Source organism: Benincasa hispida, chromosome 2 (assembly GCF_027475165.1).
Source record: "Benincasa hispida cultivar pf3 chromosome 2, pf3_genome.v1.1, whole genome shotgun sequence".
In the NCBI taxonomy this organism is placed as follows: Eukaryota; Viridiplantae; Streptophyta; class Magnoliopsida; order Cucurbitales; family Cucurbitaceae; genus Benincasa; species Benincasa hispida.
This window is the reverse complement of record NC_143479.1, coordinates 19,718,810-19,790,898: the sequence shown is the minus strand read 5'-3', so window position 1 is coordinate 19,790,898 and position 72,089 is coordinate 19,718,810. Positions and strand designations below refer to the sequence as shown.

Sequence of the window (72,089 nt, the reverse complement as noted above, 5' to 3'; positions counted from 1 at the left end):
CATAACATCCCCATTTGAGTCACAAAAAATGACGATAGTCCCAACATCACCATTCAAAAAAGCAGCATATGAGTTCAACTTAAATGAGCCTTGAGAAAGGGTCGACCAGTAAGGAACTTCATTAATTATCGGAAGAGGACAAGGCAGTTGAACCGAAGCCTACCCCACAAGACAATCCATAGATTCCACCATGTTTACCGCTTAACAAATGAGATTAAAGTTACATTACAAGAATTTTGGCCTTTAATGTCAGTTGAAAAAAGTGAAATCGGATGTATAATGTCGGTTTTGTTTTTTTTAAAAAAAGTGGATCTTTAATGTTGGTTTTAAACCGACATTGTAGGGGTACCTTTAATGTCAGTTTTAAACCGATATGAAAGACCCACTTAATTTTTCCCTCTTCACTCTCCCCCTATTTTCTATTTTTCCCCCATTTTTTTTTTCATTTTTCCCTCTTCACTCTCCCCCTATTTTCTTTTTCCTCTCATTCTCACACTTCCCTTTTCAGACCCTCTTCTTTCTCACATCTCTTTTTCAAACCCTTGCCAATGGGTAGCGTAACCCGCGTCGCCGTGCAACCCGTTCAGGTTTGTCATGGTGTAGATCTGGCTTCCATGCAGCTTGTTCGTCATGCAACCCATGCCGCCACACCTAATCGCCCGGATCTGAAGTCACCCGAATCCGTGTGCCGTCATTCGTCGTTCAATCTGAAGTCCAAATCTGAAGATATGAAGTTCGTCGTTCGTCATTCGTCCAGATCAGTATGCTCTTCTTTTCTTTCCTCTCTTAAACTTATAGCAATTTTTGTTCTTATGTTACGCCTCTCAACTTTCCTCTCAGCACTAGACGATCGTGTAGATATGCACAGGCGCTGGACGATTGTATAGGCGGGCGTTGGACGATCGTATAGCAGATGTGCGGGCGCTAGACGATCGTATAGCAGATATGCGAGCGCTGGACAATCGTATAATAGATGCGCGGGCGCTAAGTGATAGACTACACGATGGTGCTACGCGATGGGCATGAGCGCTAGACGATAACCGTGATGCACTAGACGATGAGCAGACGCGTTGATCCGTGTGTCGCCGTTTGTTGTTCGATCTGAAGTTCGTCGTTCGTCCAGATCAGTATGCTCTTCTTCTCTTTCCTCTCTTAAACTCACAGCAATTTTCGTTCTTATGTTACGCCTCTCAACTATTTGTGTAAATGTCTCAATGAAAGCCAGTTGCGGTTTCACTTCAATATGTCTCTCTGCTCCTAGATTTGGGCCTACTTTTTATGTGTCTATGGCCTTTGAAATTCGATTCGATTAATGGTTTTATTGTATATGATACATTTGTTGAAGTATTGGCAAGAGGCGTTGCCAAGAGTTGCTCATGCGTTGGGTATGCGTGAGCAAGAGCAGTGAAAGCGAAATGTTGAGCGCAAGGCGTTAGGTAGACGATCGTGTAGCAAATGGGTAGCTCTGCACAATGAGGTAGGCAATCGTGTAGGCTGGCGTTGGACGATTGTGTAGTAATGCAGGAAGCTAAACAATGAGGTAGACGATCGTATAGCAGATGCGCGGAGCTAAGCGATGCGCTAGATGATCGTGTAAATATGCGTGGACGCTGGACGATCATATAGCAGATGCGCGGGTGCTAGACGATCGTGTAGGCGGGCGCTGGATGATCGTATAGCAGATGCACGAGTGCTAAGCGATAGACTACACGATGGCTCTACGCAATGGGCATGAGCGCTAGACGATAGCTGTGTTGCGCTAGACGATGAGCGGACGCGCTACGCAATACGGAATGCTAAGCGATACGCGATGAAGTTAAGCGATAGGCGAATGCGTTAGACGATAAGGCGTCAGTGCTAAACGATAGCCTATGTGCGAGATCGTTTACTAAACGATTGAGCTACACGATGGGCCGCTGGAGCTAAGCGATAGATGCAGGAACTAAATGATTGATTGGCTTGAGAACATGTGCATTATGCTAATTAAATATACTAAAAGAATGTTTGACTCACAGTCTTAATAAGTTTTAGTTAATGGCTCACAGTTTTAAAAAGAAGATACTCTCATTTATTCAACTATTGAGTTTTCTTGTTTTACAGGTGCAACAAAAGAGTAAAGATTTGGTATTGCAACCTCTTTATGCTTTTTCTTGGGAACTCTAGTAAAGAATTTTGCCTTGAATGTATCATTTATACACATTCCCAATAAACACATGAATTCTAATCACATTTTCACTTTCGATCCTTTGTCTTAAACTTTTTTTGTTTGTGATCCTTTGAACAACAGTTGTCAGACAAAGATGCCTATAACCAGACACTACTGAAGCTGGGGGGGTCTGTTCAAGAAGAATTATGAATGGATCCATACTTACCAAGTGGAGAGAGGGACAGTAAACTCATAATGTTTGTATTACTTGTAATTTGTGTTTTCAAAGGCTGGATTATTATATGACCTTTTAAATTATAATTTTATAGCAGAATTTGTGGATTAAATGTAATAGATTTGTAATCCATATATAAATAATATGACATAGCCACAACGTTCGATGATGATGTGTCATGTTATACTTTTTGACCAAAAAAATGGACTCGACAACGGAATTTAGAAAAAACGGACAGATTCAGGCTTCAATGTCGGTTAAGAATTTTTTTTAAAAAAAACGCAGACTTTAATGTTGGTTGGAAATTTCACTGAAGACCTTTAATGTCGGTTGCAACCGACATTGAAGGCTATGTTATTGAAAACTGACATTAAAGGGCTTTAATAACACTATCTTTAAGCCCTTTAATGTCGGTTTAAAATCGACATTAAAGCCCGAATTTCTTCTAGTGTTAGGCGAGATGACTGTCAAAAACTAGAAGATTGTGCTTATGCTAGATAGCTGAAGCAATAAGCATGAAGATTCTGATGTCCAACGAGTTCAAAATTTTGTAAGTCTTGCAAAGAAGAGAAACAATATCAGAGTAGTGCATGTCAATAAAATGAAGGCTAGGGGGCCATAGAGACCATATATGTTTACTTCCCTTGCAATATCACAATGTGTAGATATTGAAGGAACCGTGAGGTCCGTAGCGGAAGCGGGAACAGTCCCAAATTTTATTTTTACTTAAATCAAAATTTACAGTACATAAGTTATGCATCAAAACAAAAATTATAGCATGCATTTAACAGAAGAAATTAGGGAAAAGGAAAATCTTACCCTTGAAGAATCCAAAGCCTTCACGAAATCTCTCCACGTTGATCATAAACAATCACGAACCCTTGAACTAAGAACTAAAGAACAATACACCACCATAAAAGAGACCTCAGTATTCTTTATAGGGAAAGAGAATCCTCAGGAGTTGTGGGTTCTGATTTCTTTTTGGGAGAGAGAGAGAATTTTTTGAGAAAAACCTAGTTCTTAGGAGATTTTTCAGATCAATCAAAATCACAGCATACCTTCAGCCTTTATGAGAAAAAGCCTCTGTGAAGAAATTAATCTCTCGTAAAACTACCTCACTAACCACGTTATTAACTGAGAGAGAATTATATGTTATATCATATATAATACATAATCTATAGTTTTTATATTATATCAAATACAATATAATTTATAGTTATTAATTCTCTTAATAATACATGGTATTTAATATAAATTCAATTTATATTAAATTTAATTATATGAATCTCATCCATATAATTAATATTTGAATCATATTCAAATATTTAATTCCTCTCAAATAATTTTATATTATAATGTATCAAATACATTATATTAATTATATTACATATAAATAATTCTCTCAATTAAATTAAACAATTCAAATTAATTCAAAATTAATTCTCAATAATCCTTGTTGAGCTACAGATGGGACCTTATGGACTTGTAGATTGAAACTCCAATGGTACTTGAATAATTAATTCTTTAATTAAATTATTCACTTTAATTAATTATTCAATATTCATTAACTATCGGTCACTCCACTAAAGACCGACAGCTGCACTTTTCACACTACAGATGTATTTCTGTGTCTATTGGATATAACCAGTCAACAGTTGCGGTGACCCTTCACAAATTGCTCGTAAGTACAGTTGGACCAAGATTATCGTTTTGTCCTTATATTTATATCTAACTCCTTAAGTACCATCGATCCCTCTAATCAATAATAAGTCACAATCCAACTATGACTAAACCCCTCTCAGGCCAAGAGAGGTTGCGAGGCCACATTGTTCATGTCTCAGAATCAACCCTTAAGGGAGCAATTTATCTAAATTCCATCTTATGTAGTTGTGTTTTCAACTCCCCAATCTGACGAATCTCCAAAATGATAGGCTTTTGAATCGATGATCTGGCCACTTTCACTCATACAAATCAAAGAACCGCCTTCATATGCAAGATTCAGGTCATGTCACCTATGGTTATTTTAGTGAAATGTAAGTCTTTATGATTAACGGTGTTATATAATGAGACTAATCATTTCTTGGTCCAGTCTTATACAAACTCCTTTGTATAGAATACCCCTCTCACACGACTCTATATGAATGATCAGGATCATATCATTTGTAGCACTTTACAACAATTGTAACATCTACAGAGCGAGTCGTATTCATAGTGTGACCAAGATAAGGTACCCATCTTTATCCATCTACTATAGACCATTTAGGTTATCACTTAAACATGATCCATCTGTATGTTTGTACATACATGTTTAAGTTACAGAAGATAACCTTGGATGTTAGTTTATTCGTTTGTGGGTTAATGCTACTAAATGTCGAATAAAATATCTTATATTTTATTAAATAAATAAAATTGTTTGTATATTACAATTATAAACTACAAGACCCAAGAGATTTAGGACATCAACACTAACAGATATTAGATTCAGGAGCACGGTGGCATAAAGGACAGTCCCCAGAAGCAATGATAGAACGACTAACCAAAACATAATAGGATGGAAGAGAGTGGAGACAAGCACGCCAAATGAATATTTACACTTCTTTTACACGTAGTAAAGTTTGAGATACTTACCTTTTTAGTTTTTGAGATTTTAGGTATGTACGATATTTAAAATTTTCAAATATACTCTTTCAATAGTCTTCAAATTTTTAAGAACATGTCTAAAATATGTAAGAGTAATTTATTATTATTTTTAATGTTGGCATGACATTTTTAATAATAATTTCAATAAGAAAAATGTAACTATTGGTGAGATAGGTGACTGCTATCATAGATTGAACGCATGACTCCTTAACTTTTGATGTTCTCACTACCACTAGGCAATTTATGAGGGTGTTTTTTTTTTTTTTGTTACATAAACTTAATGGCAAGGAAGGTTAAAAAGATAAATTAGGATAGACTTTTATATAAAATAATAGCTTATTAAAGTATTCATGTAAAAAATAAGAAAATTTAGACAATTATGTAAGGGCTCTATGTGCGGAAAGTTCTTGCAAGAATATGTTTTAAAATTTGAGGAAGTTAATTGGAAAGATGAGGTAATTAAAAAAAAAAAAAGTTAGGGAAAAAACATAGAGAAGTAGGGCTATTTATTGAGAAATTCTTATAAATAGAAGAATTTCAAATATTTACTTTTCATAAAAAAAAAAAAAATAAAAAAATAAAATAAAATAAAAGTAATTGTACATTTTTACTCTGAAGTATAAATATTTTTAAATATTTTTTTATATTTAAAAAGACCTCTTTATTTATTTTGCTCATAAACTTTTGTTACCTTAACCCTTCTTTCTTCTCTTTTCTTTTTTTCTTTTTTAATTTGATTTCATTCCTTTAAAGTTTAAACTAACTATTTTTTTCGTACTTGAAATTGCATAATATTGTTTTTTTAAAAAATATATATTTTTTATCCTTAAATTTTGGGTTTAATTTCTATTTGATCCCTAGATTTTAAGATTTTATATTTTAATCATTTAATTTTGAGGTCTAAATTTTATAGTGTTACAATTTTACCTTTGATATTTGAATTTACTTAAATTTGATCTCTGAGTTTCAAGATTTACATTTATAACCTCTATTTGTTCACTAAATGTGTCTTTGGCATGAGTGTCAATTAACTAATTTAAAATAATTATATATTTAGTGAAAATTTAAAATTAATTATATTTATTTTAAATTATATATTTCATCACCATTGAAATTAAATTCAAAATTTCACCTCATATATAATTATTTTAAATAAATTTATTGATATTTATGTCAAAAAAAATGAAATTGAGCATTTTAGTGGAAAATATCGAAATTAAAAGTGTAAATCTTGAAACTTAGAGACCAAATTGAAACATATTTCAAATTGCAAAGATAAAATTATAATATTATTTAACATAGAGCTCAAAATTGAATGACCAAAAATATAAAATTTTAAAATTTAAGAACCAAATAGAGACTAGGCCACCTATGTATAAAAATGTATTTTAAAAAAAAAATTGCGATTTTAATACTAAAAAAATAGTTAGTTTAAACTTTAAAGGAAATAAATTAAATTTAATTTTTTTAAAAAAGGGTTAAGGTAACAAAAGTTTACCAGCGAAATAAATAAAATGAACAAAAAAAGGTGAGTGCGTCTCTTAAAAGAGAGGAACACCATAAACGACAATAAAATAAAATAATAATAATAATACTAATAAATTAAAAAAAAAAAAAAAAAAAAAAAAAAAAAAACTATCCATTTCTTCTTTTTTTTTTTCTTTCCTTTTTTTTTTTTTTTTTTTTTTTATCTTCCCAATTAACCCGGAGGTAATACATAAAGGCTGAAAATTGAGGGACTAAAAAATAAATTTTCATTTGAAATGAACTCAACTATAAAGTAGATAAGAAAAACCATAATCAAAATCTAAGAGGAAATATCGAAGAAATCCAACTTATTTTTTAAAACCCACTATAAAAAGGTAAAAGGAGAAGGAAAAAAAAAACCCTAAATTGGTTAGGTTTTTATTTGGACCACCAAAGGGAAATTAGCCAAAATAGGTGGGGTGGTGGGAAAAACAATCTAAAATTTCTTGAAAAAAAAAACGAGGTGGTCTTTGAAATTTTGACCTTTTTTTTGGTCAAATTAACGCAACTTCCACTAACCATGTTCATACTTCAGAGATAGTATTGAAATTTCTATTCTCTATTCCTTTTATTAAAAAAAAATAATAAAAAAAAACTTTTAGAATATATACATGTGTGTGTGGACATTTACATAGATGACATCAAAAGGAGAAAAGTGAAAAAAAAAAAAAATTGCATTCACCAACTAAACCATGTCACCAGTTCAACTAATCTAAATTAGATTTAGATTTATTATTGATCAACTCTCTAACAACATTAGACTTTAGTGTGGGAATGTACTATAAAATCAAAGTCACCGACAACAAAACCACAACTATTTGGCTTAAGCTAAATATCTTCTTTTAATCAATCAACCGTTTGTATCAGAAAGTTCCACTAGTTAATACATACGCATTATAATCTTCGTTCAAAAGATAAGTCCAAATGGTGAACTTCTAAAAAATGAATTATTAACTAGTTTTTTTTGTAATTAAAAAAAAACATCACGTACATTAACCTTCTAATGAACTACAAATGTCTAAGTACTAAAAACAAGGCTAATACTTCTTTGACGTGGACATTTGTTTAAAAAGTACTCATATTCTATCACAAATGTAGCAATAACCAGAGACAATTTAGCGATGTTCATTTATCAATTTCTATTTCATTTCATCACTATATTGTTTCAAGTTTTCATTTCCGTCCAAAATTTTGATAGATTTCTAATTCAAAAATAGTTTTGAAACATTTATGAAAGATAAAGAGAAACATTGACAAAGTTAAAAAATAATAATTAAAAAGAAGGCAAAAAATGGGCTCTTTTATTTGAAGATTTTGACTAACTCCTCTCTAGAAGCTGTCTGAGGAATTGAAATATAATTCAGATTATAAGAAATCTAGAGAATGTTGGGATGTGTCAGTAATCAAGCGTAAAATAAAAATGGGATCATGAAGCGTGAAAACAGTGAAAAATAAGGTTAAATTGAAAACTATGTAAACAGAATAAATTAGATATTATAAATCGGATCCAAAATGTTAAATATAAACATGTATTTTGGATTACGTTATATTATAACCCCATCTACTAATATAATGAAAAATGTGATTGGGGAGTTTTTGAATCGTAAAACATATAACCAGGCATTGGAGTTTGGGCATGAACAGTATAAGAATTTAATTCTTTGCATTGCTAAACATGGGAAGAAGGTGATGATTCCTCAGAATACTTGAATGTGAAGTCTGTCCTTCCTTTTCATATGCATGATGAAAAATAAGATAGCTTTAAACACAAACTTCTCCTTCAAAAAGTTAAACCCCTAGCCTTTAAGTGGGAATCCTCTACTTGGATCTTTTCTTCTCACACTCATAAAGTTTTTCTTTTTAAAAGTATATGTTTTCCAATGAGTTGGTGCTAATAAATTATAGTTTATATGACTATGATTTTGAATATTTGATCTGTTTTTTTGGGTGTAGTAGTTGGGTCTTGGAGATGATGACAATGGTAATTTCTTTTCCTCATTCAAAGAGAAGATTTGTATTAAAAAAGAAATGAAAGGGAATCATTGCTATTGCTACACACTATTCTATCAGGATACAAATATCATAGGCTTATGTATTTTATAATATAATTTCAATAATAGAAAAATGAAAGATTTAAAAATAAATTCATGGGAATGTGTATTTTAAATATATGGGGTATGGATAGAAGGAACCAGGCGCAGAAAGTGGAATTAGAATCCCAAAGCAAAGCTAATGTTTCTATAGTTCTATTCTATTTCACCCATTGTCCAAAGCCCAGATTTTTATTTGAAATAGTTAATTCTTTACAAATCACAAATGATGATCAGCACTCATTCAATACTGAAAGAATCATTGAATTCCCACCAACAATTTCTGATAAATTCGGCAACCTAACACTCTTTTTCCATTAAAACTCACCTCCTCATTTATGAATCCCAACCTCTTCTTCTTCAACCTCTATAACTTGGCCTCTTTTATACTTCTTCCTCTTTTACACTACCAGTCTCTTTCTCTCATGGAAGCTCTGCTGAAATAGCAATCAAATTTGCTGAACATAAACTAGAGATAAACTGTTGACAAAATTCATCAGGTAAGCAAGCTCAGAGACTCTGCTGAAATAGCAATCAAATTTGCTGAACATAAACTAGAGATAAACTGTTGACAAAATTCATCAGGTAAGCAAGCTCAGAGACCGTCCTTTGAAACCGATTGACCATAAGTTTTTGTTTATTCAGCTTGTTAGTTACTCTTTTCGCTTTGTTTTCCGGCCATTATAAAGGTTTGGGAATGGAGTATGGCTTTTTAGAGGGGTTTTTTTAGTCTTGGAACTTGATGGAGTTGCAGAATCCAGGAAAGTTGCCCGGAGATGGACCCGGGACCATTTACGAGAGATTCTCAGTGAATTAAGTAATGGTGGTTTGGGAAAGCTAAAAGGGGTGGGATTTGAGATTCTGGGTTGGCTCTGTTTTTCAATATTTCTGGCTTTCAAGAGTTTTCCTGAGATGGGGTTTCGTTTGTTCGGTCCCATCTTAGTTCTTGCGCTGTTCTTCAAACCTTTGGCATGTCAGCAACCTAATACAGATGGGTTCTATATATCTGAGTTTTTGAAGAAGGGGGGCTTGAACTCTTCTCATGGCTACAATTTTTCTGCTCCTGTTTGTTCATGGAAAGGGGTTTTCTGTGACAAAAATGGAAATGTTATCGAGTTTGTGGCTTCTGGTGTAGGCCTCTCCGGCGGTATTCCTGACAACACAGTCGGAAAACTTAGCAAACTTCAGAGTTTGGACCTTAGCAACAACAAAATCACAGGATTTCCTACAGATTTTTGGAGTTTAGGCTTACTCAAGAGGCTTAATCTCTCATCTAACCAGATTTCTGGTCCTCTCGGAGACAGCATTTGCAACTTTGGACAGCTTGAAAGTGTTGACATTTCCATCAACAATTTCTCTGGGAAAATTCCAGAATCTATAAGCTCGTTACTTAGTCTCCGAGTCCTGAAATTAGACCATAACAGGTTTGAAGAAAGCATTCCATCAGGGATCCTTAATTGTCAATCTCTGGTTTTCATGGACGTTTCGTACAATCAGCTAAATGGATCGCTTCCAGGTGGCTTTGGGGCTGCATTTCCCAAGCTTGAAAGCTTGAACCTTGCAGGAAATGGGATTCATGGCCTTGATTCAGATTTTTCTGGGCTTACAGCCTTGGCAGCTCTTAACATATCTGGAAACTTGTTTCAGGGTTCGGTTATGGGCTTGTTCAAAGAGCAGTTAAAGGTGTTGGATGTAAGCAGAAATCAATTTCAGGGTCACATTTCTCAGGTACAGCTCAATTCTAGTTACAATTGGTCTCATTTGTTGTATGTAGACTTATCTGAGAATCAGCTTAGTGGAGAAATTTTCAACATTTTGGAGAAAGCCCAAAATCTCAAGTACCTTAATCTTGCTTACAATAAATTTAGCAGCCTGGAATTTCCACATCTTAAGTTGCTTTCAAGTTTAGAATACCTCAATCTATCCAAATCTGGCCTTATCAATCACATTCCTACTGAAATCTCACAATTGAGTCATCTGAATACTCTTGACATCTCCCGGAATCATCTTACGGGCAGAATTCCGTCTTTGAGCGTCAAAAACCTCCAAATTCTTGATGTTTCACAGAATAATTTGAGTGGAGAAATCCCTTTATCTCTCTTAGAAAAACTGCCATGGATGGAGAGATTCAACTTCTCCTACAATAATTTGACCTTTTGTGATTCCAAGATTTCCTTCAAAACCCTCCAAGCAGCCTTCCTTGGGTCAGCAAACAGTTGCCCCATTGCTGCAAATCCGAGTCTCTTCATTAGAAAACCCAGTAAACACGAGGTCTTGAAGCTGGCTCTGGCTGTTACTTTCTCCATGATCTGCTTACTTCTAGCAGTGATATTTCTAGCATTCGGATGCAGAAGGAAAAACAGGACGTGGGTGGTAAAGCAGGCCTCTTACAAAGAAGAGCAAAATATTTCAGGGCCCTTCTCTTTCCAGACTGATTCAACCACATGGGTGGCTGATGTTAAGCAGGCAACATCTGTCTCGGTAGTAATTTTTCAGAAGCCATTGTTGAATATAACCTTTGCAGACCTATTATCTGCAACTTCAAATTTCGACCGGGGCACCCTATTGGCAGAGGGCAAGTTTGGCCCTGTCTACAGGGGATTTCTACCTGGAGGAATTCATGTGGCTGTGAAAGTTTTAGTCCATGGTTCTACATTGACGGAACGGGAAGCTGCAAGAGAACTTGAGTATCTCGGTCGAATTAAACATCCCAATCTTGTGCCATTAACTGGATATTGCTTGGCTGGGGATCAAAGAATTGCCATCTATGATTATATGGAGAATGGGACCCTGCAGAATTTGCTGCATGACTTGCCACTGGGTGTTCAAACAACGGAAGACTGGAGCACAGATACATGGGAGGAAGTTGACAACAATGGAATAGAAAATGTTGGTTCAGAAGGTATGTTAACGACTTGGAGATTCCGCCACAAAATCGCGCTGGGTACTGCTCGAGCACTTGCATTTCTTCACCATGGGTGCTCACCTCCGATCATTCATAGAGATGTTAAAGCCAGTAGCGTTTACCTGGATTATAACTTGGAGCCTAGATTGTCAGATTTTGGATTGGCAAAGGTTTTCGGCAATGGTCTAAGTGAAGAGATTTCCCGTGGTTCACCTGGTTACACTCCCCCGGAGTTCTTACAGCCCGAGAATGACTGTGTAACGCCCAAAACTGATGTATACTGCTTTGGCGTTGTCCTGTTTGAACTAATTACTGGTAAGAAGCCAATTGGTGATGACTATCCAGAGGGAAAAGAAGCTGACTTGGTGAATTGGGTAAGAGGACTTGTGAGAAAGAATCAAGGATCAAAAGCTATTGATCCGAAAATTCGAGGTACAGGACCAGATGATCAAATGGAGGAGGCCCTTAAGATTGCATATCTATGCACAGCCGACCTTCCATCTAAACGACCAAGCATGCAACAGATAGTTGGACTTCTTAAGGACATCGAACCATCGGCGTAGACAAATTCAATGGATCAAGAAGAAAAGCATTGGGTTTCTGCTTTGGTTCTTTTGAACTCCCTTGATGCTGCTAGGGGAAGTGTACAGAACAGTCATCCTGGAAAGATATGTTTCAAAATGTTCCTGTATTTCTTCTTTCCTTACTCATTGTGCAACATCAGAATTTTATATCAAATGCATGAGTTTGATCCTGGGAACTAAAAAATGGGAATTTCCATCAAAATTTTAGTACAACCAAAGTTCAATTTTTTTAGAGTTCAACCAAGATCATGAACTTTTTCTCTCCTTTCTTCATCCTCGAGATTTTAGGTATCATTAAAAGGGGATGAAGGCATGAGAATCGGCTGATGATATCCAATGTTTTAGTCCTTTTCCATCATTGTTTTCAACTATTATTTCAGCAGGGCAGTTGTGTTGGAGAATATGGTAGTTGAGGAGGGGCCTTTGTGAGAATTTCAACTTGCCCTGAACTTTATGGAAATGAATCCATTCATCACGCTTGGGACCATTGTTGGAGCTCAAATCTATTTTATATGTACTTTTGGCTGTATGTATGAGACATCTTTTTGCATGTGTTCCTCCCTCTACCCGTCATGCCAATTTGGGTAAGTTTTCTCTAAACTTAATTCTATCTTTTAACAGTAAAAATGAATACGATCTCAAAACAATCCTCCTAGGGGGGGGTGGGGGTGGGGGGCGCGGCGGGGGTGGGAAACAAAGGATTACTTAATTAGATCTGGCCACCAATTCTTCTCCAAATTGATGGATAATCGACAGCCACGACCATTATTTCAAAATTTCATGCCTGTTGACCCCACTGGCTCAGCTTGGCATTTTTCCAAACACTTGAAGGGCATTGAGAAAATGTGGATCTCACGCATCACCCCACTACTGATTTGGTGGATTGATTGAGGCGTGTGATACTCGGCAACGTGCCAATGCCCAATCCTACTGAGCCGACAACGTCTACAGCCCAAAAATTGATTTAACTTCAATTGAATTTTGAGTATATGGGTTTTGCAATCCGCTCAAAAGATTAAGTAAAAACCATAAGAAAAACCAAAGAGATTCACGTTTCTGAAGAACCGATGTGACGACTCATAAACTCTTTCCTTTCTTGTATAATTGGGCCTTTTACGATTGGGCTGGGCCCTGTTTTTTTTTTTCTTAGATCAATTACGAGTTCAACTTCGTTAAATAGGTCTCTACAACTTTAAAAAGTTTCTTTTTCTCATATAAACTTTCAATTTGTATCTTATAAATTCTTAAATTTTAAAAAAAAAAATTTAATAGGAGGGGCTACCCAATGTTTATTTGGAACAAAACAATGAGAAATAGGTTCATGAACTAAAATATATCATAGATATTATTCATATAGTGGATCTTAAAAGATCAATGCTATTTAATTAGTCTTTGAACTCTTAATTTTATATTTAATAGGTCATTAATCTATTCAATTTTTTTTTTTAAAAAAATTATGAATCTATTGGAAATTTAATGTCTATTAGACAATATTCGTTTTTTTTAAGAGTACATAATGTCAATTTTATATGTAATAGATCTATTAAACACTAAGTTGAAGGTTTAAAAACCTCTTAAATACTTCTTAAATATTAGATACAAACATAAAAGTCCAAGACGGAACTTGTAATGATTTTTCCTTTTCCTTCTTATTTTACTTGAATGGCTATAAAGGTTAGAAACTATCTATGAATGTTTTACTAGGGACCATTTATAAAGTTTTATCAAATCATAGGGACTAATGGTATGTTTGGAATATATTTTCAATTGTTTTATTTAAAAAATAAGTCATTTTATAAAAAATTGGAGTATTTGACAACCACTCAAAATAGCTTTTGAAGTGTATTTTAAACGGTTTTGATCAAAAGTGCTTAAAACAAAATGAGTTTTTTGATAAACACTTTTTTTCTTAAGTCATCCTTACCTTTAAAATCATGGATACTAAATTATAACTTTCTCCAAACAATAGGGACTAACTTTATAATTTAACCATATTATTATTATTATTTGACAAGTAGTTAACTAGCAATCCATATTGTTATATATATTAAAAAGAAATAAACAAATAAAAGTATAGGAATTGATATGAGAATATGGGTACATAGGTTGGGTTGTGGCGTTTTTTTGGACCAATTTGAAACTTCGAGTTAGTAAAGTTGGCAACCTAAATGACCCAAACATAGTCTCCAACCCAACCCTCGATATTTGAGTTAAGTTGTCGGATTATTATTATTTTCTTTTTAATTTAAAATACTTAAATTTAATTATAACACATATTTAATAGCTAAAATCTTGGAAAACTAAATTCTTACATACCAAATATCTATAATACATATTACAAATTTTTTTTTTTTTTAAAAAAACATAAATAATTCAAAAATTCATCAATTCTAAAAGAAATATATATGTTGATTTTTATTAATATATATCTAATTCGAGTTAGATCGGCTCAGGTCAACCTAATTTTTTTTATTCAATCCTAGATCCAACCCAATGTAAGAAAATAAAAAAATTCAACCTAACCCAATCTAAAAATAAAATAAACTCAATAATCCAAGTTATTTGAATTGTCGATCATTTGAACACCTGGACGTGAGATAACCCTCGAATTTTCATGTACTACCTATTCATAGTTTTCGGTGGGATAAAGAATAAAAATAAAGGGCTTTTTTTTTCTTCTTTTTTTCTTATTTTTTTCCTTTTTTTCTTTTTCCTTTTTTTCTTTTTTTTTTTTTGTGTGAAAAGTCCACTTTAAAATGACTCAAAGTAAAATAGAATCTTCTTTTGCCAAATGCGTGGAATCTTTTATAATAACCTTGGATTATTTTTCGATAAAAATAAAAAAATAGAAAGCTTTTAGTTTTTTTTTTTTCTTTGGAAAAAATGCAAGGATTCGTTTGATATTTTTCTATGCAAGTTTGAAATGGTCAACAAAATTCTTATTCTGTATGCCTGTGCTTTCTACTAAATATCGGTTGCTATGAACCGCTGGATTTTATATTTAATTATTATTATGGATTCATATGTATTTTACTCATTTTATATGTTTTAATTAGTAGATTCTTAGTTTTATTAATCGTCCACTACATATCATTTTTCTTTATTCTTATTCATTATTTTCTTGGATTTATTAAAATAAAAAGAATGTACAGATAAATAAATTAAGCTCTATTTTGTATTATTCAAAACCAAATAGAAATTTGAGCTTCAGTTATAAAAATATTTTTCATTTGAGAAATAATAAATGTTTATCGTGCTTTATGTAAAATTTTAATTTAATTTATTTATTTATATAAAAAATAGCCAATTCTGATAGAAATAGCAGACTAACTAGTATAGTACAAGTCCATGCTACTTCGGCGACACCTTTTCACATTCTCTGCATTTTGGATGGGACTGGGAGGGCTAGTAGCCATGGAAATGAAGCAAATAAAGTGTATGTTTCTTAATGGGAAGAAAGTGACTACTTCTTTCAAATTTCTCTCAACCTTTGAGATGCTGAATACCGACCCAATCTCGATGAAAAAAGAAAAAACGTGTGCAACTACATCAAAAACCTCTATTCCTAAAATAAACTCTAGTTGCTATTCGAAATTGAGAAAACCATCAAAATCTTCAATGATACGAAGTAGTATTTTCATATAGAACAAAGGCATTCTGAGCTGACAACCACAACTACCAGGGACGGATTTCGTAGGAGTCCAAGAGGGCTCGAGTCCCCCCTTCAACTTTATGCTCTTTATATAATATATAAAACTGACATAATATCTAAACCTAAGTTTAAGCCCCATTGTTTACATTTATTTTTACTAAATTATATGAAGTCCTCCGTCAATAAAAGTGGATCTGCCACTGAGGACTACATGCACGAAGAAAAAAAGAATCGACTAATCAAACGATGTAGAGACGGATCAACCATCCTTTGAAGAGAAAAAGAATAAACTGATCTCACGTTATAGGGGCAAACTGCTCTATATTCAGCCACACCATTGTGACCTCTGATCTTAGTGGATAAAATATACAATTTTCTCTAAAAAAATGACACAAAAGATGAGGATCGAAAATGTTTAGTCAACGGGAAGAAAATCATTACTGCTTCTTCTCCATTCTTCGTATAAACAAAGATTCTAACCCATTCAAAATAGATCTGGTAAAGGTACTATCCCACTAATTATTACACACTAAAATTGATGGATTAAAATGTTTCTTCCATCAATGTGTTTATTTGGACAAATTTGTTTGTTTGTTTGTTTTTTTTTTAATTAAAAAAGCTGACAGTTTTTTTTGTTTTTTTTATATGATATATGCTTTTATTCTCTTTAGGGGAAAAACGAATAAAAAAAAAAAAAAAAGGAAAACACGAGGAGTTGAAAAAGCAGTTAGAAAACGGCGATGGGAATGCGGGAGGGACTAATCCAACGGCCAAGATTTCATCTCTCTCAATTCGGAACTTGTGCCACTGAAAAAATCTGGAATAATATTAGAGCCGATTACTTCGTCGTCTAACGTCTTCAGAAAGGGGACATTTGAGAACACAGAGTAAGAGAAAGTGAGAATAAGAGAAGGGAAACGACGGTGCAGCGATGTCAGACGAGGAGCACCACTTCGACTCCAAGGCCGACGCCGGAGCGTCCAAGACTTTCCCTCAACAAGCTGGAACCATTCGCAAAAATGGCTACATCGTAATCAAGAACAGACCCTGCAAGGTATCCTTCTTCTTCTTCTTCTTCTTCCAATTTGCTTCCCATGGAATAAATTTTGGTTTTATTTCTTTATTTTTTTTAATCATGCAAATGGGTTTGTGCTGTTTTTTTTTTTTTTTTTTTTTTTTCCCTTAAGCTTCTCGTCTAGATTCTTTATTTTAATTTTTCCTTGGCTTTTTGGTTGTTCTCTTATTTTGATGGCTCTTTGATGGTTCTCTAATTTCGAATATGGTCCCTAACCTTTAACTCTGTGACTGATGATTATGGTAATTGTTACCGTTATTGATGGTCTCCCTGATTGATTTAGGTTTGCCCTTGTGCTTTTGGCCTCTTTAAAGTAGTCATAGAAGATATTTTACACAACTATGGTGGATGAAACTCCTTTGCTTGAAATAAAAGGATTTTTGGTTATAGGAGGAAGATTTCAAAGCGAGCATAACTCAACTAAGTGTGTAGGTTCGAAACTTCAGATCCCTCCACCCCTTGTTCAGTGGGAATAAACTTTGAAGAGCTTATGCAAGATCTGACTTAATGGGTTTGATGTGTAAGTGCAAGACTATGAATTTCAGGGTTACTTGTTGATTTATCTTTAATGGCATTGGCAAGTAACTATTTCACCCAATTTGAATTCGAAATATGAAATATCTGGCCTTGGTTTGCCATAGCTTGTGCATGCATCGTCTTTAGTAAATTTATTCAGATGGACTTGGCTTATGAGGTAGATGCCAGGCTAAAATGCTAATAGTGGATATATTTCTCATGCTGCATTTGTCTTCTGTGAGAGTATTATCTAGTAGGGATATATATATTGGTAATGGTAATATTAGTGTGGCAGTAGTTGGGACATATGGGTCATTAACTAGTCTGTATTCAATATAAATAAGAGGAGTTGGGCATCTTAGAGGGGGTCGATCATTTTGCTGAGAGTTTCCATTGTGGAACTTTGGGAGAGAGATAACCGCTCGAAAAGCTATTGGTATGTTGTAACTTCTCTTGATATTGCAATATATTACCATCTTTATGTTTCTTTGAATTTTATTGTTAGTTGGAATCCTAACATCTTCTTGGTTAAAGAAACGTCTTTGAAGCATTAGCAAAGCTTTTCTTTTCTAGAAAGAACTCTGCTATGCACATCACCTTCTTTTTTGTGTGATCAAAATCTCAAATGATACGATGTCCATGGTTATAGTTCCATTTGCCATGGGAGACTCTACATTCCTTTTGGAGCCTTCCTTGGTCAATGCTATATGAAAAGTTAAATACCCGAAGAAGATCAAGTTTTCCTTTGGGAAATTTTATACAAAGCTTTCAACTCCAAAGATCTCCTTCAAAGATGCATGCCATTAGTCATTTCACCTGGTTGGTGCACGTTGTGTGAAGTGGATGATGATTCTCGAAACCACATTTTCATTCACTGTTTGTTTGGTTGATATTTCTGGAGCAGAGTGCAGCTTTTGGGTGGTGTCCTGTTCTTCCTACAAGTCCTAGTTTGGGCACCCCTTTTGGAGAGCCAAAGCATTGCTGTGGATGCACTATGTAGGGCTATCTTTTGGGTTCTTTTGAAGGAGAAAAATCAAAGTCTTTTCGGATAAAGAGTACCCGTTTGAAGTGTTGACCTCGTTATTTATTATGCTCATGCTATTTCTTGATGTAAATTGTCTAATCTATTTGCTTTTTATATCTATGCTTCCCTTTTAATCAATTGGGAAATCCTTTTGTTATCCTCAGGGATATCTCATCCTTTTTTGTAAATTTCACAGAAAATTTCATACATCAATGAAATTTTTTCTTACATGAAAAAATTGTTCCATTTTCCTTGACTTGAAGGTTTTCTGAAATGTGCAATATGAATAGTATGATTTCGAGCCAGTTACCAAGCATATTATGCTGCCTTATATTGCCTTTTATTTTCCTAACTCTCTTCATTTCAGGTTGTTGAAGTTTCTACTTCAAAAACTGGAAAGCACGGACATGCAAAGTGCCACTTTGTGGCAATTGACATATTCAATGGGAAGAAACTTGAAGATATTGTTCCTTCTTCTCACAACTGTGATGTGATTTCTTTGTCACTCTCTTCTTATGTTCTGCTTATCTAAATACTGATTTTATTCTTCTAAGAAACTTTGCATGAATTCCTTGTATTACTATGCCTTTGCAGGTTCCCCATGTTAATCGCACTGACTATCAGCTGATTGATATATCTGAGGATGGTTTTGTAAGTTTTAATTATATAGTTACACGATATTGCTTTATATACAAAAATTTAGATCAATTTCTCTGTCTATTGCTTCAATAAAGATTAGAGAACGCTAACGAAAAAAAAAGAAGATAGGAGGGAGCCTTGCAGTCTTGGCCTATTTATTGACTTGATAATTTTGCAGGTAAGTCTCCTTACTGAAAACGGAAACACCAAGGATGACCTGAGGCTTCCCACCGATGATAACCTGCTTACGCAGGTACATTAACAATGATATACTGTAACATTTACAAATCTTCAAGTTATTGCTGTGTTGCTTTCTGCAATGCTGTAAATTGTTTCATTTATTTTTATGTCGATAGCTTAAAGATGGGTTCGCAGAAGGCAAAGATCTTGTACTAACTGTCATGTCTGCAATGGGAGAGGAGCAGATTTGTGCTCTCAAGGACATTGGTCCTAAAAGTTAAACACAAAACAATGGCTACACCCGATGGCTCAGTATCATCAAAAGTCCTATCAAGTATGTTTATATGTAATAAAACCATATTATCAGCGGTGTACTTAAAGGCTTAATCATCCAGGGAGCTTGTTACAATGGGAAAATATTATATAGGAAATGTTGAACCTACTGAGATCCTTGCACTCTGCTGAAAGGATTACATATATATTTCACTCTTATTTTATATAGTACAATACTTATAAAATCTGTAACCTCTCTCTCGTTTTATGTCATTTGAATCCCCTTGTAAATTTGCCTAAGATGTTGGATTCTGCTTATTCAAAACAGTTGTGCTGGTCATTGGGTCTCTCTTTCTCCTTTTTCTTTTGTACAAAGACTATAGAACTCTAATATCCCTGCATACTTTATGTATTTTTGGTGGCCATCACTGGGGCTCCTGGTGGGACCTTTATTCATCATTACTGAAGGTACTCGACTCCTTCTAGGAAAGTCGGCCGATTGCATTGACTAAAAAAAATGAATCTCAGTCAATGCGAGGGGTATGGAGGCACCCACCCTATCAAAAATGGCGAGTGACTCGACTGTCAGGAAAGCGGGTCGAGGGGAAGGCAACATTTAAGCTGATCTCTATTGAGTGGCTGTTGTTTCCTAGAACCAAAAGTGAAAGGGCTTGGGCCAACTGATATGACTGGCTTTATAATTATTGTCCTAAAGGCAGACAACATATCGTAGTTGGATCAGATGCTGAACCACACAAATCTTCATAGTCCAACAAGCTGCTACTCCTAATCCTAAACATCAAATAGTGCTATCTTATCATCTTATGAAATGTTGTTATATGATTTAATGCAATAAATGTTTGATTTAATATGTTTTAGATATTTAAGGTACTGATAGTGAGAGACAGAGATGTCCACGGGATGGGAGGACTTCTTCGTTCTCATTCTTGCTTCTATTTCATTTTTTATCACTACGAAATTTTATAGAATCGAAGTGAAATTTTCTGTGGAGAGTTTAGGAGTCTGAGTTCCTTGCAGAGAAAAAGACCAATTTATTTTATAAAAAAATTAGGGAAGTGATTTTTGAAGAAAAGTTTTCAATTAAATAGTTAATACTACACTATGATTACTTTTAAATGATTATGTTAATTCATCCTGAAATTTCTTAAAAATTTTAGAATAAATAAAATAAAATTTCATATTTAGTTATTCAATTATCCATAGAGTTAAAAAGTGGTTCATATATGTCAAAATTATTCAATATCATTATGTATACATAAGAGTTTAAAATGATATGATTTTTTTTCCATGAGGTTGCTTAGAATCACTTTTGTATTTCAAAGTTCATCTTATACTTTCTACGAAATCTTAATTTCTAGAATTTTTTCCATTTGAAATTGATTTAACATTTCTCTTACATTGCCCTCTTCAACTAATCTTCTAAATATTCACGTTTTAAAAGAAAAACACTAATTGTGTTTTAAATTTTAAAATGACGTCAACTTATTATTATTTTATAGCTTCTATAGCAGATTTATTACCAATTGAAGTTTAAAAGGAATAATTCTAGACCAAACGGTTGACTTATGATGAACATTTATCTTCAAATTATTTACTTTATTTATTATTAATCAAAGATTAAAATAGAGACAAATTAAATAATAGTACACAAAAATGTCCGTTTTAAAAAAATAATACATGGTCATTAATAATTCATCAAAAACATGGTTGCAAATATCCTTTATGATATTAATGCACAAAATCTTTGTCTACCTAAATTAAAAACTAAGTAATGAAGAAGTAAACAATACTCTTTCCCCCAATTTTAAAGTAAAAGAATAATAAAAGAACAGAATCTTGGGAAAAACAAATTCTCATTCATGAAAAAAACAATTAAATTAAGACAATGGAATTAGTCACTGTATTGGAGTCAAAAGAGAAGCCTCCATGTGGCCACAAACGCCGTGAAAAAAAAACCGTCAACTAAAAGAATCCAACGATGATCAAACTATTGAGCAAGATCCAACGGCTGTATAGTAACGGATTACTTGACGATGTCCGTTAACGAAAACTACCTGAGTCAACTACAGTCAAAGACACTTTAAAAGCGGCTTCCTTCTCTCTCTAAAAACCGTTCTTTCTCTCACCTAATCTATTCCTTCGATGTCACTAACACGCAGACTCCGATAACTCGATTTCGGAATCGGCCCTTGATTTCGGCTTTGCTTCGGACACTATAAAAGAAGTTGCAACAGTTGTGGGTGACTTTACTCTCTTTTGAGGGAGGAGAATCGGCCATGGCGGAGCCGGAAAGCTTCGAAACTGACCAACTAGGAAGCTCCAAGGCGGCTACTGCAGGGCAGGAAGATGATGAAGAAGAAATGGAAGATTCGGAGAATGAATCGGAGGTGGAGTTGGAAAGAGGAGGAGGAGGAGGAGTGGTGAGTGAGTTGCAACCGACTGAGTTGAGGACCGGTTCGTCGGTTAGTGAAGCTGTGGTGAGGGGTTCATGTTCTGAAACCCTAACGGTTCTTTCTATGAATCAGTCCTCCGAGAACGGTCGGTGTGATGGTAGGTTCGTTCGTCGATTATTTTGTTTTTAAGTAATGGGTTTTGGTGGAATTTTTCTTTGGGTGATGTTTTCTTGTTGATCCTTTAGGTTTGCCTGTCAATTCTGCTGCGCAGTCACTTGAAGGAGCTGAATTGAAGGTAAGGAGCTCGATCTTGTTTCTTCTGTGCTTTAGCTATATAGTCAATAGAGAGGAAGCTATGATTATTGTTAAAAGAATATATGATTGAAGAGGCTGCTGTTTCATGTCAAATTAATTATCATATGAATACTTGTCGTTTGTGATCAAATATCAAGCATAACACAAATCTTTGGCTATATTTTTTATGTCTTCCCCCATATTATTTAAGCATTTTCACTTTCTGGTTTTTAAGTTCATATTTTCCCATTTATTAATACGACCAATGTTCTTGTTGCAAAACTTATTGCTGGTATATTTATCTCCTTCAAAGTTGCGTTTAAGATGTTCCGTTTCAGTGGGCAGTGGAAAATTGATGATTAATCATTGACGTTGTTTTCTCTATGAGCCATGGAAGACTGGATTTGTGAAAATTTCAAATGAACAATCTGTTGTAACTTAAATCTCTTCAAGAGACGTATCTAGAATATTTGCTTCTACTTTTAACCTCTCTAATTTCTTTTGTAATTATGATCTTGCGCATTTTGCCACCAATTGGGAATCTTTCTTGTAAACCATTGGTGCAATGGGTATATCTCATTTCCCTCTTCTATGGTTTCATCATTAATATTTGTTTCCTGCCAAAAAAAGAATACTTGAGTAGAGAATTGTTGAGCAATAGAGTTTGTGGTGCAACTATTTGAGAGTTAGTTGCTTGATCGTAGTTTGATTTTTTTAGCCTTTTAACTTTTTTAAGGTACATGTTATAATCTTTATGGCATGTTTTTATTATAATCTTCATGGCTTGTTTCTGATAATGGTAAAAGTAACAGAATCCAGTGGTGCAATAATTTAAGAGCTAGGCTCCTTATGGATGATTTGATGCCTTAGTATATTGGCCCCGTCACTATCTAATTTTTTTTCCTCATCATCTCTTAAGCCGCAAGCTCGATCTTCCCGCAATGAGCCTGTGGCTGTTGAAGCAACTCAGACAGATAAGGTTCAAGAAGAAAGCCAGCTTCAGGTGTCAACATGTAAAGGACCTGATTCAGACCAATCACCAACTTCAGTTACCCAGTCTATCTCATCCTCCGCAAGTCCAAGTTTATCTGAACATAAGATGTCACCTAAGAAAGTCCAGAAAGAATGTAAGGCAGAACCAAGCCAGAAAAATTCCTCCAACCATAAAACTGCATCGTCTGTTCCCAATGTAAGGACACCTGCTTCTGATGGTTACAATTGGAGAAAATACGGTCAGAAGCAAGTGAAGAGTCCTAAGGGTTCACGTAGCTATTACAAGTGTACATATTCTGAATGCTTTGCTAAGAAGATTGAATGTTGTGATCACTCAGGGAAAATAACAGGGACTGTTTACAAGAGTCAACATAGCCATGATCCACCTAGGAAGATTAGTATCCCGAAGGAAAGTAGGCTCGTCCCTTATGTTGAGCCCGTGGTTAAAAAAATCATTGCAGAACATTCCAGAAGAGTAATTAATGATTCAGATCCTCCTATGCCTTCAAAAGAACCGTTACAGGAAACAGCTATAGTCCTTGAAAGGAAACGACAGTATTCAAATGACTCTGATGGAAATGATGAATTTAAAATCAAAGATGAGAATGACGATGAACCTGAGACAAAACAGAAGTAAGTCTGCACATCTTGAATTGCTGCTGAGCTCTGATTCTTATTTCTACTTTTGTATATAATGTTTAGCATGTATAAGCCTGATGTAGTGCTAATGATTTGTTTTCTTACTGGTAATTAGAGTTAAGAAAAGCAGTGCGGGAAACTCAGGTACTCCCTTAAAACCTGGAAAGAAACCGAAATTTGTGGTGCATGCAGCAGGTGATGTGGGAATCTCGGGTGACGGATACAGATGGCGCAAGTATGGTCAGAAAATGGTGAAAGGAAACGCTCATCCTAGGTGAATACCTTTTCATAATTTATGTTTTACAGCTATTTATATCGTCTTACGGTTGATTTGATGGAAGATAAGACAATATTTTAATAAGACTGCATAAGCTTGGTTATTCTCAACTTTCCTTCCTTCTGGACCATTTTGCTGATGCTTAAATACATGAATGCGCTCTTTTTAGTTTCCGTGGTTACTGTTATCAGATTTTACTTCGGTTAAGTGGAATTTTCGCCAGTTATGTTATTTCATTTGTGTTTATCAATTTAACTCATCTCTAGTGAAAAGAACCAATCGAATTTCATTGTATTGCTATCAAGTGACATGCTCATAATTTGGAGAATTGTGCATCATCGTGCATCCCTCTTTATATTTCCTCAGATGAAGTCAGTAACTCAAATTAAGAAATGTGTTATCTTCAAGTTAATAGCAGAAAGGGAAAAAACTCTCCAGTTAATTCGTATACCCACTAAATATTTTACTAAATCATATTCTGATGCCTTGCATAGTCTGATATTGATGTTGGTGTTTTCTTCTTCCCCCCCAACAAAAAAAAAAAATAAAAAAAATTACAGGAACTACTACCGATGTACTTCTGCTGGGTGTCCAGTCCGTAAACATATCGAATCAGCAGTAGAAAATCCAAATGCAGTAATTATAACATACAAGGGAGTTCATGATCACGACATGCCTGTACCGAAGAAACGACATGGTCCACCAAGTGCTCCTCTTGTAGCTGCTGCAGCGCCAGTCTCCATGATCTATACGCAACCAAAGAAAACCGACGCAGTCCAGAGCCAAATTTCTTCAACACAGTGGTCTGTGGATGCTGAAGGAGAGTTGACTGGTGAGGCCTTGGAGCTTGGGGGTGAGAAGGCAATGGAATCTGCTCGAACACTTTTGAGCATTGGATTTGAAATCAAGCCTTGCTGAACCAAACGCCTTTCAAGGAGTAACTATGGGGACTATTTATGAACATGTAGCTGGGCTGCCTCTGTATGAGTGAAATATTTGATTAGCAGGTTTGGTTATTTTTGAGCTATTTCCTTTTGTTTTTTTTTCCTTCTCCCTTTTTTCATTCTCCTCTTTCTCTTAGCCATTTATGTAACAGTTGTGTAAATTTGGTTTCAACGTACACCTCCCTGATATGGCACTGAGATGATTTGCACTGTTTTTGCTACATCTCTTTCCACTTTCCAGGGTTAGGTTCAATTTCTGGTTTTTAGAAGAGACTGGTAACAACCTAGCAGCTTTCTTACTTTTTCCCCCCTCCAATTTTATTAATGAGAGACTATTATTTCGGATTGGTATCACCATTCATTCAAGTTAGAGAATAGGGTCAAGCAATGAAAACAATTGTGAATAGGAATACTACGTCCCATTTGACTCCTATTTGATTTTTAGTTTCCGATTTTCTTCTCATTTTTCCTGTCATAGGTTTTATAACAATCAAATCAATTGGTAGAAGTAGTATTTATAAACTTATAAACTTTATAGACCAGGGGTGTTAATTTATTGTTTTTTCACTGTTATTTTTACATTTTTAATGTAATTTTTTTTAGTAAATATTATTCACTTCTTGAACAAGGTTTAAAATATCGAGTTCTTGATTTTACAAAAAAAATTCGATGGATATTTTTAGAAACTTTATGGTAACAACAAATTTAAAAATTAGATTTAAATTAGTAAATAAATATTTTGTGATTTTTAAATCAGTTGACTTATCTATTATTTATATTAGCGACATTTTGTTACTTATTTTCTATATCTTATAGATTTTCTACGACATAATAGAAATATTGATTTATTTATTCTCTCACCTAAAAATTAAGTCAAATTATTTATATTAGCGGCATTTTGTTACTTATTTTCTATATCTTATAGATTTTCTACGACATAATAGAAATATTGATTTATTTATTCTCTCACCTAAAAATACGGGAAATATGGATATGATGAAGGAAATAAATGAGAATGTTTGAAAATGGTATGTGTCACGCAGGTGCCTTACGTGAAAGTTAGGATATTGAACTCTTTTTTCTAAAAAAAAAAATAATAAAGAGAAAAGAAAAAAGATTAAGCGTTCTCCATTCAACCATTTTCTTAAAAAAATTAAGAAAAAATAATAATGGCATCGGACAATCAGAAGATTCCAATTTCTAAAGCTAGTGGCTGTTAATATTTGTATTAGGGTTACGAATCTATGATTATGAATAAATATATAATTGTTTTAGTTCATGGAAAATGATTAATTAATTGACCCTTTGCAACAAAAAAAAAAAAAAATAAAAAATCATTGATTGAGTCTTGAAAACTAATAAATTAAACTACATAAAATATAAGGTGGTTGGGATTTTTGAAAGGAATAGTTGAAATGGAAGAAAATTTTGTAGTTAGATTTGATGTTAAGCTGATACAGGTTGGCATAAAGTCTTGTTCTGTATATTAAAGTTGTTGAGTGCCACTACTATGATTCATAAAATCACCTCTTTCATTTTTAAAAAAAACGGGATTTTTTTTCCCAATGAATCTTAATGAATATAATGAGTATTTTGCATTAAAAAAGAGACATTGTTGAAAATATTTACAAGATTTAACAAAATTTTAGAACTATGATAGATACGGATAGACTTCTATTATCAGTTAGCGTCTATCATTGATTTCTAAAATTTTGTTATATTTTGATTCATTTTTCTATATTTGAATCGACTTTTCTTTTTTTAAATAAATTTATTTTATTACTCTTTTTTTTTTCGAACTCCAATGGAAAAAGATGACGATTTATTTTCATCGTTGATGTCGAGGAAAATAATGAAGTCAAAATTATAGGAAAAATTTGTAATGAAAAAAATGCACGAATTTTGATAGAAATATCCATAAAGTCTATTTATAGAAATATTTTAAAAGAAAATTATAGAAATTTAAAAATAAAAAAATTAAATTAAATTAATAATTAAATATTTTATAAGTTTTATATATGTTAGCATGTCTATAATTTATATTATATTTATATTAGTAAAACTTTGTTACTTATTTTCTTTATGTTTTATAGATTTTACTACGATATAATGCAAATATCGATCCACTTCTCATACCAATCTTGAATCCATAAAAACGTGAAAATATCAGCGAAATCCCAATAATCACTTTTTTTTCTCTCCCTCGTTTGAGTAGACTCTTATAATAACTCAGGTCTCGTTAGATAATTATTTGATTTTGATTTTTTTTAAATTAAATCTATAAATACCCTATCCACATCTAAATTTCCACCTAGTTATGTGCTACTTACCAATATCTTTAAAAATCAAACTAAGCACTGAAAATTAAAAGTACATATAATTTTTAGAATTATTTTTCTTTTTGAAATTTGATTGAGAATTCAACTCTTACTTGATAAAAGTTATGAAAATTTTCAATTTACACCCTAAATTTTTGGGTTTGTATTAATGTAAATCAGGAACTAATAATTGTATCCATTGAAATTATAAATTTTCATAAATATATCAATTTACACTTTTCTTTAGATTTAATTTGAAAAATATTGTGCAAGACATTTAGGCCCGTTTGGTAAGCATTTTATTTTTTGTTTTTGTTTTTGAAAATTAAGTTTGTGGACATTACTTTCACCTCCAAATTTATTCATTTGTTATCTACTTTTTATCAATGGTTTAAAAAACAGTCAAAATTTGAGAACTAAAAAAAATTCCTTTCAAAAAATGTTATTTTTGTTTTTGGAATTCGACTAAGAATTAAACCATCGTATTTAAGAAAGATGCAAATCATCGTAAGAAATATAGATGAAATAAACTTATTTTAAAAAAATAAAAACAATAAATCAAATGGTTATCAAATGGGACCTTAATTTTCAATTAAACTTCTAAATTGTTAGAAGTGAATCAATTTAGAACCTTTATTAGGATTATTTTTTAAAAAAAATTTAATGCTTCCATTATTACACGTGTGAATGTCTTCAAATGTCGATTTAATAAAATGGACGATTATAATTTTCCTGGATAATTTTCAAAGAAATTTTAATTGAGAGTCTGAATTGATTCTTTTACGTAAGTTTAGAGGTTTATTTGATAAAATTATAAATCTCATGTAATGCTTGTCCAAACAAAACATAAATGCAGGTATACATGCTATTGTAAGAAGTTTAGAGAAAATAGATATAGTTTTTTTTTTTTAAAAAAAAAAAAATCAAATGATTACCAAACAAACCCATAGTTTTTATGATTCGAAGCAACCTTATATTTTAATTAAAATATTTTTATAATGATGAAAGTATGATTGTTTTAAATAATAAAACCATTCAAAATATTTTCAAATAGTAAAATGTCATTGTCTATCAATGATAGATATTAATGAACATCTATCAATGTTAGTGTCATTTTATTATTTTTAAATAGATTGGTTTATTTTATTATATTTGAAACGACCCAAAACGAAATATACATTTTTTTTTAAAAAAATATACATGAACATTTACTATAATATTATTTAAATATAAAAATATTTAATATTTGATCTATAATTTTAATAAGTATTTGGATTCACTTTTAAGTGTTTAAATAAACGTTTATAAGTAAAAAAAAATGTGTTTATAATAGAAAGGTAAAAATTCACTCTCTTTCTGATATGGTGTCTATATCTCAATAATTGCAAATCTTGATTCAAAATTGAAATGGGAACATATATTAATAAATTTATAATATTATTTTAAAAAAATATTATTACGTACAAAATCTCAATCATATATAATCACTTTATTGTTGGTTTAATCGATTAAAGATTAATCACGTGATCCAGGCATCGAATTGTGGGACTCTCACGTGCGTCGTCAAAACCCAGTGCCCTTCCAGACATGATCAAATTAAATAAGGATTTCTCTCCCTCTCTTCAAAGTTTAAGCTCAGCCACTACTGATTCTTTAACTCGTTTCAGAAGGATGGAATGTACCAACAGGTTATAGATACTGCTGATTGCTGATCCCTTTTTAGGTTTAGAATCAATGTTCAAGGAAAAGTAGGAATCGAGGAGGAAATTCTGGAGAAAAATGAGTTGTACTTTGACTGTAATGTCCTTCAATCTCCACGACGATCAACCACCAGAGAGTTCAAATTCATGGGAGAAAAGAAGGGATTTATGTATCAGTGTCATCACTAGCTATTCTCCAGCGATTCTCTGCACTCAACAAGGTATACCTGCCTTTTCTTCTACTGCTCTGCTACTCTACTTTATGGAATTTCAAGTTTGATTCTTTCAATGCTTGTGGATCTTGATCCGTGGTGTGATTTTTTCGCAATAATTCATCTGGGTCGTCGTTGATTTGAGTTTTGCTGGTGGGTTTTTGGTTCTGTAGGATTTTGCTTGAGTTTTGAGTATGGCCTGGGTTAGTTTGCTCGGAAGCTCCAATTGAGTAGACATTTGATGGAGCTTTTTTTCCTTTTTTTTTTTTTGGGGTGGGGGTGGGGGTGGGGGCGGGCGGGCGCTAACTTTAATGATTGAGTTCAATACATTTGATTTGGAAGAAATTAATGACCTCTTACCATTTGCCTCTCTGATTCCTTCATTTCTTTTCCTTAATGAGTTTAGGTGTGAAATCTCAGTTGGATTTTCTTCAGCAGGGCTTGCCTGGTATGTGCTTCTACTGAGATTATTTGTAAACTTATATATAGGCTTGTTATTGTTGCTATGAAATAAGAAGTTTTTTTATATGTTCAACGATGAACTTACGATTATAGAAATTGAAAATTTTAACATATTGGATGGAGGATAACTTCAATAAGCCCGTGATGGCAAAAAATTATTAGATTTTTTTACGATTCAAAGAAGTTCCTCACTGATTGGTTACCTGGTAGAAGAATTTGGTGAAGCTCAAATTATAAGATTTTCGATGATTAATCTTCTGATGCGAATGAAATTACAGGTTGATTGCTGACCAATTTTTGAGGTTTTAACAGTATTAATCACTATAAGATGCTCATTAAATTGACAAGATTAGTATCAACTTCGGAGTCCTTGGCTGCCTTATGAAACTGACTCATGATCAATGAATGCTTCAATTTGAGGCGGCAAATGCCTAAGCTAAGCTTGTCATGGGAACTGAAACTTGCTTCCCCATATAAAACTGTGGAAGACAGTAATGGGGTGAAGAAAGAAACAACCATAATGCAAAATCTTATAATCATATGGATATTTTCTTAGGTTTCTATCTTTTGTGTCTGTATTATCTTTTTAGCTTCTAATTTTGATGTATTAAATATTTTTTAGGCTATGACCAATTTGGAATTTCAAGAAAAGGAGCCCATGACGATTCAGATGAACACTGCACAATCTTTTATGACAAGGAGAAGGTATCAGATTGCTTACTCTGATTTGGCATCTGTTCTAATTCAAGTCTGGTAATCTGGAGCGATTTTTCTGCTTTGCTATTTCTTTCCTCTGTTAAAAAGGTAGAGCTGTTAGAAGGTGGCACATTTTGGTTGTCGGAATCACCTTCTGTCCCAGGAAGCATGTCATGGGGTTCGATTGCTCCACATATTGCAACTTGGGCGATATCCTTGAGATTTCATTACAAATTATCTTTCATTGCATTTTAACATATCCTTTTGCCTTTGTATGGAGAACCTTGTGTTATTTGTTAACTTGACGCGATGCCCACACATTCCAACTGAAAGGAGTTGAGCCTCCTGGGTTCTCATTTCAGATAGTAAATACGAAGATGGATGAGCTCAACCCTCGTGCCCGCAGACGAAGTGCTTTGCTTACATGGCAGCATATTGCATCCTTACCGCCTAGCTTGCCTGTTATATACTGTGGAGGTTTCAACACCGAAAAGGAATCAACTACCGGTCGTTTTCTTCTTGGGAGATCCAGGTAATCGAAAAAAACAGTGTATTCTAATTAGTAATTGTGCAACCTGGGTAGTGTGTTCAATCCTATAGGTTCTCATTTGTGGCTAGGAGAGAGAAACTTTTTCTGTCTTAATCAGCCTTATTAGCTCACATAGTTCATTTTTCTTAATCAGCGGACATATCATTGTAGATTTTGTATTCAGTTACCAAACTCATTCTTCTTAAATCTAGATTGTTTTGTGGCTTCTCTTTCTTGTTGGCAGAGAAAAGGGTGCAGTGGGGGACATGAGAGATACATGGGCAATTGCTCGGGCGAGGAAGAATGTTTCTCTTATTCGAACTTATCATGGTTTCAAAGGTATGCAATTTAGCTCAGCCATAACTTGCTTAGGAGCTTGTTCAACCTTTGCCCGACTCTGCGAGATTCATTTCAGGTGACAAACAGGGAGCTTTCGAGTTTTTCAAGTTGATTCTTAGAGCGCTTTGCCTTTGCTGGGATCGTCAGACTCAAGATCTACATGTAGATTGGATTCTTTTCCGAGGTAGATCTTTAATCCCTGTCCTGTGTGAAGTGGTGAATGATAATATCGATGGATTTTACCCGTCATCTCACTACCCTTTGTTTGCCGAATTCATGCTTCCTCGTACGGTCAGAATGCTTGAAACAACATCTGAAGAGTAGCTCTTGATCACCATTTGTTATAACTCAGAATTCTCCATTTTTCTCTGTTTAAGCTCTAAATGATCTAAAGGAAATGTTTATAGCAGTAAGTTTTGTGTACCGTTTTACACTGTATAATAATCTTCAAATGACACTTGAATTACTTCAAAATGGCCACAAGTATTAGTTTGCTGCTGAGAGAGTTCAAAGTTGTATCAAATTTTCTTCAATGTTAAGAAGTTGTTTCAATAATGTATGCCATATACTCTTGTTGATTTCCTCTTCGCTGAATTGACCTCTTTAATGACCAATATCTACCAGATTGTGGCCAGTGAGGTTTCAGTTCTATATGAGAAAAAGTAGAATGATAATCAATAGAAAAGCAAAAAATTGTAGTATGAAACTAAAATTTACAAAGTTGTGTTTGCTAACACTGTTAGAATTGGTATCAGATGTAGTAGTATTGTCATTTAAATAGTCCATTAATATTTTGGAATGAAATTTAGATTTAAAGTGATATAAAATCAATCAAACATAAAAATAAAGAAAATAAAAGAAAAATGTGAGGAGATCCATAAAGAATGACCTATTTAAGGACAACGGTCTAGCATAAGTTTCACAATAATATAGTCTCGATAGGTTTGACATGTATTTTTTCAGAGGGGTAAAATATAAGTTTAGATTTAGATTCATAAACCTTAAAGAAGACAAGTCAATAGATTGTTTAATATATTCGTACAATATATTCCTTTAATATTTGACCAATTTTAAAACTTAGGGATCTATTGGAAGTAAAATTAAAAGGTCAAACATCTTATAAGATACAAATCTTTTGTAATTTTTTAAAAAAATTAAAATTCAAAGACTTGTTACACAAAAATAGTTTTTAAAAATTTAAGACCTACTAAATAAAATATTTAAAATGTCTACTACTTTTTTCTAAAAAATAAAATAAAATAGAAAATTTGAGCAAGACTCAATTGATCAAAATCAAGAAGTGAAAATTTTCATTTTTAACCCTTAATTTTTTTTAAAGACAATCACAAAATGTTTTTATCGTTAAATTCATAATAGCAAATTTTGTGTATAAGTTTATGTATGGTTTAAATGTAGAAATCTAAATACATACTAAAAGTAAATTTAATGAAAGAACAACAATATGTAAGTTCACAAATATGTTAGAAGTTCGATCCCCATCCCATATATTGTCAAATATTTAATGAGTATTTCTTATTTCTTATTATTATTTTTCATGTGTGTATTTAGGTTCACATGTACAAGTTTTTTCCATCTATATATATTTGACAATAAAAGCCTACAAGATTTATTTAGAAACAAACTTCAAACTTTAATACTTAAAGTGAAACTTTTAAAATTGAATGATACAATCAAAACGATCCACATAAGTTTTCATTGTCGTTTTTTTAATAATGTAACCTACTTTCAAAATGGGTGCTTAAATTAATTGAACCCAAACAATCAATTTCTTAAAATGTTATCTCCAATAGATAAAGAACAAACTGTCTCACTATCAATAAAATCAAAAACATTGCTTCAATTGCAAATTATTATTTTTTTTTAAAAAAAGAAAAAATTGTTACCAAATTTGACGGAAAAAATGAATCATACAGTTCACAAAATAATTTAGAAAAATTTAAGTGAATGTGCGCTTAATCAAAACCCGATTGGTTGATATTGCAATCTAGGCCGCACGTTATGGCCACAAAAGAAGATCGAACGGTCATGAATGCCCGATGGCTGCACCGTCTTCTATAACTCACTCGGCTTCGGGCAAGAACAGTAATTATTCGTCTTCTTCTTCTTCTTTCTTCTTCTTCCTCGTGTAAGGTAACGAAGAGAGCACCCAAAACCAGCGATTTACACTCTCTCTGAAAGAGGGGGAAGAGGTTTTTTAAGAAATTTTTGGATCTGGTTTGGCTTTTAGATCTCTCGTTTAAGCCATGGCGAGAGGGCCTTTCGTGTTCCTGCTTTGGATCTCCGCATGTCTCTTCCTTTTCCTTCGTGCTTCCTGTTTCTATCTCCCTGGTGTGGCTCCCCAGGACTTTCATAAGGTTTGTTCACTTTGCATCTCGTTTTGATTCAATCGAGCTTTTAATTGATCTTGTCTCTTTGTTTATCTATCGTTTTCGTTCTTGGGTTTCAGATCTTGCGTTTGCATGTGATTATTGGGCGTTAATGCTTTTTCTTGCCATTAGGGTGGTTGAAAAATCTGTAATTTCGTTTTCTTTTTGGTTTCTTAATTTTTGTATTTGATTTCTCCTTGGTAATCTCTGTCGGTTGTTGAATTTTAACCGAAACTGCTTAATCTTTTGAACTGGAAATGAAGTTTTTAGGGACTACCAAACTGGAAATGGGTACGAAATTATCAAATTACTGAGAACATTACGTGTGTGAATTGTGATTCCATTTCAGTATTGCATTGAGTCTCTGTTCCTTGTAGGATGAGATGGCAAATCATGTTTTTCTGTTGAGACTGGTAATGAAATTCAGCTTAGTGTTATTTCTTTTACTGGTGCAGGGAGATGTTCTGAGGGTAAAAGTAAACAAATTGACTTCCATTAAGACGCAGCTTCCTTACTCTTATTATTCCCTCCCTTATTGTCGTCCAAAGCAAATATTTGATAGTGCTGAGAATCTTGGAGAAGTTCTTCGTGGTGATCGTATAGAGAACTCTCCTTTCGAGGTATGCTATAACTATAAGCAACCTTCTCAGTCATATTTTTTCCTTTTTGTTATTAGTTTAACTTCTAACAGTATTTATTATTGTTTCTCACAGTTTAAAATGAGGGAACCAGAGATGTGTACTATTCTTTGTCGCATAGTTCTTGATGGTAAAATGGCAAAGGACTTCAAGGAAAAGATAGACGACGAGTATCGGGTGAACATGTAAGGCATCCTTTTGAAGGACTAGACATATTGATTTGATGTTAACTTATAGTTTATTTTGGTAACTTCCCTTGTCATATATGCAGGATTCTGGACAATCTTCCTCTTGTTTTTCCCATACAAAGGAATGATCAGGAATCTTCAGTTGTATATCAACATGGTTTTCATGTTGGTCTCAGAGGACAGTACGCTGGGGTATCTTATGATATGTTTAGAATGTGGATAATTTGACATCTTTATGCATGTAATCTATATTCTAGATTGATAAATCAATATATATATGTTTAATTTCTGCAGAGCAAAGAGGAAAGGCATTTTATCTATAACCACTTGACCTTCACGGTCAAGATTCACAAGGATCTGATAACTGAGTTGTCGAGGATTGTAGGATTTGAGGTCAAACCATACAGGTTCTATTACTGTTTTTGCTTCCTTGAGTAGCATTTTTCTAGTCTTCCACTTTTAGATAGCAATTGCTCAGCTATATAATTTGGTTGATATATTGTATGATTTAGTGTGAAGCATGCATATGAAGATTCTTGGACTGAAACTACCCGATTGACAACCTGTGATCCACATGCAAAACGTATGGTTACCAACTCTGAGACTCCTCAAGAAGTTGAAGAGAAGAATGAAATCATCTTTACTTATGATGTGGAGTATGTGGTCAGTTGCCATACAATCCATATATAGAATTTTATGTGCATCTTTATTGTCAAGTGCTTGCTATTTTTCCCCTCCTCCCTCTAATTCTCACCACTTCAATGTTCTAGGAAAGTGATGTGAAATGGGCATCAAGGTGGGATACCTATCTTCTGATGGCTGATGATCAGATTCACTGGTTTTCTATAGTTAATTCCTTGATGATTGTCCTTTTCCTCTCGGGTATGGTGGCCATGATTATGTTGAGGACACTATACCGTGATATTTCTAAATATAATCAATTGGAGACCCAAGAAGAAGCTCAAGAAGAGACCGGTTGGAAACTGGTCCATGGTGATGTTTTCAGGCCTCCATTAAAATCTGATTTACTTTGCGTGTACGTCGGCACAGGTGTTCAGTTTTTTGGCATGAGTCTTGTCACCATAATATTTGCTGCTCTTGGTTTCCTCTCCCCTTCGAACAGAGGGGGTTTAATGACTGCCATGCTCCTACTCTGGGTCTTTATGGGCCTTTTTGCTGGCTACACTTCTGCTCGTCTATACAGGATGTTTAAGGGAACAGAGTGGAAGAAGATCACACTGAAAACAGCTTTCATGTTTCCTGCCACAATATTCTCCATTTTCTTTGTTTTGAATGCTTTAATCTGGGGAGAGAAATCCTCTGGGGCAGTGCCATTCGGAACCATGTTTGCTCTGGTGTTCTTATGGTTCTGTATCTCGGTTCCTCTCGTCTTCGTAGGTGGCTATCTTGGGTTTAAGAAGCCAGCAATTGAAGACCCTGTGAAGACTAACAAGATCCCAAGACAGATCCCTGAACAAGCTTGGTACATGAACCCTACTTTCTCTGTACTCATTGGAGGGATACTCCCTTTTGGGGCAGTCTTCATTGAGCTGTTTTTCATCCTCACCTCCATATGGTTGCACCAATTTTACTACATATTTGGTTTCCTCTTCATTGTGTTCCTCATCCTGATAGTCACTTGCGCTGAGATCACAGTTGTGCTCTGCTACTTCCAACTGTGCAGTGAGGATTACCATTGGTGGTGGAGATCATACCTGACTTCAGGCTCCTCTGCACTCTACCTCTTCCTCTATGCTGCCTTCTACTTCTTCACAAAGCTCGAGATAACGAAGCCGGTGTCGGGGATGTTGTACTTTGGGTATATGCTGATTGGTTCATATGCTTTCTTTGTGCTGACTGGTACAATTGGATTCTACGCATGTTTCTGGTTCACAAGACTCATCTACTCCTCGGTGAAAATTGATTGATTTCTTGGAGAAATATGTTAAATACTTTTAAAGTTTTTGTTCATGTAGCAAAGGAGGAAGAAGAGGCTCACTCTGGGATAGGAAAATGGAAATTGTTTGGATTTAGAAGCGGCTTTTAATTTTTCTTTTTTCTTTTTTTCTCTTTTGAATCTTTATTAGTACAGGCTGTTTTGGAGATTCCAGTTATTACTTTTCTTGTTCATTGGCCCTTTGTTATGTTCTTTTACTGCTCAATAGGAGACTTTGGAGAGAATTGTGTAAGCAACAGTTCCGATGTACTCCCTTGTTATGATAGTAATGGAGGAAACAAAAAATCATGTGCTTCACCTGCTTGTTCTTTCCCTTTTATATTTCACAGTTCGAACCATGTTCAAGTTGACATTTTGTCTGCATCTTTTGTCAAGTTTACTTAGAAAAACGATTCCATGCTTCTTGTAGGTAGCATTAATAATCCGACATTAGTGCGGGCATCTGGTTTTAGAATCTGTTTGGAATGACAGAATAACATTAAAGTTGTACTTCTATGATTTGAGTGTATTTTCTGCCACTGTAGCATGTTTTTCACAATAAGTGGCAGTCCATGAGAGCTCTAAGTAACGGGTGAAGTGAATCGAAAATGGAGAAATCAAAGAGCAGAACATACGTAATGTCTGAATTGCCCTTCAATCCTAGCACTGACGTCTGTTGTATTGTATGTATCTTTATTTTTCTAAAGGTGTACAATGGTAGCATGTAGACTCATTTCATAGAAACAAAAATTTAGACATTTCACATCAAACCCTAAATTATAAATCAATGAATCGAATCGCTATTGTATGCATGTATAAATGAATTTCACTAAAATCAAAGAACAAAACAAATCTTTATTATAATAACTATAAAAATAAATAAATAAATAATAATAATAATAAATAAATAAAATATAATAGAATAAAATAAAATCTTTACCTCTAGCTTTAATTTAAAATAAATTAAATAAAAAGAAAAAAATCGAGTGAAATATTCAAAGAATTTAAAAGTTTAATTTCAAAGTTAAAACTTGCAAACATAAGAAAAACATGTGCGGAAGCATTGTCAAGTTCCAAGGCTCGTTCATGGATTCTTCTTTCATTCGCCATTCTATCCTTTTTTTTACCTAAAAAAAAAAGAAAAGGAAAATGGTGAGCATAAAAATACCCAATAAGTGATCCACTACTAGGCTCACAAGGTATACGGGCTAGTATCCCTATCAAGACAAAAGTGTGCATCCAGACATAGGCATAAACATAGGCTTAAGGGGTGAACTCAAAGGCACACTTTCATAGGAAGTGACTCCGAAGAGACAATAACATAATCATGGGTGGTGATCCCATAAGGATGCTGAAACAAACTCAGGGGATGAATACAATCCGATAGGGGTGCTAACTATCACCATCAATCCGACATGAAACATACATCGTCCAAATTCATAACAAGCCATGACATATTGTAATGATCATAGTAGCATAACTCATGAGTTTCCTAAACAGTCTAAAAATTGAATAACAATCAACCATAGAAGAATATTCCATCACAACAGAAACATGCCTACAGTGCATTCGCAATCCTAACATCAATTTGGGGTTCAAGGGCGAACCGATAGTAAATCACTTACCTGAATTTAGGCCTAAACGTTGTTATTCAAGCAAGCCAACCCGTCTAGATCCCACACAATTTGAATCAAATCCTAAAGCACAAATCATAAATTAATTTTTAACATTTAGCTTCAATTTCTAAACCATAACTTTAACTTTTTTAAAAAAATGATAGAGTAGACATGCATAAAACGGAAGTTAACAGAATCATTAAGTACTCTAATTACACTTAATTTGAGCATAAAACATGTTTATTCAACAAATCATACTATTCGCAACCTTGAATTGAGTGGTGGAACTCATAATTGAGAAGGAATGTGGGTGAATATGGAGAGGGTTTGAGAGTTAGAAGAAATTCTCTTGAAATTTCCAAAATTTCATAATTCTCTTCTTTCAATTTCAAAAATCGAAATTATTTATTCAACAAATACATATAAGCACTTATTGATTTAGCCTCTTGACACTTCAAAACACTTAGATAGTAGACAAGATGTTAAAATATAGATTAATCCATTCAGAATCTCATTTTTGGGACAAATCCACTAACTAAAATTTTTTACAATATTTTTAATTAGATTTAATTCTAAATTAAATCAAACGAAATTTTAATTTCTGGAAAATTGAATTTAACAAATGGAAATTGATTTAATTTTAAATAATTAATTAAATAATAATGTAATATCAAATATTAAATTAATAAAACACCTAATTTAAACATGAATCATATTCATGTAATCAATATTTAAATATTTTGAACTCTCCAATTATGTTTAATTTCAACAAAATTAAACGTTAATTATATCAAATATAATTATTCAAACCCTAAATTGAAATTGAACATTTCAAATTCAAACCCTAAATAGAAATTTGAACACTTCAAATTCACTCAATCTTCTAATCAAAGGTTTAATCTTTTACGAGCTAGTAAAAGGACCTTACGAACCTACAGATCATGAGCTTCAACGATTTGAGATTAATCGGTTATACTCTTTAATCCGAAATAATCAATATTCGTTAACTACCGAGACATACGACTATAGCTCGATAGTTGCACTCTCCTCACTATAGATATATTTCTGTCCACTCGATTTAACCATAATCAGTATGTCGATTCTTTGTAGGTTGTTCATATCTACAGCTAGGTTAAAAATACCGTTTTACCCCTATAAATACATCTTACTCCTTAAGTCTCCACTGATCCTCTATCGAACAATTGATTTATAGTCCAACTAATAAACCATATCCTTCTCGGCCATGAGAGGGCAGGGCCCCTTTGTTCAAAACCAAGAATCAGTACTTAAGGGAATAACCTATATGCTAACCCTAAATTGGGTAGGAGTGAATTCCTTCTTGCAGGACTATGTCTCCAACTATCTATCTGGTTTTATCCCCAAAATGGGAGGCTTATTGAGTAGTGCTGTTAAACTATTTTCACCTACTCAGATCAAAGGATAATCCTGAATAAACAGGAGTTCATAGTTAGCTCAGGATTAAGATGGAGTTACCTTAGGTCATTAAATTGAAATAGTCAGTTTTAACAGAAAATGATCGTTATAAAGAAAAGTGACTATTTCATAGTTCGGTCTTATGCAAACGTCTTTTGCATAGGATGCCCCCACTCGCATGATCCACATGAACGATTTTAGAATCACGTCATTTGTATCAGTATACAAAGTAAGCCGCATCCATAGTGTCCCCAAGATGAGGTACCCAATCTCATCTATTTACTTATAGACCTTTTAGGTTATATACTATAACTTGATCATCTTTTAGGTTATATACTATAACTTGATCCTCTCTTATGCCTCTACATAAAGTTAAAGTATTCATACTATAGCCATGGGTTCGTTTATTGGATTTTATAACATAATGAAATTTCAATAATACTTTTATTGAAAAAAAAACTTCAACAATACTTTTATTGATAAATAGAATATGTTTCCAAAATTACGAACTGGAAGTTTTAGGACATTCCCAACATAAACCACTTACCTACACGTGGTTTATTCCAAAACCACTCCAAAATTTCAATCGAACAATCGAACCTGAAAGTAGGCCACAATTAATAATTATAAACTAAAATCATAGCATCCTTCACACTCCAATCGATAAAAAAACTCAAATCCTTATCAAAATCTTGTTAAAATCAATCCTGTACTCACTAGACAGCACCCCAAAACCTTCCAAAACTCTAATCTAACCTTCAAACACCAAGAACAAGAGTTTTTAAGCTAACAAATTGTTGGGTAATCAAGAACCAAACCCAAATATTAACCAAATGCCAAGACTGGGATGACAAGAGGCAAGGGAAGACTCCAATGACGTTTCAACGACTAATGACGACTGGGAGTTGAGGACAACGAATGTGAACGACCGGAGGAGAGACGACGACGATGTGACCGACTAGAGGAGGGACAACGACGAGCGAGACTGAGTGATGAGGATGGTAGAGGGGGGGGGGGAGGGCTCATGTGACTATAATTCTTCCTTTTTTTTTTCTCTTTAGTGCGCTTCCCAAAGCAACCGTAACTTAAATATATATACATATATCCTTTAAAACCCTAATTCTTTTTCCTAAAAAAATACATATATTATATTTTTATGTACCTTTTTTTTTTCTCTTTTCTTAATTTCCTTTCTTTCTTCCAAACCTATACTTTTCCTAAATATAAAATTTTCTCTTACTTCTCAAATTAAAGCCCAAAAAGAATTTTTTATTAATCAAGGAAGTCTTTTCCAAATATTTTCCAAATAATTTCAATAAAAAAAATACAATAAAAACCAACCCTTCAATTAAATTAAAACCACCCTTAGTTTCTTGCCATACTTATTAACAATTGAATTATTTAAACACAATAACTCAATTTTGTCTCAATCCTTACATAATAAGACAAGACAATTAAATAAAATTTTCCTGAAAATTTGGGTTGTTACATTATACCCTCCTTAAGGAACTTTTATCCTTGAAAGTTCTAATCCTAGAAAAGCTCTGGATACTGTGATGTTTCCTCCTCAAACTGGTGATTCTGCCATAAAACCTTTACAAGTGTTATCTCCTTTTTGCGCAAAACTCTCACTTCTCTCGCAAGGATTCATATAGGCTTCTCTTCATAGTTTAAGTTCTCATTTGACCGTAAGGACTCGAAGACTGCCACATGGGATGAGTCTAACTCATATTTCCTTAACATTGATACATGAAAAACATTGTGAATCGCAGAAAAAGAAGGTGACAAGGCTAAGTGATAAGCCATAGGTCGATCCATTCTAGGATCTCGAATGGTCTAATGAAACGTGGACTTAACCTCCCCTTTCTCTCGAACCTTAGAACACCTTTCGTAGGAGCTACCTTTAGGAATACTTTGTCACCTACCTCAAATTCAAGGTCCTTACACCTAACATCGACGTAAATTTTCTGTCTACTTTGTGTTGTTTGCATCTGAGTTCTAATTTTCAGCATTGCCTCGTTTGTAATCCGAACTAGCTCGGTTCCCAATAATTTTCGTTCACCGATCTCACTCCAACAAACGAGAGACCTACAACTCTTTCCATACAGGGCTTCAAATGGTGACATACCGATAGTGGGTTGATAACTAGTATTATATACAAACTCCATCAACGTAGGTGAGAATCCCAACTCCCTGAAAATTCCAATGCACAAGCGCGCAACATATCCTCTAATGTTTGATTCAAGCACTCAGTTTGACCATCAGTCTGAGGTGAAAAGTTGTACTGAAATCTCCGAGTACCCATTGCTGTCTGAAGGCTCTTCCAAAAGCTAGAGGTAAAATGAGGATCTCTGCAAGATACAATAGACATCAGCACCCATGTAATCTTACCACCTCCTTTATATACAGTTGCACCCACCTATTCATTGAAAACGTAGACCTCCCAGTGCGCTAGCTTAGTGAGTCTATCCACTACAACCCATATCACTGTATAACTGAATATTACTGTGCTAAGTTATTAAACAATGCAGGTTTGCGTTGGTAAAATATATAAGATTACGTCCAAAAAGTATTAAGCTTGTAACATTGCGGTTGCATGCGTTCATCGCATAAAAACAGTCGATTTTTGTATTTTTGTGCAGAATATGCATTGACACAAAGCGAAAAGTGCGATCACAAGAAAGCAACGGTCGAGCGCAGCGTTACCGCAAGGCTTTGCGGTGATTTTTGCTTGCAAACATCTGCTCAAGAAGGATTTTCGCATAGAGCCGACACAACTTGGTGGGCGCATCTGGGTGAAAAGCATAGTTAATCATGATGGGACAGAAAGTTGATGACGGTCGAGTTCAAATTAAGTTGACAAGCCGCTAACGGTCTACTATAGCAAGTACACTAAGCTTTTCGGTGACAAATATTCGGCGTATCAGTCAAAGAATTACAACCATCCCATCAGTGCAATCATAAGAGAGAAGCCGCCTTTCACCCCGAAGCTCTATAAATAACGAAGGAAACCTTCAGCAATGGAGTTCGGACAGTTAGAGAATTTTCCCTTAGATAGAATAGTCTTGTTCATAGTTTTCCTTTTTATTTAGAAATTGGAGCGAGAGAAGGGAAGAGAAACCGGAAGATCGCTTAGGGAAACTTGAGAGAGAACCCAGAGGTGTGGAAAAGCAGGGAGCGGGCCGACTCTCGCGAGAGTGAGACTATTTTTTGAACAGAGTAGAAAAGACAGTGTAAAAGCCTTGGGAAGCAAGAGATTGCTACAAGGCTCTTTATTCTCACCTTACATTGTTATTTTTTATTTCAACTCTATATCTATACAATGGAACTTCTTTATCTACATCTGTTTACTTTCTTAAAAGCACACATGAGTAGCTAAATTTGTCGAATGGGTTGAGAAGAACTAAGCTAACACGACCTAGGATCTTCATCGCATGCGATTATCTTGTTTTATGCTGTGCCCAACACCCCTTTAGTGCTTCTCGAGAGAGAGTCTGAAGAAAGAACCTAAGACTTGAGAGAGCTAGGTTAGAATCTAGACTCGAGAGAGCAAGATTAGATCTGCATAAGCAAGAGATAGGGACTTAGAGATAAGCTCTGTTTACCAACATGCATCACATGCACCCTAGAGGTAGGTTATGATATTATGTGGTCGCTTTACTTGTGTGTGTGTCACTTTGTCATCGCATAAATAAGAATAGAGACTTATGTGTAGGTCCTATAGATTCATTGCATATATTGCATGCGTTCTAGTACTAGAAGCCGTAGCATCTGTGTCGAGAGATGATTTGTTATTATATGTGTGTTGCATGATCGCATAACATGAACGCATCCTAGGAAGTGTTAGCTGAACCCCTTCTCAACATGTTCACCGCATACTCATCGCATCTTTCGTATTATCAACTTTTTTCGTAACCCTGTCGAATTTGTTTATTTTATTACCGTAAATAACAACCCAAAACAACTATTTGATTTCTCGGTTACCGCAAAGTCTTCTTGAAAATTACCACCGCATGCCATTTTTCCTAATCCCTGAGTTCGACCCTGGACTTACTAGGAAACTCAGTGGAATTTATATTTGGATTCTACTGAGAAAACTTGTTGCTCAACGCATTTCCATCATCGCATTTCATTCCATTATTTCACCTCATAAAATAACGCATCAATAACCTTTCGCTGTTTTTGGTAAGCCCACAAAGAAGTCCATAGACACATGCTCCCACTTTCATTCTGGTACACTCAGAGGTTGCAATAAACCTGCCAACCTCTACCTTGGGGCTTTCACTTGCTGACATACCAGGCATTTACTAACAAACTCAACTACCTCCCTTTTCATATCATGCCACCAGTAATACCTGAAGGAACTCTTATACAAGAGTACCTCTAAGCGAAAGCGGATCTTTCCAAAAGCATTGTGACAGAATTATTGTATTTACATTCAAACAAACAAATATGCATCAAACTATAAGTTACTGGCATGCTTAAAGACAAACAACCAAGAGAACAAGAAAACTTACCAGTTGGAGACTCTCTTCTTCTCGACAAATCTCGCTCTTTCCACGAACGGAAGCTCTTGCTTTTGCTGGAACGCCAGGCTATCGTTCAGCAAAACTCTAGTCGTCTACCACGAATGGGCTCCACACGAATAGATGAAGAATGGGGACGACACCACCACTTGGAACCCTTAGTATTTTCGGAGTGAGAATCCAAAGAGTGAGCTTTTTTCGGATTTGGTAGAAGGGAGGAGGAAAAGATATTGTGTACAATAATCAAACAAGTGGGAGAAGGAAACGTCTATCGTATAGACAAGATGCTTGATCGTTTATGTGAAGTATACGATTGTGTAGGAAAAGGTAGGCGATCGTTTAGTAAAAGCTCGACACTAAGCGATCGTTTAGTCGATGGCGCATGTATGTAAGCGATCGTTTAGTAAACACAAGTTATCGTATAGTCTCTAATTTATTAAGCGATAAGCAACAAACACCTTTTTGAGCAAATAACTGCATTCCTTACAAAATGAAAACAAATTTCATTTTTTTCTTTACGAAAATCGAATGGAACTTCCCACTAACATACAGTTACAGAGAAAACGATAGCCAATTTTCTCATAATTGTCCAATTAAAAAATAATAAATATAATCATATTATATTCATTAACCTATAGTTTAATATTATATATCAACCATAGTGTTTTCTCCTCCACTAGATATAAATCATATTTATATCCAATTTCCTCCAATTAATGTATCTCATACATAAAGTCAATCATATCATATATAATCAAACTCCCTCTTGTCAATTTATACATTTCAAACTAACCCAAAAACTAATTTTCAACTTGAATCCAAGCTACTAAGGGGATCTTATGGACCTATGGCTCGAAGCTCCAATAGTACGTGAATAGCTGACTAAACTCTTTAGCCACGAGATCCACCATCCGTTAACTGCTAGACATTCCACTAACGACCGATAGCTGAACTCTCTTTACCACAGATATATTTCTGTGTCCATCAAATATAACCAATTATCAGTACGATAACCCTTCACAGTGCTCGTAAGTACAGTTGAGTCAATTTACCATTTTGCCCCTGTAGTTACATACCATTTTGCCCCTGTAAGTACCATCTAACTTCTTAAGTACCACTGATCCCTCTAATGAACAATACAACTTAGTCCCATTATGCGTGGACACCTCTCGAGCCATGAGAAGGTGTGTGGCGCCACATCGTTTAAGCCCTGGGATCAGTTCTTAAGGGAGCAATCTATCTACTTACCCCTGCTTCGAGGAAGGAGTGAATTCCATCTTGTGTAGCTGAGTTCTCAGCTCCTAAATCAGAGGAATCCCCAAAGTGGTAGGTTTGAGTCGGTGACCTGGCCACTCACACCTATACAAATCAAAGGACTGCCCTCAATGGCAGGAGTGCCTAACTCACTTAGGATTGAGGTTATGTTACCTATGGTTATCCTAGTGAAGTGAAGTCTCTATCATGAACGGTGTTGTATAACGAGATGTTAACACTTCGTGGTCAGGTCTTATACAAACTCCTTGTATAGGACGCCCCTGTTCGCATGTCCCCACACGAATTATCAGGATTAGACCATCTATAGCAAGTCACAACACTTGTAACTATTCCACAAAGCGGGCCGCATTCGTAGTGTTACCAGGATAAGGTTTCCCTTATATATCCATATACTACAGACCATTTTGGTTATCACTTAAGACATGATCCATTTGTATGTCACCACATACATGCTTAAGTTACGTAATGACAACCAGGGATTTTAGTATATTGGTTTGTGGTAAAACAAATAAAACATCCAATGTACAAAGTCAAGTAGTGAAAAAAATATCATATATTATACATCAAAAGCGTTCGCACAAACTGTGTTTACAAAATACAGGACACGAAACTTTAGGGCATCATCAACAATCTCCCACTTGTCCTAAAGCGAGTGGGGTATACAAAAACTGGTACAAAACAATAAACTAGGGCATTAAGGCTCAGTACAAGAAAATCTCCCACTTGCCCTAGTCCAGCCACAGGCGGCACTGTAGATCCATGCTTTGAAGGTAACCCTCAAACACTGTAGCCGTGTTTGTTCAGAAACGTTGTGTTCCAAAGCGATCTTCGTGACGATCACATTCCCTTGATGCACTATCTCACGGATCATGTGATACTTATGCTCTATGTGTTTGTCGTGCCTGTGACTCCTGGGCTCCTTGGAGTTCGTCACAGCACCACTATTGTCACAATAAAGGGTGATGCGCCTAGACATATCTGAAACAACTTCCAGCTCTGTCAGGAACTTCCTGAGCCAGACGGCCTCCGTAAGAGCTTTACAAGTTGCTACATACTCGGCCTCTATCATGGACTCGATGATGCACCCCTGCTTAGTGCTTCACCACACTATAGCTCCCCCGTTAAGCGTAAAAACTGACCCTGAAGTGGACTTACGAGAGTCCTTATCAGTCTGAAAGTCAGAATCGTGTATCCAGTAAGGATTAAATCCCTAGATCCATACACGAGCATGTAGTTCCTCGTTCTCTGAAGATACTTGAGGATGTTCTTAACTGCTGTCTAGTGACCCTGGCCTTAGTTAGACTGATACCTACTGATTATTCCCACATTGTTAGACTAATACCTACTGATACATACTAGGATGTTCTTAACTGCTGTCTACCAATGAGAGATGCATATGAGACTTGTCTCATCTCCTCAACCTCTTAAGGCATCTTAGGATACATGTCCTTAGACAAAGTGACTCCATGCCTGAACGACAGTAGGCCCTTTTTGGAGTCTTTCATCGAGTATTTGAGTAACATCTTATCAATGTACGGTGCCTGAGACAGTGCTAGCACTTTATTCTTATGATCTCGAAATATCTGTGTTCCCAGAACAAACTAAGCCTCTCCAAAATCTTTCATTTAGAATTGGGTCGCTAGCCAGTTCTTAACTACAGTCAGTAGACCTACATCATTTCCAATGAGTAGGATATCATCTACATATAACACTAAGAAAACTACTGAACTGTTGACGATCTTCTTGTAGACACAAGGTTCAACAACATTTTGGTCAAAGCCATACGATTTGATTGCAGTATCAAACTGAATGTTCCAAGATCGAGATGCTTGTTTCAGCCCATAAATGGACCGATTCAGTTTGCAAACTTTTTGCTTTTAGTCTTGGGCAATGAATCCCTCGGGTTGCACCATGTAAATGATCCCCTCAAGATTTCCATTCAGGAAGAACGTCTTGACATCCATTTGCCAAATTTCATAATTATAATAAGCAAAAATGGATAGTAGGATGCAGATCGATTTTAATATGGTAACAGGTGAGAAAGTCTCATCATAGTAGACTCCCTCTATTTGGGTATAACCCTTTGCCACAAGTCGAGTTTTGAAGGTTTTCACCTACCAATCAGCTCCCTATTTCCTCTTATAGATCCATTTACATCCTATAGATCTTACCCCATCAGGCTGATCTACAAGATCCCAAACTGGGTTGAAGTACATCGACTCCATCTCGAGATCCATGGCTTTGACCCATTAATCCCGGTCTATATTCTCCATTTCCTTCTGATAAGACAACGGATCCTCAACGTCGCCATTTGCTACCATAGCTAGGATTTCCATGAAACCCAGATAGCAAATGGGTGGGTTCACAACCTTCCCACTGTGTCGAGGTTCCCTTGACTCTTGAGGTGGAACTGACCTACTAGATGAACCATCATCAACAACTCTTGCTGATGAAGCATGCCCTTCAACAACTCTTATTGAAGTTTCAGTAGTTTCGTTGGAAAGCTCACGTAACACGACTTTACTACGTGGAGCGTGCTCCCTAATATGATCCTTCTTTAGGAAAGTAACGTTCGTGGAAAAAAACACCCTATTTTTCGACGGATCATAAAAGTAACCCCCTCGTATACCTTTGGGGTAGCCTACAAAGAGGCATAACCTCAATCGTGGTTCCAACTTATTGGTATTAGCCTCAAGCACATATGTTGGGCAACCTCATATGCAGAAGTGATATAAACTAGCTTTACGTCTGTTCCACAACTCTAGAGGTGTTCTCGCAACACTCTTGGAAGGAACACAGTCGAGTATGTATACCGCAGTCTCCACTGTGAAACCCCAAAATGAGTCCGGTAAGGAAGCGTAACACATCATCGAACGAACCATGTCCAACAAGGTTATGTTTCTCCTCTCCGCTATACCATTTTGCTGAAGTGTACCTGACGCTGAGAGTTGGGAAACAATTCCATGTTCTATCAAATGGTCCTGGAATCCTGAATCCAAAAATTCTCCACCTCGATCTGATTCAAGTGTTTTAATCCGTCTATCCAATGCATTTTCAACTTCAGCCTTGAACTCTTTGAACTTTTCAAAAAATTCAGACTTCTGTTGCATCAGATAAACATACCCATACCTAGAGTAATCATCAATAAAACGGATAAAATACTCATAGCCTCCTCGGGCTCGCACATTCATAGGACCACAAAGGTCAGAATGTACTAACTTAAGAGGCTCTTTGGCTCGATAACCTTTTCTAGTAAAAGGTCTTTTAGTCATCTTACCCTCAAGGCAAGATTCGCACACCGGTAAAGAGTTTTCTTTTAACTCACTTAGAAGGCCACTCTTCACAAAATCCTATTAAGATTGATGTGCCCTAATCGAAGGTGCCAAAGTTAGGCATTTTCTTTTGGAGAAATTCGTTGACATTTAGATTGAGTTACGACAGATTTAAACATCTCTATGTTATGGAGGGAACTTAAGGCTAATGGTCTTTGCACATACAAGTTATTTTCCAGTTTACCTGTACAAATCTCAACTCCATCTTTATGAATAAACACTTTATCCACATTAAACGAAAGAGCGTATTTACATTGTAACAGACACTTTACAGAAATTAAGTTCCTTTTCAACTGAACTACAATACATCTTTTAAAACAAGAAATCTATTATGTATAGATAATTGGATTACTCCCACTGCCACAATTGAGACGACGTGCCTGGTGCCTACTCGAATCGTCATCTCACCAGCCTTCAGTTGTCGCCAGGATATAATCTCCCGAAAAAAAAAAAACAAACGTGATTAGTGGTGCCCAAATCAATTATCCAGGCAAAATCATCATTCTCCACTAAACAAGTTTCTAGCACAAGTAAATCACATTTATCTTTGTCTACCTTGGCCTTAGCCTTGGTTGCCTTCCTTTCCTTTAGCCAACGAGGACAATTCCTCTTCTAATGTCCATCCTGGTTGCAGTGGAAATATTTTCCTTTTTCAACCGGGGTAGACGCCTCCTCTAGGCGACAGGTGGCGGGTTAGCAGACGTTTTCCCTTTCCCCTTACCACCTTTCTTCTTCTTCCTTTTTCTAGATTTAGAAGTATAAGATGCAGACTTTGTCCCTAAGGTTGAACCTCGATGGAACGTTCTAGAAGACAAGGCAACATTTGCCTCGCCCCTTTTCCTCTCCTTACTTTTTAGTAAAGATTGATATGTCTGCAACTCGTTGAGGAGAGTTGTAAGGGTATGTTCCACTTTATTAAGAATCGCATTGCTAATAAAGTGGAGGAAGCTCTCCGGCAATGAATGCAGGATTATGCTAACCCGACTGCCTTCATCAATTCTAGACCCATTCATTTCCACCACGTTAAAGTGGACCATCATGATAAGCACATGTTCACGAATAGAGGTGCCTTCCTCCATTTTAGAGTTGAAGATGTATTTAAGAGCCTCGTGCTTGAGCTGTTCAGATGGCTATCTGAACATCCCCCGCATGGACTCCATGATCTCACTAAGACCAGGCTTATGCTTTTTGGCCAACACGTCACTAAGACTAGCCAAGATATAGGTTCGGGCCTTCTTGTTTGCCCGTGTTCATCGCTCATACGCCTGTCGAACATTTCGAGCGGCGTTTGGAGTTGGAATAGGAGGATAGACCTCCGTAAGGGCAAACATCAGATCCTCGATGATGAGTATCATCGTGATAATCTGTTTCCAACTAGAATAGTTGTCGCCAGTAAGCTTTTCGGCGCTTAGTAAATCAATTGTGGTTGTAGCCATTTTTAAAATCGTTGCTGAAAAACGAGCAAACTTTTATAAGGCTTTGCTAAACCACATTTTAACCAATTAGTTTTAGCAAAACAGTTACCAAGTACCCTAAGTTATTAAGACTTCTATTTTGCAATGATGCCCCAGCGAGGCAGGACAAACGTCATCGGTGGGGTGATCAGATGCCCCTTCACTGGGATGAGATATTCTCAACCATTAGGCAGAACCAACTCTTGGAACTGAACCTAACAGCCACCATTTATTCGGTCCAGAACTGTTAACCTTTAACAATTTCGCGTAAGTGTGACCCCTTATTTTCGACCCCAGAGTCCCGCCCTAATGAGCCCATTGTAGTGAAGAAGCAGATTAAGACAAGAAACTAAGTAACCTTATCCTCTTACAGAAGATCAAATAAAGAAACGCGCAAAACTGCCATCCTATAAGGGGACACTCCCAGGGTGCCTCAAGGCAATGCACAGAAACTTTATTAAACCTAACAAGAGATACCGTGGGATATGCTGTCGCACTTCCTGCTCCCACTTACTATGAACATTCTCTCCATCCACCTTGATATTGACCTACCCAAACACCATCCTTTAGGGGGACACTCCCAGGGTGCCACGAGGCCGAGAGTAGATCTCACGATGTGGACAATAAGGGAGAAACGTGAAAGGTTTAAATGAAGCCACAAATGCCCCAAGTACCTCCCACTGAATGTTCTACCTAGGGGTTCATTAACCTAGACAATCCGGCTACTGATTTTAGTCTAAGTCATATTTTAATTTCGCTAAAAAATGACTTGTATCTTTGAAATAAAACAAGTTCAAGTAGTCACATTAAGCTCTTTAATGGACTGTCCTTAAGCTTGCATGCATGCATCAAATCTATCTATTTCACCTTTCCAGGTAGGTTCCCAGGTAGGGGTGTTACGTTTCCGTTAACTTAAATACCCTAGCCTAGACAGAACCCGCCTTAGACAAAAGATCCCTTATAGATACATCTGCTACCCTTTAACTTTTTATTAGTCAATTTAATCCTATTAAACTGATTAAAGATTAAAGCCTAAGGTTACTAATCATATTAGAACCATGACCTTAGGTCTATTTCATCCAAGTTTTAAACATTTTAAAACCATGAATTAAACCTAGTTGACATGCATATCTTTCTTATTGATTTTAGTTCTAATTTCTTATTATAATTTTTATAAGAGAAACAACTAACACATACATTGCTACACAACTAGGTATTTATAACACTTATAAATTTAACCTATGTGTCATGCTTCATGCAATGTCGGACATTACTATACATAACTTTTATATACGAGTAACAACCAAGCACACATGCTTTCCACACACCCTTATACTATAACAATTATAATATAAAGATGATGCATATCAATGCTTTATGCATGCATAAATATAACTCTTATATTATATGATGCTCTTACGTAATTTAAATCATGCTTCTCTAAATCATAACACTTATAATAAAGAGATGATGCTTCACCAATGCATAACCTAAGGTGAGATTTTTCTATATGGCATACCATATGACATTTAAATAAAACATACATCTCATGTATATTATCATAGATTAATGGACCAGGATGAACCACCTCTAAAATCGGAATGAAAAATTCTATCTATTACATTTTTTCACCGAGCAAACCAGTTCACAGGCAAACTGGGTCTTGAACCGCCGGACGAAGCTCCCATCGTTTAGTAAACGTAGGCCAGGTAAACGATCATTAGTGCACAAGGTGAAAACGCGCAGATGCTAAATGATCGCTTAGATGACAATGAAGCTACGAAGCCCGATCATCTAGACGATCGCTTAACAAGCGATAGGTAAATGATTTACTACATGATTTACTCTGCGATTGTACAGTTAGTAACTAAGCGATGAAGCTTGTTGAGCTATATGATCGTCTAGTGCGTGTACGTAAAATAGCTCCCAAGTATTCGATAATCAATGATCATCTACCCCATTGTCTACACGACCTGACCAACGCTTGATCATTTTCTTCCTCGAAGAACAGCAACCCTTGCTTCGAAGCTTTTTCACGAACGACTCACAGACTCAAACTACTTTGAAATTACAGACTCGATAGCAGTTAATAATGCCCAAAAACGCAAGGACCTTTACAATTAACTCAAAATGTAAAAAATTTAACAAACCGAGGTTTCATCCCAGAAACTCCATTAAACCACACATCCACAAACGAATTAATGTTTAAAACAGAGAGTAAACGTGCTTTTACCCACCGAGAGTGTAAATGCAATTCTTTGCAGCAATGAATTTGGAATATCAGAAACCTGACTCTGATACCAATTGAAGGAACTCTTATACAAGAGTACCTCTGAGCAGAAGCAGATCTTTCCAAAAGCATTGTGACAGAATTACCACATTTACACTCAAACAAACAAATATGCATCAAACTATAAATTACTGGCATGCTTAAAGACAAACAACCAAGAGAATAAGGAAACTTACCAGTTGAAAACTCTCTTCTTTTTGGCAAATCTCGCTCTCTCCACGAACGGAAGCTCTCGCTCTCGATGAAACGTCAAGCTATCATTCAGTAAAACTTCGGTCATCTACCACGAATGGACTCCACACAAACAGATGAAGAATGGGGATGACACCACCACTTAGAACCCTTAGTATTCTCGGAGTGAGAATCCAAAGAGTGGGCTCTTTTCGGATTTGGTAGAGAGGAGGAAAAGATATCGTGTACAACGATCAAGCAAGTGAGAGAAAGAAACGTCTATTTTATAGGCATGATCTTGATCGTTTAGGTGAGGTCTACGATCGTGTAGGAAAAGGTAGGCGATCGTTTAGGAAAAAGGTAAGCGAGAGTTTGGTAGATGGCACGCACGTGTAAGCGATCGTTTAGTGAACACAAGCTATCGTATAGTCTTTGATTTACTAAGCGATAAGCAACCAACACTTTTTTTAGAAAATAACCGCGTTCTTTACAAAATGAAAACAATTTTCATTTTATTCTTCAGTTACAAAAATCGAATGGAACTACCCACTAACGCACAGTTACGGAGAAAACGGTGGCCAATTATCTCATAATTGTCCAATTAAAAAATAATAAATATAATCATATTATATTCATTAACCTATAGTTTAATATCATATATCAACCATAGTGTTTTCTCCTCCACTAGATATAAATCATATTTATATTCAATTTCCTTCAATTAATGTATCTCATACATAAAGTCAATCATATCACATATAATTAACTAGTTCAATCATATCATTTATAATCGAATTCTCTCTTGTCAATTTGAACATTTCAAACTTACCCAAAAACTGATTCTCAACTTGAATCCAATCTACCAAGGGGACCTTATGGACCTATGGCTCGAAGCTCTAACGGTACGTGAATAGCTAACTCAACTTTTTAGCCACAAGATCCAACTGCCAGACATTCCACTAAAGACCGACAGCTAAACTCTCCTTACCACAGATATATTTCTGTGTCCATTGGGTATAACCAATCATCAATACGATAACCCTTCACAAATGCTCGTAAGTACAGCTGAGCCAATTTACCAATTGTTCCTCTGTAGTTACATCTAACTCCTTAAGGATCATTGATCCCTCTAATGAACAATACAACATAGTCCCACTATGTGTGGACACCTCTTGGGCCATGAGCAGGTGTGTGGTGCCACATCATTCAAGTCTTGGGATCAGCCCTTAAGGGAACAATATATCTACTTACCCCTACTTCGGGGAAGGAGTGAATTCCATCTTGTTTAGCTGAGTTCCTAGCTCTTAAATCAGACGAATCCCCGAAGTGGTAGGTTTGAGTCGGTGACCTGGCCACTGGCACCCATGCAAATCAAAGGACCGCCCTCAATTTCAGAAGTTCGCAACTCACTCAAGATTGAGGTCATGTTACCTATGGTCATCCTGGTGAAGTGGAGTCTCTATCATGAATGATGTTATATAACGAGATGTTAACACTTCATGGTTAGGTCTTATACAAACTCTTTGTATAGGATGCCCTCGCTCGCATATCCTCACACGAATGATCAGAATCAAACCATCTATAGCAAGTCACAATACTTGTAACTATTCCACAAAGCAGGCCACATCCGTAGTGTTACCATGATAAGGGTTCCCTCCTATATCCATATACTACATACCATTTTGGTTATCACTTAAGACATGATCCACTTGTATGTCACCACATACGTGTTTAAGTTACATAATGACAATCAGGGATTTTAGTTTATTGGTTTGTGGTAAAACAAATAAAACATCCAATGTACAAAGTCAAGTAGTGTAGAAAATATCATATATTATACATCACAAGCGTTCGTACAAAATGTGTTTACAAACTATAGGACACGAGACTTTAGGTCATCATCCCCAACAATACTGTCTTAGATCCTGTTACATCTTTGTGCTACCAGGATGTATCGAAAAAGGGGAGTTGTGAGCTTTTGTCAACACCTCATTCTTAAGATTACTGCATGCTAGTACACATAAACATCCTTGGAATTGAAGACCATTATCAGGGGATATTGAGAACTCACTATCCCGTCCTGCTCTGCTTGTCGAAACTTCTTAAGAAGGTAAGGATCACCCTGTTGAGCATGAATAATTCTTTGTCTCAAGGTTGGTTGTACTGTCAACTATGCCAACCATGAAGTGATTCCGTCGATTACTACTGCAATCTTAGCTTGTTCAAAATCTTTGCATCAATGCATTTGTCTAGTAATCAAAGCTGCTGAATGGATTGTTTTTCCACTCAGAGCATCTGCCATCTTATTCGCCTTACCTGGATGATATAAAATTTCACAGTCATAATCTTTCACTAACTCCAGCCATCTGCGATGTCTCATATTCAACTCCTTCTGGGTGAAGAAGTATTTCAAACTCTTGTAGTCTATGAAAATCTGTATCTTCTCTCCGGACAATTAGTGTTTTCAAATCTTTAAAGCAAAAACCATTGCGGCTAACTCTAAATCATTAGTAGGATAGTTTCGTTCATGGCTTTACAACTGGCGAGAGACATAGGCAACGACCCTACCAAGTTGCATAAGTACACATCCTAGCTGTTTCCTAGAAGCATCATTATAAATCACTAAACTTCTTGAACCATCTGGTATTGTAAGAATCAGGGCAATTACAAGTTTCTGCTTGAGATTCTAAAAAATGTCCACGCAAGCTTTATCCCACACGAAGGAAACTCCCTTTCTAGTCAGATAGGTCAAAGGAGTGGCTGTGCGAGAGAAATCCTTTACAAACTGACGATAATAACATACTAACCCCAGAAAACTGTGCACTTCACTGACTGTGGTAGGATTAGGCCAACTCATAATGGCCTCGATCTCTATAAGGTCCACCGAAACTCCCTCCTTCAATACTACATGCCCAAGAAAGAACACCTGCCGCAACCAAAATTCACACTTAGAGAATTTAGCATACAACTTATTCTCCCTCAACATTCCCAAGACCTTTATAATATGTTCCTCATGCTCCGCCTCCATCTTGGAATAAACCAAAATATCATCAATAAAAACTATAACAAATGGTCAAGAAAATCCTTGAACACTCTATTGATGCGTTGTGAATGTGATGAAATAAATGTATGAAATTGTGGTGGTGAATTATGTGTTGCATATGCAAGTTTTCCTAGTAAAACCTAAGTATAAATCTTACTAGGTTTTCTGGTAAGTCCATGGTCGAACACAGAGACTACTGAGACACTATGCATTAATGGATTTCGATTCCTTTGCGATGACAAGAACAAATAAGTGGTTGATGTGTTGGTTTAAGTATAGATCCTATGTGGCAAAATTAAGTAAAGAGTTGATGACAGTGAAAGTTACAATGAGTATGCGAGGAACGAGCTGAGAAGGGATTTAGCTAACACTTCCTAAGATTGCGTTCAAGTTATGCGATCATGCTACACACACACAACAACATGTCACCTCTCAATGCAAATGCCATAGTTCCTAATTCTAGGACGCATGCGATGTATACAATAATGTCGATAGGACTTATGTCTAAGCCTCTATTCTTGTCTATACGATGATGAATGATACACACATACACAAGGTGACTGCATACTATCATATCCTATTTCTAGGATGCATGCGATACATAATAGTAAACAGTACTTATCTCTAAGTTTCTATCTCTTGCTTATGCGGTTCTAATCTAACTCTCTCAAGTATAGATTCTAACATGACTCTCTCAAGTCTAGGTTCTTTCTTTAGACTACTCTCTCAAGTATCTCTAAAGGGTGAAGGACGCATACATAAGACAAGATGATCACATAAAGTGAAAATCTTAGGTCATGCTAGCTAAGTGCTTCTCAACCCATTTAAAAATTTAGCTACTCATGCGAAATGTGAAGAGATTGAACAGATGTTGAGATGAAAATTCCATTTTATAAATAAAGTCAGAATACAAAACAACAATGGAAAGTAGGGATAAGAAGCCCGGTAGCAATGTCTTGCTTCCCGAGGCTTTTACACTATCTTTTACTCTACTCTGTCCAGAGAATATCCTTGCTTTCGCAAGTGTTGGTCCTCTCTCCTTTTTCAGCACTTCCCGGCAGTCTTTCGAGCTAACCAGAATGATTTCTCGGCGTTTTCTTCTCTTCGCTCGCCTCTGCCTCTAAGTATATGAACAACTACTGACTATGACTAACTAATTGTATATTCTATCTTCTATGTATATGGCGAACTGTTTAGAATTCGAACTTCTTTAACGATGGTGGCCTTCGGTATTTATAGAGCTCAAGGTGAAGAAGCCTCTCTCAAATGATTGCAATGATGGACCGTAATTAAATCTTTTGTCTGATGCGCCGATTAATGGTCACCGAAAAGTTGAATGTACTTGCTACAGTGTGCTGTTAACGACTTGTCAACTAAATTCAGATTCAACCGTCATCAGCTTTTCGTCCCATCATGGCTTATTATGCTTTCACCTTGATGCGCCGTCTTTATGTGGCCACCTTCTTGAGTGAATTTTTGTGAGCGCATACGATCACATGACTTTGTGGTCACAATCTTCCATTGCGCTCGGGCTCCAAATTCCTTGGATCGCAATTTTCTTTGCGCCAACACATTTTTCCTGCACAAAATAAGTAAATTAGCTGCTTTTATGCAATGGGCGATGCGATCGCAATATTCTTAGTTTAATGCTTTTAGACATGATTTTGTATATTTTTATCGTCGCATACTCATATTGTTTTACATCTTTATGCTGTAATAACGTGCATTTCTGCCCGGTATCACACCCCCAAATTTAAAACAATGCTTGTTCTCAAGCATAAACTAAAGATTTTCTTTAGTGAGTCAGTCGCCTTTTTCTTACCTAGATTTCTCGAGGTGCCTTATTCAAATTTTATGAACCAAAATCTTCTTAATTTTTATTCTAGTCTCTTCTTAAAATATTTCTAAATTTTAGGGATCGCAAGTTTAACCTTAAAAAAGGCTTTACTTGTTTTCAGGACATCGCATGATTTATTTCAAAAGCTTTTTCCAACTAGGGTGTTTCTAAATGATTTTTATCCTTGCACAGTTTAGATATTCCTTTTGTGACCTTGTGCTTATCCAAGTGCCTAGCCTTCGTTTTGGCTTGCCTCCACGGGTGTCATCCGAGCATTCAACTACGAGCAAGGCTCTCTTTCTCAGTCTAAACTCATGCCCATTTGGCAGCGGAGTTGCGATCACTTGATTTATGCGTTGATCACAATTCCTACCTTCGTTTTGGCTTGCCCTTACAGGTGTCATGCGGACATCCAACTACGAGTAGGATCCGATTTCAATGTTATGATTTTTTTTTAAATGTCTAACGGAAGCAAGGTTGGAAATAAATACTGGCACCCCCAAATTTAAACGCAACAATGTCCTCATTGCTGATAGACTGAATGAATTCATGCGATGCTCTTAGTAAGTGTTGTAAAAGTTAGTTTGAAAGAAAGCTGGTGGACCACTAATGTAACCCCAAATTCTAAATTTCCTAGACAAGTATATTTAGCCAAAGGAATGATATATTAAATATCTAATAAGTGAAAATTCATGTTATTTATAGGAGTTGTGGGAAAGAAAAAGAAAAACATATTAAATAGGGAAGCTCACTTATTGGCGTGGCTGAAGGCACTAAATATGGGGTGACGTGGCAGTTAATCCTTGAACTTGGGAGGCGGGAGGAAGATTAAAAGGAAGAGGAACTTCGAAAGATTGGTTTCGGCAATCTACATGAGCAAATTTAGTGAAATCGGTGCCATTTGAAAGCTGGGAGAATCTACTTTTTGAGGTTGTCTTGCCAAAGAAATATTGTAGGAGAAGAAGAACAAAAATGAGGAATTTGTAGAAGAGACAGAATTTTGAATTAATCAAGGCCTGAGGTGAATATTGGAAGCTCCAGACCAAACCATAAGGAATTTTTGGCTGAAATTTTGAGGTAAGAAATTTAACAGAGAGTCTGTGCAGAAGCAGACAGCTGCTTGGGAAGAACAAGCAAACAACTCACCGTGGAGAGCGAGAGCGAGATGAGGAGGATGAGAATCTCGCTCAGGATGATAATCTCGCTGATTTTGTGATGACGATCTCGCTCAAGAAGGAAATCTCACTAGAGATGAGGGCCGAATCTCACTGGTGAGGAAGCCAAGTTTATTAGAAGAGGTGAGTGTCGCTAGGATGAAAATGTTGCTCAAGAAAGCTTGATCTCGCTCATGATGAAGATCTCGCTCATGAGGATGAATTCACTCATGTTGATCATCTCGCTAGTAATGCTGTCTTTGTTGATGAAAGTTTTATTAGTAAATGAACTATTTGAGATATTCTGCTACGAATTCTAAGGAATTTAACCGGGAATTATGTCCTTTCAGGCAAGAAGAGCTAGAAGAGGCGTATAACCCGTTAAGAGCTCTGACGAGCTATGAGTGACTATGTGATGATTTAATGTTTTAATGATTTAGAAACTATGATTTCTTTGAAGTTATTTCCCATGTTAAGTGTTTAAATGAAGTGCCAAGCAACATATGTTTGAAGCTATTTCTCATGCTAAGTAAAGCATGTTTTCCATGGAAATTGAAATGATTTAAATATGTTATCTTGTTCAAATACTTTCAGCATGTTTTAGTAACTCCATTTTTTATGAAGAACTAGTATGATGATTTGAGCACTAAGCCTTAATTTTCAGCTAAATGCTTATAACTAGTTATATGATGGATACTGAAGGACAATGAGAAAGTATCCTAGATAAGTACCTAAGGTATGACGGTACTCAGTTATGAGCACATGCACGTAAGTAATACGACGTCTGGGGATTGAACAAGGTTATTCTCATGCTAAATTTTATGTGATTCCAAGCAACTTATTTATATGATTAGAAGCATGATCAACGCATGACGTTACTAATGTATGAGTTTTCCAAGTATGTATTCCATGTCTAACGCATGGTAATGGTTGTAACAAGCTAGTTCAACACGATTTAAGCTAACTTATCTTACAAAGTATGAAGCATGCGTTAGGGTTAAAACTAAGGTTGAGTGATGCTTGATGTACTATGTTTAAATACCTAAAATTGCCAAAGTACATGCGTTGGTATTCCTAAACACAATGAAAAGGAATACTGAAGGTAAGAAAGGTATCTGAATAAATGTACCTAAGGTGTTGGCAGTACGTAGAAACCTCCACGTGCACGTAGGTAGTTCTGAAGGAAAGGTCGAAGTATGGGTCTCCTAGGCCATCAACCAGAAAAGAGAGGTCGAAGCATGGGTCTCGTGGTCGATAACAGATGTTGAGAGCTAGAGCGATGTATGCTTGTTCTCAACTGAGGAATAATGATGTTTAATGGTGTTTAAGAGTAGCTATCAATGTTAATGTTTAGAGAAAGTTGCTTGAGATGCCTATTGGTATATTTAAAGAAATCGACGTAGGGATCTTTCCTAGCCATGGTTTAGTGTGAAAAGATCGAAGTAGAGGTCTCATTTGGCCATGGCTTGGCACTGGGAATTAGAGCGATGAATGTTCATTCTCAACTAAGATTCAAGTTGCAGATACAATGGTTTTAAAGGTTTTATGTACATGTTTTCCTGGTATATTTTAGTTCCAATATTATGTTTTTGAGCTTTCAGTTTAAGCATGAGATTTATGTTTTATTAAGTCACTCTCTGGGCTTCTAGCTCATGTTTTCAAATGTTTTCCTTTCAGGTAGCAATCAGCTCCCAAAAACTTTTTTGCTGTTGCTCTGCCACTCAAAGGAACAGGTTAAAGGAAGCGTATTTGTAGACCTGTATTAGTCAGTACACATGTGTCTGTCTAGAGACTAGTATTCTTGATGGGGCTCACTAAATTGTAAAATCTATGTATAAACAATGCTGCGAAACCCTGCAATGTAAATGTGTTAAGTTCTGAGTTAATATGTATGTGTTCAGGGTTTGAGCAAAATTTAACAGGTAAGATAGGCAGTAAGTGCCAACAAAAGGGTTGGTAACTGCTACAGTCACCATTCTATCCAAGTTAGGAGGGTAATCTGGTGTGGGGTGTGACAACTAACTTCTAGAAATATTTCATGAATTGACTGTCCTAAAATTAAGTTGATTCTAGTACATGCGATGAGAGATAAAGGCATGCGTTTCATCATTGAAATCATAATTATGGAAAACATTGTGGTGATTAACTAGAGTAATCATCATTTAATGATTGCGCCAACTAAAGAGGATGCGATGATAAAATTATCAATGTGAGAAATGAGATGCGACAATGCAAAATTTGGAATAAACAAAGTCAAAGAAAGATACAACCCCCAAATTTGCTCTGTTACCCCCATCATCTGTGATCGCATCCTTCTTTATGGCGAGCTAATTTCTTCGATTGCAATGAGTTGAATGAACTGGTCGCATTTTTTTTTGTTATCGCGTAGCTCCATCGCAATCGTTTACCACGATCGTTGCTAAAAAAAAATTGAGAGAGTAAAAAATATAAAAGATAGAGTTGAATTTTTTTTTTTAAATGGTGGTGTAAAAAGGATATAAAAAGGTAGAGTGAGTTCATGAAATGACGATATTAAAAGGATACTTAAAAAAGATTGTGTCCTTGATGAGTTTGAATCGCATAATTGCGTAGGGACTGCCCACTTCTTCTTTAGTCAAGAATTCCTCAGGTCCACGGAGGTTTTCTCGCGATGCAAGTCTCCTCTGTGATATATCTTGACTCCTTTCCCGTTGACTTTGAATGCGTTGGTCCCGTCCTCATTGGATAACTCAACCGCTCCATGCGGGAATACATTTTTTTATTATAAATGGACCAAACCATCGTGACTTTAATTTTTCGGGAAAAAGTCGTAGTCGAGAATTGTATAACAAGACCTTCTGTCCAACTTGGAGATTTTTCTCGCAGAGTTGTTTATCATGCCAACATTTTGCGCGTTCCTTGTAGATCTTGGCATTTTTATATGCTTGAGTTCTCCATTCGTCTAGCTCGATCAACTGAAGTTTCCTTGCCTCCCCTACGGTCTTCAAATCAAAATTCAGCTTTTTCATTGCCCACATTGCTTTGTGCTCCAATTCATGTGTAAGTGGCATGCCTTCCCAAACACCAGCGCATATAGAGGACATGCCTATAGGTGTTTTATAGGCGGTCCTGTATGCCCACAAGGCATTGTCCAGCTTCATGGCCCAATCTTTGCGTGAAGGCTTCACCACATTCTCTAAGATCAGCTTGATTTCCCTATTGGACACCTCAGCTTGGCCGTTTGTCTGTGGATGATATGCGACGACGACCTTATAGTGGATATTATACTTGAGTAACAATTTGTTGATGACGTTATTAACAAAGTGGGTGCCTTCATCACTTATTATGGCACGTGGGGTGCCAAAACGAGTGTAGATATTTTTCCTCAAGAATCTGGAGACTATCGTCGCACTGCTTGCGATGCACGATACCGTTTCAACCCATTTGGAAACATAATCGACGGCCAACAAAATGTATTTGTGACCATTTGATGGTGGAAATGGTCCCATAAAGTCTATTCCCCATACGTCGAATAAGCTACAATTCTAAGATAATGTTCATTGGCATCGCATTCTTCCATGAAATGTTTCCCGTGCATTGGCACCTATCACATTTTATTGAATAGTCTCTTGCGTCCTTAAATAAAGTTGGCCAAAAAGATCCACTTTGTAACACCTTTGCAGCTGTGCGTTGACCTCTAAAATGTGCACCATACGGCGAGTCATGGCATTGAGATAAGATGCGTTGGTGAGCAGTCTCTGGTACACATAGACGCAAGATCTGGTCTGCCCCTCTCTTGTAAAGATTTGGCTCGTCCCAATAATAGGATTTACATTCGTGTCTAAGCCGCCTCTTTTGGTGGGCTGTGTAGTTCTCAGGAAATTGTTCACAAACCAGATAATTGACCATATCTGCGTACCATGGTAACTCTTCAATTTTGAGCAGCTGCTTATCTGGGAAAATTACATTCACCTCCGGCTGGTTGCGGTCGACTTCTGAATTTTCTAATCTTGATAGGTGGTCCACAACCTGGTTCTCCATCCCCTTGCGATCAATGATTTCCATGTTGAATTCTTGAAGGAGGAGAACCCATCGAATCAACCTTGGCTTTGCATCTTTGTTTGTCATTAAATATTTGATTACCGAGTGGTCGGTGTGCATGATCACTTTGGATCCCAGCAAGTAAGCTCTAAATTTCTCTAGCGCAAAGATCACCACAAGAAGTTCTTTTTTCGTGGTAGTGTAGTTCGTTTGGGTAGGATTCAAGGTTCTGCTCGTATATGCGATGGGGTGTAGCATTGTTTTCTTCTTTTGTGCTAGCATTGCCTCCATCACATAACTGCTAGCATCGCACATCAGCTCAAATGGCTCTGTCCAGTCAGGTGCGATCAACACAAGTGCAGTTATTAATGCGTTCTTCAGTATCTTGAATGTGTTGAGGCATTGTTCATCAAAGTTAAAAGTTCTCTCGACCTCCAGTAACGCACTCAATGGTCGAGATATCTTCGAAAAGCCCTTCACAAAACGTCAATAAAATCCTGCATGTCCCAGGAAACTCCTGACAGCCTTCACATTTGCTGGAGGTGGGAGCTTTTCAATGGCCTCAATCTTCGCCTTATCCACCTCTAGCCTTTCCTTGGAAACTTTGTACTCGAGCACAATACCTTCATTCACCATGAAGTTTCACTTCTCCCAGTTCAGCACAAGATTCGTCTCTTTGCATCTCCTCAGTATCTTCTCCAAATTGTTTAGACACACTTCATATCTTTGCATCTACTCAGAAAAGATGGCCATCATGCACCTCTGGAACGTGCTCGACGCATTGCATAATCCGAACGGCATGCAGCGAAAAGCAAACATTCTGTAGGGGCAGGTGAATGTGATTTTCTCTTGGTCTTCAAGAGCAATCATGATTTAATTGTAGCCCACATACCGTCCAAAAAGCAGAAGTAATCATTTCCTGCTAGGCGAACTAGCATATGGTCAATAAAAGGCAAGGGGAAATGATCCTTCTTCATCGCCGCATTGAGTTTGCGGTAGTCTGTGCAGATCCGCCAGCCAGTGATGGTCCTCATTGGTATTAATTCATTGTTTGCATTGGAAACTACCGTCATTCCTCCTTTCTTGGGCACACACTACACAGGGCTGACCCACGTGCTCTCGGCGATTGGATAAATAATGCCTACGTCCAACCATTTGATTATCTCCTTTTTCACAACTTCCTTCATCGCAGAGTTTAGTTTGCATTGAGGTTCGATCGACCCTTTTTGGTTTTCTTCGAGACGTATCCTGTGCATGCAATATGCGAGGTTGATTCCTCTTATGTCTGCTAGCGTCCATCTTATTGCTTTTATATACTTCTTCAGGATGCTCAGCAGTGCATGCTCTTGTTCTTTTTGAAGTGCAGAGGAAATTATTACTGGTAGAGTTTGAGCCCCAGGAAAGCATACTTCAAGTGGCTTGGCAAGGTTTTTAATTCCATAGTGGGTGGTTGTTCCAAGGAAGGTTCTTGTGTTTTCCTCTCTTCATTCAACGTCAGTTTTTCTTCTTTGGTTGTCATTTCCATAATCGCATTGCAGGTTGCTACGGATGCGATCACATCCTCATTTTCATTTTCATCTTCGGACTCTTCTTCTTCGTTACAACTAGGTTCATTGTTGGAATCTGTTAAGTCTTTTTCTTTCGGATACTTCATGGTTTTAATAATGTCAAACCTGAGCTTCTTTCCATTCACACTCAGCGTGATCTCTCCTTTGTAGACATCAATTTTAGCATGACCAGTGGATAAAAATGGTTGTCCCAATATGATGGGAACATCCTTGTCCGCTTAATAATCGAGGATGATGAAGTCTGACGGTAAAATAAATTTGTCAATTGAGACCAAGACATCCTTCATCTTCCCCTCTGGATGAACTAAGGACCTATCTGCCAACTGGAAGTCATCAGTGAGGGCACCAACTGCCCCACATTCAACTGTTTAAGAATTAAAAGGGGCATTAAGTTGATGCTAGCCTTGAGATCGCAAAGCGCTTGACCTATATATATCCCGTCAATTGAGCAGGGTATCGTGAAACTTCTGGGGTCGGGCATTTTCAGTGGAATAATGGTTTTTGACTTTGTGTTAATGCCACCGTTGCGAACTTCCCTATGTTCTTTTTCTTCGTCACCATGTCCTTAAAAAACTTAGCGTACCTTGGCATTTGTTCAATCGCTTCAGTGAAAGGGATGTTGATGTGCAACTATTTTAACATATCCATGAAGAATTGATACTGTACTTCATCATTTTTCTTCTTCTTAAGTCTCTGAGGGAATGGTGGCAGCTGTATTTTCACGGTTCCCGGTTCTATAGGCTTAGAAGTGGACGCAACTTCTGGTTCCATCATTTCATTTTCTTCTGGTTCCACTTGTGTCAATGGGGTCTGGGATTCCATCGCAACTGAATTAGTCCAACTTGGCTTCTTCTTCTCTTTCGCTATTGTTTTTCCGCTTCGCAAAGTCAAGACTTGACATTGCTCCTTTCCCGTATTCCCCGAGTTGCGCGAGGGCTCAGTTGAACTCGACAACACCCCTTGCAGTCTACTTTTGAGCTCGCTTGCAATCTGTCCTATCTGAATTTCGAGATTGCGGATTGAAGTCACCTGATTCTGGAGTACTGTTTCATTCTTCTCAATATACTGCTGTAGTAAGCTCTGCAAAGATGAAGATTGCGGCGCCTGCAAACTGCTAGCTTAATTTTGCGATTGACCATTTGTTTGCGAAAAAAATCCTGGTGGCCTTTCCTTTTGCGCCATCGGTTGATAATCTTGTTGTTGATTTTTCCATGCGAAGTTGGGGTGGTTTCTCCACACAGGGTTGTAAGTGTTGGAGAAAGGATTTTTCTTTACAAAGCATATAGATTGTAGATTCCTCAGACATTCTTCCATCCGATGCAAATCTCCACAATTAGCACAACTTGTGCTTGTCTGCTCGATTTCGTTGACCTGCCCTCTTTGCATTCCCAGACTATTGATTGTGATGCCTTATATCAGATTCATCATCGCATTCATTTGATTTTTTAGAGATGCGATGGCCCTATTGCTTGCATCACCTTCTCAAATTTTCAATCATTGATCGCTTTCCCTCAAATCTTCATGGTTCTTCGAAATGCGATCAAGGATATTTTTAGCCTCATCATATGTTTTATCAAGCAGACCTCCAGCTGCTGCCGCATTGGCAGCCATCTACGATGCAGGGTTCAAACCTGATAAAATATTTCCATTTGGAGACAGTCAGGTAAGCCATTGTGCGAACAATCTTGCACCAATCTCTTAAACCTCGCTTAGGCATTGCTGGGGAATTCGTCAATATCTTGTTCAAAATTTGTAATCAACTTCCTCCTTCCTGCGTTCTCTCCTCTGGTTTGAGAGAATAAGCCCATTTTCTTTCTTGGTTGTATAATGAAAATGAGAACAACGTTAGTCGAATCTCTTCAGCTGAGATGTTTGGGAACACAAAAGTATTGCAGATTTCGATAAAACTTCGGAAATGGGCGAGCGGATCCTCGCCACGCCTTCTACCAAACTGTTCGATCGTCGGAATCATCTGCAACATAACCGGTTTCATCTTAAACCTCGATCCATCTAGGACTGACCTCATGATTCCTGGTGAGAAATCGTAGAGGTTAGGCGACGCATAGTCCCGGATGGGCCTATTGTGGTTGTTCGCAAGGAGGATGGGGTTTGCCATGATATTATTTGCATTTGCTGCTCTATCTTCCGGTTGTTCCGCCATGTTGGGATTTTTCTCTTTTGTTGTTAGCGGTTATCTCGTTGTCTTCTTTTTAATGTTCTTTCAATCTCTGGGTTGTAATTGGGCTTAGGAACTTATCCTTCGCTCATACGACACACACTTCTTCCCTTGCCAAAGGAGAGGCAGTGCATAGAGGATGAAAGCTGCAAAGAAAATAAAAAAAGTTACTGTTAGCGCAATATGTACTGCCGTAGTTCCCCGGAAACGGCGCCAAAAACTTGATGCGTTGTGAATGTGATGAAATAAATGTATGAACTTGCGGTGGTGAATTATGCGTTGCACATGCAAGTTTTCCTAGTAAAACCCAAGTATAAATCTTACTAGGTTTCCTGATAAGTCCAAGGTCGAACATAAGAACTACTGAGACACTATGCGTTAACGGATTTTGATTCCTTTGCGGTGACAAAAAAAAATAAGTGGTTGATGTGTTGTTTTAAGTATAGATCCTATGTGGTGGAAATGAGAAAAAAGTTGATGACAATGAAAGTTACAATGAGTATGCGAGGAACAGGTGGAGAAGGGATTTAGCTAACACTTCCTAAGATTGCGTTCAAGTTATGCGATTATGCTACACACACACAACATGTCATCTCTCAATGCAAATGCCATAGTTCCTAATTCTAGGACGCATGCGATGTATACAATAATGTCGATAGGACTTATGTCTAAGCCTCTATTCTTGTCTATACGATGATGAATGATACACACATACACAAGGTGATTGCATACTATCATATCCTATTTCTAGGATGCATGCGATGCATAATAGCAAACAATACTTATCTCTAAGTTTCTATCTCTTGCTTATGTGGTTCTAATCTAACTCTCTCAAGCCTAGATTCTAACCTGACTCTCTCAAGTCTAGGTTATTTCTTTAGACTACTCTCTCAAGTATCTCTAAAAGGTGAAGGATTGATTGCATGTCATCTTAAGCCTTTTATTTAGATTTATAAGGGCTGTTAAGCAGAATATGCGGCAATTATGTTAGGAATTCATGAGAAAATGAGCTTGCAGTGTTTAGCATTGAGAATCTCGGCTAACACATTATTATGCGTTATTATGTGTTCAATTGTCTATTTTTGTAACTAATGCAGGAAGTGGACGCAAACGCGGAAGCTGGACTATTACATAGATGACCGCATGCGGACAAACTATCCATCATAAAGGCGAACGCATTCGATCAATGCATGGGTGTTACGGTGATCAGCCACATGCATCCATCGCATAGGAGTTGCAGTCATCAGGCGATTGCAATCATCGTGTAGAAGTTGCGATATTAAGCGAATGCGGTCACTGCATGATTGCGGCTACACGATAGCACATAATAGAGGGATCAACGCAAGATTAGTGGAATGAACGCATCAACGCATCTCTCGGGAAAATCAAAAGATGATGTTGATATTTCACCTACCACGCCGTTAGCAGCAAAGATTCAAAAAGGACTACCGCGCCACGAATGTCAGAATCAGAGCAGTCCATTAATGCTGTCGGCGATCCAAGCTCTATATAAAGAAGCCGATGAGCAGAATTTCAACTTATCCAAGGTTTTCGCCTGAGGTTCGCCTTAGGGCGGATCCTTGTGATCCAGACAAATGCGTGAGAAGAAAGCTTGAGAGTTCTTCACCTCCTTCCTCCATTCCGAGTGACGACCGTATCCTTCGACCAGAGCTAGATCTCGAGAGAGTCAGTTTCACCACCCATCCATGGCACCATCGGTAGCCTTGACACACATCTGCTGGAAGCAAGTCATTGCTTCCAGGTGGTCATTTCATTTTCTCTTCTTTTCTTATATTGTATTGTATTATGTTTTGTGATTAAGGAATTAATACATTATGTGTTCAATGCATTTCTGTGTTTCCTTTGATTCCATCTCCATCTTTCTTTACTTAGCATCCATAACTTCATTGCATCACGTAGTGAGATTGCTAGAGTATTTCGTACTTAGTCATGGGGATTAGAGATATGAAACATGTAGCAACCACTGAGAGATGTGCGTTGCGTGAGTTTGTGAGAAAACCTTATTTTCTTAGTGTGAAGCTAACGCAACGCTTGTCTATGAGCAAAGTCAGCAACAACTAACTGCTCATGAGGATAAGTGGTTGGTTGCATTAAGCAATGTAAGCAAGTATTCACTAGAGATAGGAATAATCTTACGTCAGCCAAGTTTATGCAGTTACCTTGTCTTATGAGCGCATCATTCATCATTTAGGCATACTTGAGAGAGTAGTCTAAAATCCAAATTTAAGACTCGAGAGAGCGGATTAGAACGCATAAGCAAGAATGGGGAACTTAGAGATAAGATTCGTTTGCTATAACTCAGTGTATGCACCCTTCGGATAGGATATTGCATGCATCCAGGAAGTAGGATACGGGGATATGCGGCCATCACGCTCATGCGGCGAGAGCACATGAGCGGGTTATGGAGGTTCAGGCAGGCATAGGCTTCCTGGCACTATCGCATATACATCGCATGCATCCTAGAATTAGGCTCAAGTGTGTGTAGCATGATCGCATAGCTTGCGTTGGCTGAGGTTGCCCTTGCGGTTAAGCTCAGTGTTGCAGTGAAGACATCTCCACATTTTATCTATATTTCCATGCATTTACTATGCGTCAAAGGTTGTCATGTCTCTACCTCTCATCCATATTCTCATAGGGTTGTTTATTAGTTAGGAGTACGAATAGTGTTAGCTTAGCAACCCCTCCATCATTCTTTTATTCAACTACCGTATGCACATTACTGCATACGTCTAGCTACAAGTCCCCGAGTTCTACCTCGGATCACCCAAGAAAATTGCGTTCGCGTTATACTTGGCGTGAGCACAAGAAAACTTGTGACAGGAACGCATGGTCATCACATACATTTGTGAACGCATAGTCATTCCAACGCATGACCACCGACGCATGATAATCAACACATACTTTAAGAATATGCATCGCATATTGCATCCATGGAACTTGAGTTATCAAGTCCTCGACGACTTTAGTTTAATGCTTTTGGAGATGATTTTGTATATTTTTATCGTTGCATACCCGCATTGTTTTACATCTTTGCGCTATCGAAACCAGAATTCACACCTGGAGAATTTAGCATACAATTATTCTCGGACAGTTAGATAAATTTCCCTTAGATAGAATTAGCCTTGCTCTTAGTTTTTTTTTTACTTCGAAGGCGGAGCAAGAGAAAGGAAGAGACGCCGGATGATCGCTCTGGTCAGCTCAAGAGAGAACCCAGAGGCGTGGAAAAGTAGAGAGAGGGTCGACTCTCGTGAGAGCGAGACTATCTTTTGAACATAGTAGAGAAGAACAGTGTAAAAATCCTTGGGAAGCAAGAGATTGCTACCAAGCGCTTTATTCTCATTTCGCATTGTTATTTTGTATTTCAACTCTATATCTATAAAATGGAACTTGCTTATCTACATCTGTTCACTCTCTTAAAAGCACGCATGAATAGCTAAATCTATTGAATGAGTTGAGAAGAACTAAGCTAACATGACCTAGGATCTTTATTGCATTCGGTTATCTTGTCTTATGTTGCGCCCAACACCCCTTTAGAGCTACTCGAGAGAGAGTCTAAAGAAAAAACCTAAGAATTGAGAGAGCTGGGTTAGAATCTAGGCTCAAGAGAGCAAAATTAGATCTACATAAGCAAGAGATAGGGACTTAGAGATAAGCTCTGTTTGCCAACATGCATCGCATGCACCCTAGAGATAGATTATGATATTATGCAGTCGCCTTGTTTTTGTGTGTGTCATTTGTCATCGCATAAATAAGAATAGAGGCTTATGTGTAGGTCTTATAGACTTATCACATATATCGCATGCGTTCTATAACTAGAAGCCATAGCATTTGCGTTGAGAGATGATTTGCTATTGTATGTGTGTTGCATGATCACATAACATGAACGCATCCTAGGAAGTGTTAGCTGAACCCCTTCTCAACCCATTCCCCACATATTTATCGCATCTTCTGTGTTATCAATTCTTGTCTTAACTCCATCGCATACTTTTTTACAGCATACAACACCCCAAAAATAACCCTTGATTTATTGGTTACTGCAAAGTCTTCATAAAAATTATCACCGCATACCGTTTTTCTTAGTCCCTGGGTTCGACCCTGGACTTGTCAGGAAACTCAGTAGGATTTATACTTGGATTCTACTGAGAAAACTTGTTGCACAACGCATTCCCATCACCGCAATTCATTTCATAAAATCACGGCATAAAATAACGTGTCACTACCTTATTCAACTCTCTATAGTCTATGCATAAACGTAATGAACCATCCTTTTTCTTCACAAACAATAATGGCACACCCCACGGTGACACACACGGGCATATGAATCCCTTGTCAAGCATCTCTTGCAACTTGGTCTTGATGGTATGGGAAATGGAGGTAAATAAATATGCGTTCATTGTTCGCTCTCCATATGTTGCAGGTCATGTGTTGGACTAAGGAATATGCAATATGCGTTTGATGACCATGCGTTCCTGCCATAAGTTTTCTTGTTCTCTCACCAAGTATAACGAGATCGCAAGTTTCTCGGGTGATCCAAGGTCGAACTCAGGGACTTGTAGCTAAATGTTATGAAGTAAAGTGCTTGCGGCAAAGAATAAAAGAATTTGAAGGTTATGGGCTATGCGCTACTCCTACTCCTAACTAAGAGATTAAGCAGCGAAAGTATGACTGTGAGAGATAGAGACACGGCAACTGTTAACGAGTAATAAAATGCATGGGAAAATAGATAAAATGGCGGGGATGTCTTCACCGCATCAATAAGCTCGATTGCAAGGGTAACCCCAGCCAGTGCAAGCTATGCGATTATGCTATACACACTTGCCGAAGACGCATGCGATGTATATGCGATAGTGTCGAGAGGCCTTATGTCTAAGTCTCTATTCTTGCTCACGTGCTCCCATACATAAACAAGATGACCGCATACCACCATATCCTACTTCTAGACGCATGCGATGTGATCGCATACTTTCATATCCTATATATAGCGTGCATACGCTGAGTAATAGCAAATAGAGCTTATCTCTAAGCCTCTATTCTTGCCTATGTGATCCAATCTGACTCTCTCAAGCCTAGATTTGGTTTTTAGACTACTCTCTCAAGTATGCCTAAATGATGAATGATGCACTCATAAGACAAGATAATCATATAAACATGGCTGACATAAAATTATTTGTATCTCTAGGAACACTGCTTATTTTGCTTAATGCGTTCTACCACTTACCCTCTCGGGCAGTTAGCTACCACTGATAAGCTCATAAACAAGCATTGCTACAACATCACACTTAGCAAATAGGATTTTCTCACAACACTTGCACAATGCACACCTCTCGGTGGTTTGCTACATGCTTCATATGTCTATGTCGCATGGTTAAGTATGCGATACTCTAGCAATCTAACTTAGTCTTTGAAGTGAAAGTAAAGAATGATAAGAAAATGAAGATGAAGTCAAAGGAAATAAAGAAATGCATTGATCACAAAATGTATTAATCTCTTAAGCCACAATGTAATACAATATAGAGGTAGAAGAGATATGGAGGGCTAGATGAGCAATGTCTTGCTTCCTTCAGATGTGTGTCAAGGTTATCGGTGGTGCCATGGATGGGCGGTGGAGTAGTCTCTCTCAAGTTTTATCTCCGGCAAGGCTCCGTTCGTCACTCGGAATGGTAGGAGGAATGAAGAACTCTCAAGAATATCTCCTCATGCTTTCACCTGGATCACAAGGA

General features: G+C 36.4%; 5 protein-coding genes across 6 annotated transcripts; all 5 read left to right on the top strand.

Moving 5' to 3' along the window:
* The first annotated feature begins 8,735 nt into the window (after window positions 1-8,735).
* Window positions 8,736-12,345, top strand: LOC120071276 (Leucine-rich repeat protein kinase family protein). The gene is made up of 2 exons (XM_090310892.1): window positions 8,736-9,138; window positions 9,224-12,345. Exon 2 carries the CDS (start codon window positions 9,551-9,553, stop codon window positions 12,104-12,106), a length of 2,556 nt encoding a protein of 851 aa, XP_090167018.1. The 5' UTR covers window positions 8,736-9,138; window positions 9,224-9,550; the 3' UTR covers window positions 12,107-12,345.
* A 4,009-nt stretch (window positions 12,346-16,354) lies between these two features.
* On the top strand, window positions 16,355-19,826 carry LOC120071711 (eukaryotic translation initiation factor 5A-2). Its single transcript, XM_039024092.2, has 5 exons — window positions 16,355-16,833; window positions 18,762-18,884; window positions 18,989-19,045; window positions 19,212-19,286; window positions 19,390-19,826. The coding sequence occupies exons 1-5, from the start codon at window positions 16,711-16,713 to the stop codon at window positions 19,492-19,494; spliced, it is 483 nt and encodes a 160-aa protein (XP_038880020.1). The 5' UTR covers window positions 16,355-16,710; the 3' UTR covers window positions 19,495-19,826.
* A 1,697-nt stretch (window positions 19,827-21,523) lies between these two features.
* Window positions 21,524-25,401, top strand: WRKY32 (WRKY DNA-binding protein 32). The gene is made up of 5 exons (XM_039023580.2): window positions 21,524-22,057; window positions 22,146-22,195; window positions 23,114-23,820; window positions 23,942-24,100; window positions 24,664-25,401. Exons 1-5 carry the CDS (start codon window positions 21,784-21,786, stop codon window positions 25,019-25,021), a joined length of 1,548 nt encoding a protein of 515 aa, XP_038879508.1. The 5' UTR covers window positions 21,524-21,783; the 3' UTR covers window positions 25,022-25,401.
* Window positions 25,402-28,939: 3,538 nt separating this feature from the next.
* Window positions 28,940-31,858, top strand: LOC120070546 (DNAse I-like superfamily protein). 2 transcript variants are annotated; one of them, XM_090310890.1, is made up of 8 exons: window positions 28,940-29,286; window positions 29,684-29,725; window positions 30,362-30,444; window positions 30,544-30,646; window positions 30,754-30,967; window positions 31,209-31,303; window positions 31,380-31,487; window positions 31,600-31,858. In XM_090310890.1, the coding sequence occupies exons 1-8, from the start codon at window positions 29,145-29,147 to the stop codon at window positions 31,632-31,634; spliced, it is 822 nt and encodes a 273-aa protein (XP_090167016.1). In that variant the 5' UTR covers window positions 28,940-29,144; the 3' UTR covers window positions 31,635-31,858. The 2 variants fall into 2 exon arrangements, with proteins under 2 accessions (XP_090167016.1, XP_090167015.1); XM_090310889.1 differs by having other exon boundaries at window positions 31,380-31,858.
* Window positions 31,859-33,236: 1,378 nt separating this feature from the next.
* Window positions 33,237-36,770, top strand: LOC120071487 (transmembrane 9 superfamily member 9-like). The gene is made up of 7 exons (XM_039023801.2): window positions 33,237-33,678; window positions 34,146-34,310; window positions 34,404-34,513; window positions 34,600-34,708; window positions 34,811-34,923; window positions 35,029-35,179; window positions 35,287-36,770. Exons 1-7 carry the CDS (start codon window positions 33,568-33,570, stop codon window positions 36,442-36,444), a joined length of 1,917 nt encoding a protein of 638 aa, XP_038879729.1. The 5' UTR covers window positions 33,237-33,567; the 3' UTR covers window positions 36,445-36,770.
* The last annotated feature ends 35,319 nt before the right edge of the window (window positions 36,771-72,089 follow it).

Excerpts from the sequence above, each read along its gene's own strand:
- LOC120071711 (XM_039024092.2), top strand. The coding sequence starts at position 16,711 with ATGTCAGACGAGGAGCACCACTTCGACTCCAAGGCCGACGCCGGAGCG. Across the intron at positions 18,885-18,988 it reads CTTCTTCTCACAACTGTGAT|GTTCCCCATGTTAATCGCAC; the intron begins GTGATTTCTTTG and ends ATGCCTTTGCAG. Across the intron at positions 19,046-19,211 it reads ATATATCTGAGGATGGTTTT|GTAAGTCTCCTTACTGAAAA; the intron begins GTAAGTTTTAAT and ends ATAATTTTGCAG.
- LOC120071487 (XM_039023801.2), top strand. The coding sequence starts at position 33,568 with ATGGCGAGAGGGCCTTTCGTGTTCCTGCTTTGGATCTCCGCATGTCTC. Across the intron at positions 34,311-34,403 it reads TAGAGAACTCTCCTTTCGAG|TTTAAAATGAGGGAACCAGA; the intron begins GTATGCTATAAC and ends TGTTTCTCACAG. Across the intron at positions 34,514-34,599 it reads GACGAGTATCGGGTGAACAT|GATTCTGGACAATCTTCCTC; the intron begins GTAAGGCATCCT and ends TCATATATGCAG.
- LOC120070546 (XM_090310889.1), top strand. The coding sequence starts at position 29,145 with ATGAGTTGTACTTTGACTGTAATGTCCTTCAATCTCCACGACGATCAA. Across the intron at positions 30,445-30,543 it reads TCTTTTATGACAAGGAGAAG|GTAGAGCTGTTAGAAGGTGG; the intron begins GTATCAGATTGC and ends TCTGTTAAAAAG. Across the intron at positions 31,304-31,379 it reads AACTTATCATGGTTTCAAAG|GTGACAAACAGGGAGCTTTC; the intron begins GTATGCAATTTA and ends GATTCATTTCAG.
- WRKY32 (XM_039023580.2), top strand. The coding sequence starts at position 21,784 with ATGGCGGAGCCGGAAAGCTTCGAAACTGACCAACTAGGAAGCTCCAAG. Across the intron at positions 22,058-22,145 it reads CGAGAACGGTCGGTGTGATG|GTTTGCCTGTCAATTCTGCT; the intron begins GTAGGTTCGTTC and ends TTGATCCTTTAG. Across the intron at positions 23,821-23,941 it reads GAACCTGAGACAAAACAGAA|AGTTAAGAAAAGCAGTGCGG; the intron begins GTAAGTCTGCAC and ends ACTGGTAATTAG.
- LOC120071276 (XM_090310892.1), top strand. The coding sequence starts at position 9,551 with ATGGGGTTTCGTTTGTTCGGTCCCATCTTAGTTCTTGCGCTGTTCTTC.